Here is a 65,667-nt window from a genome sequence, read left to right as displayed (position 1 = left end):
AACGGAGAGCAGATGTAAAATAGGTGAGGAGTATGACAGAATTTTTTGAAGACAATAAATAACAAAATGGGAGGAAATCAAGAGAGGAAGAGGAGGCGAGTCAAGTTGAGAAGAAAATGTAAAAGGTGTAGATTGACAGATCTTAACGGAAAGGGAAGCGGTAATGGCGGAGTATTTTAGAGAGCTGTCGAGTGTGGAGGATAGGGAGGGAGTGGTGGTAGCGGTTGGAGACACTAAGAAAACGGAGGTGATGGATGAGAAAAATGGAGGAAAAATAAAAGATGAGGTGCAAGTAGCTCTCAAAATGATAAGAGGAAGTAAGGCACCTGGGTTAGATGGATGTCATGAGGAGTCTGAAGAAGGGAAGGACAGTGATAGTGGGCTGGTTGGTGAGGTTGTTTAATATGTGCCCAAGGGAGGGTAGTGCGCCGGAAGATTGGAGGAGTGCCTGTATGGTTTTGCTGTAGAATGAAAAGGAGATAAATGTGAGTGTAGTAGTTTCAGAGGAGATCAGCTTGTTCAGTGTAGTTGAGAAGGGTTGTGGGAGGGTTTTAATTGAGAGGATTAAGAGAGGAACAGAGGAAGTAATTGGTGAGGAAGAGTGTGGGTTTAGAACAGGTAGGGGTTGCGTGAATCAGATTTTTGTGGTAAGGCAGATATGTGAGAGAGCTTTAAGTAACGGTAAGATTTTTTCCTATTTGTATTTAGAAAAACTTATGACAGAGTAGACAGGAAGGCACTGTGGGAGGTTTTGCAGATACATGGGATTAGGGGAAAACTGTTAAGGGTAGTCAAGAAATTTTCACGGGAGTAGAAGAGCCTGTGTTAGAATGGGGAGTGGAAAGAGCGAGCGGTTTGAGGTAAAGATGGGACTGCGTCAGGGATGTGTTATGTCGCCATGGCTGTTCAGAGTGCATATGGAAGGAGTGGTGAGGGAGGGGAAGGCGAGGGTAGTGGACAGGGGACGAGAGATGACGGAAAAAATGGAGAAAAGTGAGAGGTAAGCCAGTTGTTTCCTGACGACAGTGCGACTGTGGCAGGGTCAGCGGATAAATTAAGGCCGTTAGTGACGGAGTTTGGAAAAATATGCAATAGGAGAAAGTTTAGGTAAAAGGTGATGAGGTGTATATGGGGAGATGATGGCAGTGAGTCTAAAAGGAGAGGGGCTGGAGGAAGTGGATAGCTTTAAATATTTAGGGTCACATGTGGTAGGAAAGGGAGGAGTGGGGTCGAGGTAAATTGTAGATTGAGAGAAGCAAGTAATTGTCTTGGGGGATTAAAAAGTATTATGAGAAATATGCATCTGGAAATGGATGAAAAGAGGAGATTGTATGAATGGTGACTGCGCCGACGATATTGTTTAGGGCAGAAACTTGAAATTTAAGAGAGGCAGAGAGGAAAGTTATAAATGTGTTTGAGATTAAATGTGTGAGGAATATGGCAGGGGTTACTAGGCTGGATAGAGTGAGAAACGAGGTGAAGAGGAGACCGGAAGTGGAAAAGGAAATGGCAGATAGGGCCGATGAAAGATGATTGAGATGGTTTGGATACGTGGAAAGAATGAGTGAAGAAAGATTAGTGAAAGGCGTATAGAAAGCAAAGGTGGAGGGAATGAAGTTGGACAACCGAAAATGAGATGGATTGATGGGGTGAAGGGGACGTTGAGAAAGAAGGAAAAGACAGTATATAGGGATGAATGGAGAGTTGCTGTATACATATGACACTGTTATGCAAGGAAGGGAGGGGCGCCGGATGGGAGGCAGGGGGGGTTTATGTGTGAATGATATTTTGACGTAGCCCCAAGGGATTTCTCCCCGTCTTTTTCTGCAGGAGGGAATGGAGAGAGAGAGAGAGGTGGGGGGTCACCGATTAAATGAAGCGACATTGCTGTAGATGCACTGTGTCTTGCTTTATTGTTTCTGAACCAGGGCAGTAGGTGGGATACAAGGATGACATAACCTGTTATCCATGAGGAGCTAAGATGAGAGTGGTATTGCAAAATAATTGAATGAAACATTCAATCCCTTAGGTGTCCACCGTCCACACGAATGCATTAGCTATATTACGTCAGATCACTTCTCCAGAGAACTCCCGTGGGACCTCCTATTGTGTCAGACTTCACCGTGGTCATTCGGCAGAGCGCGGAAGGACACCTGCGTCCGCCATTCCTAATTGCAAGTCGTCATACGACCGACATAATATTTTTAGACGTTCCATGCTTGCATGTATATCTAAATTATGCATGAATACTGAGCGTCCATACTCAGTTCTTGTATTGTACATTGTAGAAGATGAAACAGTAGATAAAAGAGAATGAATTACATAACTTTTTCATTTGGCAACAACTACCATTTAAATATATGTGTAAATAGCACAATTGACAACCGCCAGTGTTTTCCTCGCGATTTTTATATGTTATTCAGTCTAGACGGATAGATTAAAGAAAACAAACCACAACTTCGTTTGTATCAACGCCTCCAAACCCAGTTTAAACTATATACAAATCGACATTCTGGTGGCAGCGGTGGGACGATGCACTGCTGTAAACAGGGGGAAGAGTTAGTACAATGCATTTATTTGTTCAGTTATATAAATAATGTATGCAAGAAAATATGAACATACAAAAAACACAAAAAGTAAAATGTGAAAGAAAAAATATATGGGTGAATTTGGCTTTGAAGACATAGACGATGCTGGTGCAAGGCTAGATGCAAGAGTGGAGGAGGAGGTCGTTACCCCACAGGGTGGTGACGTGGCGAAGGAGGAGGATGCCCGACTCGTGGGAGTAATTCTGGATGTGGCGACGAGGGTTGTCTTGTCGTGGGAGCTGGGCAATGCCCCGGAGAGTCTTGTAGACTACCAGAATGTTGGTAGGAATGATGTATGAGTATGTTGCTTCGATGCAGCGAAGATGGATTTCCTCGTAGTGGGCAACTGGACGATGTAACGAGGAGTGTTGGTTCGTAAGTGGGGGAAAGGGTGGTGGAGGGGAATGGGATGGGTGGGAGTAGGTACATGCCTTTGATTTGACTACCTCCCTAATAAGGGAGAAAAGCTCGTAATATATAGATTTACAACTTGCTCGCATGTGAGTTAGTTGTTACCACATCATTTTCATTTTTTGTCTAATAATTTAGTTTACCATGTATTTTTCCTAATGTGACAAAGTCTAATTTTTAATTTGCACCTTGGTGTTAGTACTGTGTTCGTTGAAAAATTAGCGCCCGCGAGCTCTGTTGATTCAAGTTGACAGATTTGCAATACAGTTTTTTTTTTCATACATTCAAGCTTATGCAATATTATCACTGTCCATCACGTTCTGTTCTTATTTGGTATTCTTGAACATTTTTTACTGCATTGGTGTCTCTTAAAATAAAATAAAAAATAACAATTTACCACTTTTGGTGAATTGGCTTCCTTCATAACGTTCTTTTGGCTTAAACATTCTTCTGTCACAGTTGCCACTTTGCTGTTAATCTGACCAGTTCATTCCACGAATCCACGTCTCAGTTTCCTCCTCTTTCTTCGTACGTAGACAGCTCCACCTATTCATGAAATGTAGGTTTGGGTTTTTATGACTTCTATTTCTCTGTTTACTTTTTTCTGTAGAAAAGAAGGATCTTGTCACTTCACCAAGTATTAGAAATACTTCTCGTTACCGATGTAATATCACAATAATTAGATAGGTTGTCGCATTTCAAAACCCGCCTAGTATCATAATAAACAACCCTGGTTCGATTCCCGGCAAGTGTAAAAAGTACTTTTATGGCTTTCCAACCCTTATCAGCAACTTTGGACATGAGAGGTGCAGTAGCTCAGTCTCGCATTATATGCTAGCATCTAATCAGTATGATCGAACTAATTACACTGATTTCAGACTTCATTCACAACCACAACCATCCCAACAAATATTTCACATGCACTTCTCACCATACATTTAACCTTACCGTGCAGGATTAAGCAATTGTAACGAGGAACAGAGTTCATATCAGAGGAGATCCATCTCAGATGCGTCGATAATGGACGGAATAACTTCAAACGTTCAGTCTACGGGGTGTTTCCAACATGCAGAACCTCAGGATATGGACTCCACTACAAAACTGATGATCTGGCCTTGTGTAATAATATACCGATCACCTCAGAACAGCAGTTTTCAATAATCCTGTGATTAGATTGTTCAACATCATCCATCACGGAACCCTTAGTTCTTTCCCACAGAACCATAGGGTTGCGGGGAAATCCCGATGAGAAACACTTCTCCAGAGAATCGGGTGCCGGGTGGTACTACTGTTACTACTTTTGTTCCATTATATAACTACTACGTGTTCCATTATATGATTATGTATATATATATATAAATATATGTGTATGTATATATCGTTGTTGAGTGTCCATCTGCACAGTAGTACTGCAGTAGTTATATGACCAAGTGTTGTTTACAAAACGAATTGTTTTAATATAGTAACAACGAAATCATAGGTCAGGTGAAGGTGCCTTCTATATTACAAAGGTTATAATGCTTTAAGAGAGGAGTTCTTACAGTGAGAACTGATAGATGAACCGAATATGAAACCTTTAAATTTCGCCCCGCGTTTTTACGACTGCCACCATGTGACTTTATTCACCTATTGGAGCACTTTCCGTCGCAAAATAGCTTAATCTATTTCAGAGATATTTGATTTAATGGTAGCATCTACATTCATCAACATCTATGAAGGCTTGACATACCATACATCTTCCAATAATAAAGGTCATTTACCAAAACTCGTAGTCAAAGTAGTGTATTTTGCAATGACACATGTAGATATTATTGTATTGGTGTCTTATTTGATAGATAATTATCTTGACGATAAAAACATTTCTAACAGGGTTTTAGAACTCGAATTACAATTATAGAGAACTTAGTTATTTTAGAATTGTCACTTGGTGAAACTTCGCTGTTTACATGAGTGCCAGGTGATCCAAGATGCCGCTGAGAGACTGCTTGTGACAAACAAAACAACAAATATTTTGTTGATTTAAACCTGCACGCTTCCCTTGGTAATTTTGAAGTGATTGTAGTGTACCTTGTCATAAAAGACAATAAGCATGATTCACTTAATACAATGCCGGCGGTTATATAATGTAACCTACTTCCTATATCGAGTACTCGAGTCATTTAAATCTATGAAAATATATAATCCGTGTATGCCATAGATACTCGCATTACTTATAGGCGATATAAGTTGGACGTAAAGTTCCACACGATGAGGATCTTGCATTTTTCAATATAATAATAGTAGAGGTTTCCCCCCACCAAAAAATCTACTACAACAACCTAGATTTAAGGAAAGTAGACCCTGATCTCAAGGACTCGTAGACTATGGGACAGGTTTAAGTTGTTCCTCTCCTGAGTCTATGATGGGGTTCTACATCTCATTACCTTGGGCCATCTCAGGTTAGCTTCATTATTCATGCTTGCTTCTTTTTCCTTCAGTTCTTAGATGTTATATGCAGTCTTCACATTGGCATTGCTGCCAGTTCTTCACTCTGCATCTTTGCAGGAACATTACCTTTCTAGCTTAAGAAACCTTATGAATGTAACCTAGTCTCACAGCCTCTATTTTATTATATCTTATTGAGTTTTAGTAATTTCTATATTATCAAATTTGTAAACCTGTTATAGACTGTGATTGCACTTGTATTTCTCCTGTTTGTAGATATTTAACAGTCTAGATTAAGGTGCCCTCATCTCTTGCATTCATAATCAGTCCAATGTTTGCGGTTAAGCTAGCTTATCAGAACCACTTGGCCTCATGTAGTCAGTATTGGTAGTTTATGTTGGTACCAATATTCTGTGATGTTTTTGTATTGGATCTTTTAGGATTCCTTAGACTTAGCTATTTCATATCATATATATTTTCAGTCAGTCTGTTCCCATAGATCTTTGGCGGTTCCTAGGTAACTGGCAATGGCCACCAGATTGATCCACAAGCTATTCTAGGTCTTGTGGTATTATTAATTGGTAGTAATCAGAGCTAGCATGATGTTGATGTCATTAATTCTAAATGTAATAGCCACAGAAATATGAAAATATGTATGTTTACTTCTCAAATCTTTCGTGTATCACTCCCAGGACACTTCCTCTTCTTTTATGTTCCTATAGAGGGGTAGGAAGAACATCATCATTGTGTTCAGTGCATGTAGATTATAAAAGGCAACAAATTTAGTGGCATTAGGGAACTGGGTATCCCCTTTCCATGTTTTTCTCCAGTAAGTACCATGTGTTGATTCAGTGACTGGATAAAGGATGCACATTAATTTTTCTGGTTACAAAAACATGTAGACTGTATATGTCTAATACAAAATAAGTTATATTGAATGCTTGAGAAGATACAGTGGTGTCCACAGCTGATGAAAAATTTCTTATTTTAGCCAGAAAAAAATTAGGGGTATCACTAGAAAGAGTAGATTGTATAAATGCCATCTCAGCTTGAGAAAATATGAGATTATTCAGAATGGAAGTAAAAGGTATACCCGTACCAAATAAGTTTCAAGTGTCACTTATTGGATGAACTGCAATTTGCTCTTAGTAGTAAGGAAAATCAATCTATGTCAGTTTACAGAACTTATAACTTTAATTTGGTTAGTATTTTCAGAGTCCTTTAAAGTGTTTGTAAGAAAAAAAATACCATGACTATGGCATGGCAGGTACTGTATTGATTATTTGGTTACTGATGATAAGGTTTATATTATATGTATAACACTCCCTTCCTTTTAAGGCATTACTTGCCTCAGCATAACTTAAACAGAAAGCATTTGTCCTTCAATCTAGCACAACTTGTTATGTCCATAAACTAATCTAACCCGTCAAACCTAACCTCACTCAGAGGCTTCATTTTCCTCCCCCAGGAACCAGTTATGGGTACAAGCAAAATTATAGGCACACATTTTTATGCAAAAGCCCTTGAACCACCCACCCCCTCAGATCACATCACCCAAGCACAGCTCACCAAATGCAACATTAAAGCAACTTTAGCGGTATTGTACTAAAACATGGTCAATAAACTACCCCCAGTTCTTCACAGTAATTAATTAATTATAGGCATAATTTTCACTGTCTGGGAACTTGTAGCACCATAGTGGCTGGTAATAGTCATTGGGCCTTCCCATAGATCCTTTTAGAAAGAAACTTTGTGCAGTACTAATGTCTGTGTTGTACCAATATGGGACTTTCTGTTTCTGGCTTGTAGTGGTAGAAGGAGAGGAGCAGTCACTAATACTGATTGTAACCAATGCCAGATGATCTTATTGAGATGAAGGATATCATTGCAGCATAGGTGTTAAGAATGCCTTGGCCATTTGTGGAGCATGGTTGTGTCTATTTGTTTGCGAAGAAGTAATCTGAGTTGCCCTAGATTTCCTTTCGTGTGATTACTGATTTTTTATGCATTTCCATAATCTTGTGTGTATTTGCCTAATTTTTGTACAAAATGAATGCCTTCAATTATCCTTCCCAAAATTCTTGAAAGGATCTTTTACTAATCCTATTTCATTCTTCTTTTCATTTTGTTTTCTTTGGTCGTTTTGGGTTCCATGTTGGGTAAATCACCAGTCTCCTGTTTTATTTCCATTAAGTGGAGAAAATTCCTTTTAAAGTTAAGAATAATATAAATAAACATAAACAATATACGATTATGCATTGGTATATTATTAAGTGCATTTTAACATGAAGAAACATCCAAATTAATCCTTAACAGCTGCGTCAAATCCATACTGCTTTGGTTTTGTCTTGAATGACTCCAGATAGGTTTAATTCAATATAGAAGGACCTCTAAACTATAAAAATAAGGTAATATTCACATCAACACTGTTCTGGCAATGCCCGACTATATTATCCAATCAAAGCCATAAAGGGCAAACATTTCAGTTGAGGATTCTGTTTTACCTAAAACATTAAGTTTATTAAATATAATGGGTTAAGAAATATTCAAAGTTTCCTACTTTCAGAAGGGGTTGGTGCCATGGGCTGGTTAAAAAGAAAATTTGCAGCTGGGGGGGACCATGGTCGTGGGATATGCAGTGTCAAGACCTTAAGTTTGGTGATACTGTCTGTCCAGACATCAACAATGGTGTTGGTGCTGCGCTACAGTCGTACAGCCAGTAGTCAGCACTACGTCATTTCCACAGCAGTGCTGCTTTCAGAAATATTGAAGTTCCTTACATCAGTCCTCCTCCTTCATGCTGATTCAGGTAATGCAGAATGTTTTTTGTTCTAGTATTGTTAGTGCAGCAATAGTTTGTATATATTGTTGTTACTTATAGCATAACCTTGAAAGGGTAGAATGTTTAGTAGTATGTGATTATTATTATTATTTTTTTTTTTACAATTGTCAAGGATGTATAAAGTAATTCTTATTGACCATTTGATAACATAAGTATTGGAAATTATATCAGTACAGAATGTGCCCAGAGGGACCAATAATGGTTAATTGCATGTGGTGGCCCTGCAAGATGGACAGCAAAGCTACCCATTTTCAAAACCTGTAAACACCTTCACCTCCATCAGGAGATGCATCCCTGAGAGGCTGGCACTCACTCTCTAGAATGGGCCCAAGATCTCTCATTACGAACCTCAGTTATATTTCTTACACTCTTTTCTCACATGAAGATCTGACAACCAGCAAATACTCTCTTCTTCCTACCACTTTGAGATGGTGACATAGAAACAGATCCACACTGATACAACACAGACAGCAGTTCAAAGTCTCTTCCAAGAGAGATCTGTGGGAGGTTCCAAGGACTGTAGCCAGCCAAACTTAAAACACATAATTCCACTCCCACCCATTTCATCTCCACCCATTCCACTTCCATCCACCACATCTACCTTTCTCTCATCTTGGCTCCTCATGGATGATGGGTCATCCCTGCATCTCACCCATTGGCCTGGTTCAGAAGTAATGCAGTAAGACACAGCACATCTACAGCAAGGCTGCTTCATTTAATTGGTAACCTCCCCTCTCCATCCCCTCATGCAGAAACATTGAAGATGGGGAGAAATCCCTTTGGGCTGCATCAAAATATCATTCACACATAACCACTCCCTAACCCCCATCCACTCCCTTCCATTCATCACAGTATCATCCATACACAGCCATTTTCCACTCACCCCTATCTCCAGCCTTCTCCCTTCCTTCCTCAGTAAGCGTCCCCCTCTTGCTTAATGCCCCTTTCACCCCATCCATTCATCTCATCCTTGGTCACCCCCTTATGTTCACTTCCTCCACCTCTGCCTTCCACACTTCATTTATTAATCTTTCTTCACTCATTTTTCCCATGTGTCCAATACTCTTTCATCAACCCTATCTACCATCTCTATTTCCACTCACCCCCCCCACTCTCTTCCTCATTGCCTCGTTTCTCACTCAATCCAACCTTGTAACCTCTACCATACTTCTCAGACATTTCATCTCAAACGCATTTAAATTTTTCCTCTCTTCCTCTTTTATGTCCTGTGTCTCTGTCCCATCCAGTCTGTCAGTGTTTTTTTTTTTTTTTTTTAATTATTATTATTATTTTTTTATAACATAACAGACAGCACTTTAGAATGAAATAATGTAATGTTAACCCATTTATAAGAGGTCATAAAATGAAGCTTGATTTCTTTATTTATGTAAGGTGACTTATGTACATTATGTTTTTACAGAAAAAGTGTGGTCTCATACGCTAAGACATATATATGAAGAAGTCATCCTCAATATCCTGGAAACTATCAAGATGGCCATACCTGCTTGCCTGTACGTGATTCAGAACAATCTACTCTTCATAGCACTCTCTAATCTAGAGGCTGCCACCTATCAGGTACTTATTTTTGTAGATATTTTTCTAATTGTTGGCCACAACAGATATTTGTTTTTGCACATGTGTTGAGATATTTAAGGATGCAGAGGGCTATGGAGAAACCTTTCAATTGAAGACAAACAGTGTCAAATAGATTGGGAAGGATGCAGTTTAGAAGACATGGAAAACACTATATATATCTATCTATATACCAAGGGCTTCTATCCCCTTATAAGGGAGGTAGCCAAGTCAGAATGCAGGTGCCCACTCTCATCCTTTCCACCTCCATCCTCCACCCTTTCTTCCATCTCATCTTAGTTCCTCATGGATGATGGGTCATCCCCCGTATCATACCCACTGCCCTGGGTCAGAAGCAGTGGAGCAAGACAGTATATCCACAGCAAGGCCACTTCGGTTAATTGGCCACCTCTCCTTCTCTGTCCCCTCATACAGAAAAAAAATTAAAACACAGTGAAGTAAATAACAGTTTCAAGGGGAAGAAAAAGCTTACTCAGAATCTCCAGTTTCATACTACCCATACCAGAAAAGAAGAGCCTAAATGTGTTTGACATGAAATGTTTCAGGCATTGCTTCTGACCCAGGGCAATGGGCGAGATGCAGGGATGACCTGTCATCCAGAAGGAGCCAAGAAAAGAGGGAGGGAAGGAGGGGTGGTGGCTGGGAGTGGAATGTGTGGGGATGAAATGGATGGAAGTGGAATTATGCCTTTTGTCTTTAGCTAACTCCCTTGTAAGGGTGAAAAGGCCCATGGTATATGCATGTATGTATTAAAATTTGTGATATGAATCTTCATTAATGAGTTACTGAGACAGGAGGGGTGTTAGATTAGTTTTGAAGTATGAAGTGGATGTGTACCTTGATTCAACCATTCCCCTTTCCCCTTACAAAAGAAAAAGGGTCTCATATATATCCTCCATATCCTAACTTCTTGGGCCTCAGAGTGCTCAGCTTTAGGGAGTATTTGGATATGCAAGGTAAAATTATCCTCCTCCTCCTCCCAGTCTCTACTCTGCCACTCCAACCCAAAATTTTCAATTCTGAAGGAATAAAAGTGGTATACAGTAGGTATTAGGTAAGTTACTGTAATTAAATTAAAAATTCATTCATAAATGCATTCACTCAGTATTCTGGGACAGGATACATTTAGACAAAAGCATACAAAGTTAAAACAGAGATGCATGATTAATTGGGATAGAGTGAGGAAAGCTCAACATATCTATGATCTTTTACAGGTTACTTACCAGCTGAAGATCCTGACCACAGCACTGTTTTCGTGGGTCATGCTGGGTAAACAACTGAGGCTGCTGCATTGGTGTGCTCTTTGTCTACTCATGCTCGGCGTTTCCCTCGTCCAGGTCCTGCAATGCTTTTATACTCATTCTGTTGGTCTTGTGTATGTAGTGTTGTATTCAATGTGCTTTTTTGGTTTATATGCTTGTACGATGTAGTGAAAAAAAACATTTTTGTTGAATAATAAATGTTAATATGTATGTATATGTGTATAGATATATGTATGTATGTCTTCTCTATGTATGTGTGCATAATATATGTATGTGTATATATAGATATATGTATCACCATAAAACAAAGTTTGCAAATTTACTAGAGGTGAAAAGAAACTTGAAGATAGTAAGTACTTTCATGTGTTGCATCCTCAGAGTACAGAATAACAAAGAAATAAGTGTGGTTAAATCTACAACAGAAAGGAACATTTTGTATATATAAATTTATGTCCATGTGAGGTATTGTCTGCATGTTATTGTAAGATAAAAATCTTCTCAGTAGCATGCAGCTGATACTTTAGAGTCTATATGGAGTGCCCTTATGGACCAGAGCCATGCATCATTTTGTATGTGTTAGAGGAAATCTCTACTCATAAAGAAATGGTGCTACTTTATTATACTACAGCTGACCCTCCTTTATGCTGTCCCCCCTACTCTTAGTACTGTCCTGTACCACTTCTCTGAGTATCCATTTCCATTTTCACTGGGCCCTGTGATAGGGAAGAAAGGATACTGCCACCACGTGTTCCCACTTAGTCATAAAAGGTGACTAAAATGGGACAAATTCATTAAATGGGTCTGGAAGGAGTTTTCCAACCAGAAGCCAAAGGTTTGGGTCTTTTAATGTGCATGGGTGTGGTACAGATGAGAGTAAAAGGGAAGAGATAGGCACTATGTTTGTGAGAAGAAAGATAGATGTGTTGGCATTAAGTGAAACTAAGTTGAAAGGAGGGTTGAGTTTGGGAGTGTACTGGGGAGGGTGTCAGGAGTGAAGAGAGGAAGAGGGAAAGAAGTGTGTGGTGAAGTGGAAGGAGGTTTCTTCAATGTTAATGTGGATGAAGGTGAAAGTTCATATGGACCTGGTAGTGAGAAGAGTGTAAAAGAAAATGAGACTTTCTGGGTAGATTTAAATGAGTGCATAGAGGAAGCAATGCAGCAAGACACAGCACATTCACAGCAGAGTCACTTTACTTACACAGTGACCTCTCCCCTTCACCCCATGTGGAAAATAGAGGAAATGGGTAGAAATCCTTGGGGCTCCATCAAAATATCGTGTACACAACCATCCTCCACATGCTCCTATCCCCTGCCTTCTCCCTTCTTTGCTCAACAGGCATTCCCCTCTTTCTCAAAGCCTCTTTCACCCCATCCAACCATCTCATTCTTGGTTGTAAGTTCACTCCATCCACCTCTGCCTTTCACACCTCTTTTGCTAATCTTTCTTCACTCATTCTTTCCATATGCCCAAACTATCTTTCATTAGCCCAATCTGCTGGCTCCCTTTCCATACTCACTCTCCTCCTCACCTCCTCTTTTCTGATTCTATCCAACCTTATATCACCTACCATACTTCTGAGTCCCTCAAAAATTAAAACATTTATTGTATGTTCATTAAAAAAAAAGTCATAGTGCCACTTGATTGGAAAAGGGTTAATGTGGTACCAATTCACAAAGGTGGAAGTAAGTAGACACTCCTAGATTATAGATCGGTATCACTGACCAGCACAATAGTGAAATACTGTGAAAGGATTGTGGAAGATCGGTGGACTAAATATATTGAAGAGATGAACATTTTGACACACAGTTGAAATTCAGGTAGGTCATGTGTGTCAATCTTTTTATGCTTTTACTCGAGAGTGATTGATGTGCTGCAAGAGAGAGAGTGGTGAATGAACTATGTGCACCTAGGCTTAGGGAAGGCTTTTGATAAAGTACCTCATCCAGGAGGAACCAAGAAAAGAAGGTGGGAGGGGTGGTGAATGGGAGTGGAGTATGTGGCGATGAAATGGGTGGGAGTAGACATATACATTTGACTTTGGCTACCTCCCTTGTAAGGGGGAAAAAGCCATTGGTATGTACCTTACAGTCAACTTATATGGAACTTTAAGCATATTAGAGGGCATAGAGGCAAAGTACTCAAATGTATGAAAGTTTTTGAAGGAAAGATACATGAGGACAGTAGTAAAGAATAAAATGTCAAGATAGAGAGCAGTAATGAGCAGAGTTCTACAAGATTCAGTGTTTGCACCAATAATTTTTCTTGTGTATGTCAGTGACATGGTTGAAGGTACAACAAGCTCTGTTAACATGTTTTTCTGATGATGCAAAAGTCATAAGAAGAATGAAAAACAAGGAGGACTGTAGGCTATTGTAAAAAGATCTAGACACTATTTTTCCAAAGAGCCAGGAATGGTAAATTAATTTCAATACCAAAAAATGCAAAGTATCTCTATTATCTTCTTTGTAAATTGTTCTCAGATTTACTTAATTCCAGTCCAGTGGTACCTTTCCTGCTATTACTGAACTAGTTATCAAGGCCTTTGTTTCCAATCTTTTTAACAATTTAAACACTTTAATTTTAACTGTTATAATGTCCACATTTTCTCTACTCTTTTCTTTCTCAAACTCTTCATCTCTGTTGAGTACTGTGTCCTCATAAATAATTCCTTCAGCTTTCAATTTGTACATACCTTCTTTGTGTATGTGTTTGTGTGTGTGTGTGTGAGAGAGAGAGAGAGGGAAAAAGTCAGTCGGTCATGAGTGTAGTGCTTTTATATCCCTCTCATATCTCGCTTTGCTTTCTGTTCTCCTACAGGTGGACGTGGAGAAGAGTACCTCCTCAGGGTCTGACAAGGAAGCAGAGTTAGTGCTGGATGAAGGTGGAGAAGCTGTAGTGGCACCTGTCAGTGCTAATGCTGCCCATCCAAATCAGGAAGTGTCGTGGCTCCTGGGCATCTTGGCAGTGTTGGTGTCCTGCATCTCAAGTGGTTTCTCCGGTGTCTACTTTGAGCGGCTGGTCAAGCAGGGTCACCAGACATCTCTCATTATCAGGAACATCCAGCTGGGTGAGGTTTCATAAGTGCAACATTGTAAGGTTATAGGTTGTTAAGAGGAATGGATGAGAGGCAGTAGTTAGTAGTAGGGACTGTTTTTTAGTATTTAGTGTTATATGTGGAGTTGTATGCTGCTGATGTAGGCTTTTGTTACATTTATTATGTTTTGTTTGTGTAATGTGATAGGGTGGATGGGCTCTGTACCTATCATTTTCATGTACTCCTCTGTAGGGAGAATTTTGGTTTCTGATTATATGTATTCAATTGGGGTGTTTTTTGTTCTTATGGTAATTATTCTTGAGGTTTCATTTTGTATTATTTGTCTTGGTGTTTGAGAATTTTTGGCAGCTATTTGTAGAATAAGGCAAAGAATGACCCATCATCCAGGAGGAGCCAAGAAAAGAGGGAGGGAGGTGGTGAATGGGAGTGAAGTATGTGGGGACGAAATGAGTGGGAGTGGATTTATGCCATTGATTTTGGCTACCTCTCTTGTATGAGGAAAAAAAGCTGTGATATATGTATGTATTTGTAGTTGCTGTGCAGGTCTATAATTGTTAGGTCATATGCAAAGGTGAGAACTTCATTGATATGCTCTGGATTGGGAGTGGGGAGATTACTTTTGTAGAGATTAAACAGAGCAGGAGTTTGTATTGTACCTTGGGGGACTCCTCAGGGATGGTTGTATTGGGAAACTGCACTGTCTTGGTTTGTGTCCAGAATTTCCTATATATTTAATGAGTCTGTCTGTTCCATCTATATACCAATAGCTTTTTCCTCTTTATATGGAGGTAGCCAAGTCAAAGGCACATACCTACTCCCACCCAACACTCTTCCCCCCCTCATCTTAGCTCCTCATGGATGACAGGTTATCCCTGTATCCTGCCAACTGCCTTGAGTCAGAAGCAGTGCAGCAAGACACAGTACATCCATTTCACTTCATTGACGACCCCCTTCTCCATCCCCTCATGCAGAAAAAAAGATGGGGAGAATTCATTGAGCAGAGGCAGTTTATACAGTAACTGAGTAGGTATGATGTGTTTGCATTTGTGTTACAAGGTAAATTTTTGAGCACTGATTACTTTTATTTAACTCTTCAATTGCAGGCATTTTCTCCATGGTGTTTGCAGTGATGGCAGTGTGTGGGGATTGGTCTGTGGTGAGGGAAGCTGGGTTCTTTCAGGGCTATACTCCCACAACCTGGGTTGTCGTCTTTATTCAGGTTAGTGATAGTAACCCTTCCCTTCAGTACCCTTAACAGTTTTATCCTATCAGGTTTAATTCTACATTACTTACAGAATATCTTTGATTCTTCTGTGATTGGCTCAGACAAGGTAGGAATTGGTAAAAGATTATTCTATATGTTGAGGTGGTTCATGTGAAAACTCCAACCCATCATGAAAGCATTGAAAAAAAAAGTTATGTTGAATTGTTTTAATCACATAGTCACCCATATAGTTACCTAGTAATTTGTTATTGTTTTTACATATTCATTGATATTCATATAATTTTTGTAATGACTAGGAATTAGTGAAGTGAGCAAACCTTCAGATGAAGGGTAAAGAACTTCCTCCCATTAAAATCTCCAAATTCCCAATTCCCAGTCCACCTTCATGACTTTAATCAGGAAACTTGCACTTTTGTGTCAGTACACCATTTCTATCTTCTTGTTATATTGATGATAATTTTTTATCAATGTATGGGAAACCCACAGCCCTACAATGATTGGCAACAGTCCTTAGTGCCTCCCATAGATCTCCATAGGAAGAAACATTGAGCTGCTTATTTATTAGTGTAGGATTCTTGTATTAGTGTTGGGGAGAGGAGCAACCACCATTTCTCAGCTTTCCATGTACAAGAATGTGGAGAAAATATATAAACATACAAATATACCAAAGGGCCCTTTCCCCTGTATAACAAAGGTGTATGCTGGGCCATAGCATACACCCACCCTCTACACATCCTACATCTACACCACACCCATTTGTTATCCCTTTTACCTTCACTCATTGTAAATGAAGGGTTATCCCTGACCCATGCCCACTGCTTAGGTGAGAAGCAGTACAGCAAGAAACAGAGCTTCCACATTAGGGCCCAACAACAGAAGGTGGTTTACCCCCCTCCACTTCATTATACAGTGACTCCCCCCCCCTTCATCCACCCTAGGATTTATTGAGCAGACAAAACCCTTTAGGTCATGTCAATTTATCATCCATTTATAACCAATCTTCACAAACACATACACACATTTACAGAATCATGAAAGGCATGGAAGTCCTTGACAGAAAAGACCTATTAAAGTGGGATAGAAGAAAAACAAAGGGACATGAAAAGAAACTCAAGAAGGACAGTTATAAAAGAGATCTGGAAAAAAAAAATTGTTTTCACACAGAGTGGTAGATGTCTGGAACAAATTGTATGAAACAATAGTGTGTGCAAGCACCATACAAGAATTTAAGAACAAACTAGATGTTGCGAGATACAAAGTCGGGTCTTCATGAGCATAGCTCCCCTTCCCGTATAATACAACTAGGTAAATACAAACCTAATGGTGTTAGACATGGGTTATACAATTATCGAATTAAAAACAGAAGTGAGAAACAGGAAGGATCATGTTCTTGGCCAAGAAAAACTTTAATGTGACAAAGGATACTGAGGGTAAAAACAGTGAAAATTATCATGATAAAGTTGAAGACAGCGACATGAAAAGTAGAAAGTTTGTGGTGATTTATGTGTCCCCAAAAACAGGCTCTTGGAAAGAGGGCGAGCATTAAAAAATATTAGATGATACAAGGCATTCATTAAATGAGATACTAAAGGATGGAGGTAACCTAGTACTTATGGGGGATTTTAACTGCAAAGAAATCTATTGGGAGGAGATGACAGATGAAGGGTGGAGAGGATCTATGGGGAAATATATTATTTGACATGACCATAGAACATACAGTGACACAATGGGTCAATGAAAAAAAAAAAAATAATAATAATAATATCAGGACAATATACGATGGGAACAAAGTAAGTAAAGAAAGTGGGATCTGAAAAAGATCTGGGAGTAATTATCTCAAATGACTTGTCCCCAGATAAACAAATAAACAAAATTGTTGGAGATTCCTATAACTTGCTAAGATCAATAAAAGTGGCTTTACCTATTTAGATGAAGAAATGATTAAAAAAATATTAGTCACACTAATAAGGCCAAGACTGGAGTATGCTGCGACACTATGGTCACCCAGTACCAAAAAGAATATAAAGAAAATTGAAAGAATCCAGAGAGCAACCACAAAAATGGCCCCAGAACTTTCGAACTTGTCATATGAAAGACATCCTGTCACCTGACAGACAGTAGGATTGTAAGAGACATATGGACTACTGCAGAAGATCAAAGTGACATTTCATTATATGGATGAAGAGATGATGAAAAAACTCACCGAAACCCTGATCTGTCCAAGACTGGAATATGTGTCGGTAGTATGGTTCCCACACAAAGTGAAGGATACGAGCAGCAACCAAACTGGTCTCCAGCCTGGCAGATAAACCATACAAGAAAAGACTAAATGTACTGGGTCTGCCAACTTTGAAAGATCAAAGAGAAAGAGGTGATATGATTACAGTATTCAGGTCACTAAAGGGGATAGATTGCATTGACAGAAGAGATCTCCTGATTAAAGATGGGAGGGCTTTAAGAGGTCATGGGAGCAAATTAAGAAAGACCACATGTCTAAAGGATGTGAAGAAATAGAATTTTTCATATAGATGCATAAATACTTGGAATAGCTTTAGAAGTGATATAGCCCAAGCTGGAACAGTACATAATTTCAAATTTAAATACGATAATTGGAAGTTAAGGAGGTAGATGAAGTTGGAACTGTATATTAATTTGAGGCTAGAAATTATTAAAAAAAAAAAAAAAAAAAAAAAAAATAGAGAATAGGAGACAGGACCCAATGAGTATTGTTCATTTCCTGTATACTACAGTTAGATAAATGCACACACACATTCCTCTCTCTCTCTCCCTCTCTTTCTCTCTCTCTCTCTCTCTCTCTCTCTCTCTCTCTCTCTCTCTATCTCTCTCTTCTCTCTTGTCTTTCTCCTCTCTCTTCTCTCTTGTCTCTCTCCTCTCTCTCTTTCTCTCTTTCTTTCTCACTCTCTCTCTCACACACACACATAACCACCAGATCTCTCAAGGAAGTATCACTGAACTAATGTCAAAATTGTATTAGTGTGGGACTTTTTATTTGTCACTGACTGAAATTAGTAAAAGGAGGGGATCATGTGCCAGTTGTCAGCTCTTCTTATGTATAAAAGTAGAGGAAGTACAGACAAAGTTGATAAAGACAGGTCCTGGACCCAGTCCAAAAAAATTAGTGTCAGCCTCGGGAAGTGAAGAAGTTTGGGTTTGAAGTTGGGCAACAGTGAGATTGTTCTCTCAGATGTCGTCTGAGGATCTCGTGCAGGTACCTCTCCCTCTTAGCATCACTTTCTCTGATAAAAAATATACATGATCAGTGGGCATGTTTAGTCTTGTTTTTACATAGTCTCTAATGCGAAAATGTCTTTTGCAGGCCTTCGGAGGCTTGATGGTGTCCGTGACCATGAAGTACGCTGACAATATCCTAAAGGGTTTTGCCACATCCCTCTCCATTGTCATGTCTAGCCTCGTGTCTTGGGCTGTCCTGGGCGATGCTGCACCGTCATTGCAGTTTGTGCTTGGAGCTGGTATTGTCATTGGAGCAACTGTACTATACGGAGTCACACCACAGTCAAGCAGAAAATCTCCCTCAGCATCTACAGCAAATTCTACATCAGATCCCAAGGTGTAAGATCCAGCCCCTATGCTTGCTTGACTTACCTTTGTTAGTCTAACATCACCCTTGTCACTCCCACCTGCAGTCTTCCCAGCACTGGGTACGGGCGTGCTCTAATCCGATGGCAACAGAATGGTCCCTTCATACCAGAGCTTCCCCATATGTGACTGTGTAGGGTCACTCTCTGGTGTGAGAATTGTGCTCCACTTTATAAATACAGTAGGGCTTGCTTTTCCTTTCCTTTTTGTTTTATTTTATTTGTTTAATTTATTTATTTATTTATTTTATTTTATATTGATCATTTATTTATTTATTTTATTTTTTATTATTATTATATATATAATATATATATAAATATATATATATATATATCTTTTTTTTTTTTTTTTTTTTTTTTTTTTTTTTTATAATGTAGGCTAAATCAATACATAACTTGCATGGGAACCTGCCATATCTGGGAGTATTTAATTAACAAAAGTTTTCAGTATGCACTATAAAAGAAATATTGTGTAATATGTGATTTAACCAGAAAAGAGTATTGTTTTATATGTCTAATTCATTATATTGTTTCACTTACAGATGGCCAAAGAGAAGTAAGACAGCTTCTGACATCGTTTAGGGACCTCAGGACTGGTAGGAAGATAGCATTCTAACCTTTTTTTGAAATAATCAGAAAGTCATAGATTTTCATGACTGTTGGTTTTGTAGAGACCACTACTTTGGCTCCAGGGTTTTGCAGTTTACTGTGACCACCAACTGGAAGGACCAAAGCAGTATGTATGGAGAGATGAACTGCTGATAGAGAAGCAACCTTGTAATGTACTGCAGTGTTCTGTTTTGGTAAGCTCTTCTCAAGGTTGTGAATATGCTGGGAAGGCATATAGAGACTGTTTAGAAGAAAGGCTATGAAAATATGTAAAAAATATATTGTGGCAGAAGAATATTTGAAAAAGGAACCTGCTCAATTTTCTTTTTGTTCTACTTCATTTTCATCCTTTTTCCTTCCTCCCTTCTTTCCTCCCTCCCTCTCCTCTCTTTCTTCTCTGTTCTTTTCCATCTTCTCTGTTCCTCTTCCTTGCTCCTCTTCAATGGCAAGTCTTACATGGGATATCTACCTAATGACAAATTGCTAAATGAAGAATAGTATCCCAAATGATTTGTCACCTTTGTGGTTTGTTAGAGTGATTGTATGTGCTGTTTGAGTCAATACTTCAGGTTCTATATGCACTTACTGTCATTACTGTATGATTAATATAAACTTCAGATACAGGGTTCATCGTGATAGAAGCTGATGCACACTTGTTAAAATCTGAGAAGGAAACCATGTCTGTGTGTAGCTACGATAAGCGGAAGACAGGAAAGGTCATAGGCAACTGGAAGTGCCGTATGTGACTGCATTAGTTTATGTGCAAAGCAAAAAAAACCTGATGATAGTCTTACGAAGTGCTGCTAATAGAAATAATCTCCAATTTGCATCAGAATAAATCAAAATATATTCATTAAGTGTGAAGTGGAGAAAACTCAAGAAGTCACATTTTCTGTAAGTATGTGATAAAGTATATTTCTTGCATTTCCATGATGACATGGCTGCTGAAGGTCACATTTTTGTCGCGAGCAGTTATATTTATTGGAGTTGTAGTCCCATGCAGATGTTGCTAACCATTTCCTGGCACCACTTGGCTTGTAGTGACATAGTACAGCACTGTGCTCTGAGCTACAGTTGGTAATGACTGCAGCAGAATGTGGGTGAACTGGGAGTCTTTTATTATATATATATATATATATATATTTTTTTTTTATATATTTATTTATTTATTTTTATTTTTTATTTTTATTCATTTATTTATTTATTTTTTAAGCCATGTAGCTTATATGCTCATCTCCACCTTTCTATTTAAGATTTAAAGCCTAGCAAAAATCATTTTACAGGTCATATGCTAAAGACATGAGAGTTTTCATGGGAGGAACTTGTTGCACTACAGTGATACTGAAAAGATTATCCAACATGAATCCAATTGAAAGGGTGGGTGATAATGCAGCATACCAAATATGAGACAGTTTTCTAACCATGTATTGTGTTCTTTCCTGTGATACATATCAGAGCTGGCACATGGCACTCTTTGCAATTATTTCTTTGCATGGTTAACCAGCATCACTTGCCACAGTCCCATAGGGCCTCACAAATTCAGTTTTAAGTTGTGTAGACAAACAATGGTTATCCATCTCAGCCCTTCAATGGGATGGATAAACCTTATTTTCTTTTAACGGTGAACTGGTGAATCAGTGGAAGGGAATGAATGATAGGAATTAATCTGAAATGAATATGGAAACTGTAGTCATTATCTAGCCCTCAGGTACTGACTCAGGTACTGAAGCCTCAATTCGTCTGTAAGTACTCTTTCCTGATTGGTTGAGATAATCTGTTTCCAAACAAAAATACGTTTTGCCCTCTATGTTTGTGGGGATTCAAAGCCAAACCCCCTTGTTTAAGATAAATTTTTGCAAATCATTGGTAACCCCTATCCCATGAGTATAATCCAATGGATAATACTCTGTTTAGTTTGTTAAGAGTATGCAGTTCAATCTATCTGTTGCCCCTGTTCTCTTTCAGGAGACTCATGGCCATCATTTCAGTCCATAAGTCACTCAGATAAAAGGGGAGTGGGTGCATGCCGTGGCAGGCTGCTACCTTGTAAGAGGGAAGAAGTTTATTGGTAAGAGTGTAGGAGAGCATAGTATAAAATGTTCTGTTTCCTCTGTGCGGTGGTTGCATCCAGGGTCTATAGTGCGGTGGTTGCATCCAGGGTCTATAGTGTCTGTTGCTAGGCTAGTTATGTGTTGGTACTGTTAAGAGTAGTGACCTGAATGTAGGTGTGCTAGTGCAATTTTTGCTTGTCTTGGGAATGATCAACAAGTACTGGGATGGTATAGGCACATGGAAAGGATGAATGGAGGAAGCAGTATAGACAAGTGTGAATGAAAACATGAAGTTCCTCATCTGCACAAGGTAGATGTTGAGCAGAAAACAGTGGATGGAGGTTTTTACATCATTGCTTCTTCATATAGCAACAAAAGGGAAAAAATTAAACTGAAGTAGGTAGGCCTTGGGTATAAGTGTTTACTTATTACTAGGGTTGTCAGCAGCCTACAATAATGTGATGAGCAGTGTAGCCAGGTATTAACAAAAACATATGTATCTACAAGTCTCTATTTCCATCAGGTGTTTTAAATGATTTTTCTCAGTATTGTGGGGTTTCTGTGTTAAAAAAATGTAAATTAGGGTAACTGTACCTTCCTAGTACAACTTAAAAAATGAGCCTGATAATCTATTGAATTACCAATACATAGTAGCTAAATAACATTTTAAATATTGTCTCGAAATTTAATGCCATGATGATGCCCTCCAATATACAAATGTGCAGCAGACTTGCTGGTCATGAATAACAAAGACAGATGTTGTGAACTAGAGAATTTTGTATATCACACAGAACTCATAAATCATTATACTTGTGCTACACGGAACTATGGAAGGCAGAGGTGGAGGGAGTGAACTTGAGGGAATGACCGAGGATGAGATGGATGGATTGGGTGAAGAGGGCATTGAGAAAGAAGGGAATATCTGTTGAGGAAGGAAGGGAGCAGGCAGGAGATAGTGGAGAATGACTGTGTATGAATGATACTGTTATGCCAGGAAGGGAGTGCTGGGGGATGGGGAATACGGGGTGCTTATGTGTGAACGATATTTTGACGCAGCCTGAAGGGATTTCTCCCCATTTTCTCTTTTTCTGCATGAGGAGACAGGGAGGGGGTCACTGATTAAGTGAAGCGGCTTTGCTGTGGATGTCCATGAGGAGCTGAGATGGGAGGGGGGGGAAAGGGTGGTGGAGGGGAGTGAAATGGATGGGAATAGGTACGTGCCTCTGACTTGGCTACCTCCCTTATAAGGGGGGAAAAGCTCTTAGTAATTAGATAGATAGACATGGAACTGGCAAGCCCACTGTACACATTGCCTCAAACTCAGCATATTATCCAACCAATCACGTGTACTTGGAAGAGGAAAACAGGAAAGGGTTTTGGGCCTGATGGTTGTGGATGGGCTATAGTTACTTATATGAAATAGGCTTTTCCATCTATGCTGCTTTTCATTTTACTTTATTTATATTTTTTTTCCTCCACCAGATCTCCTCAACAATTGAATAAGTTTGTATTGCTATTTTTGAGTTTATCTTGTTTTTCAATTTGTGTAATAAAATCTTTCATCACCAGTTGCACCCATTCAGAATCTTTCTGTATTGATCTCAGCATTATTATTTTTTTTCTCTTTCCCTGCTTCTTTGTGTGACTAAATTTGTTGTCGCCCAGTTAAAATGCCTCCTTTAGTGTATTAACGGGCTTTCTTGCTTTGTTTTTTGATGCAGAAATCAGTGCAACTAAAGTTGATGTATTTCAGGAAGAATTTTCTGTCTCCTGTGCCCAGTGGCAAGGAAGGTTAGCCTCTGCAGAGTTTAGCACTGGCCAAATGCACTGGCCAGTTTAGTGTGGGACTGTCGAGTTTAATTATTCCCCAATTGTTGCTTATATGAACTATTGCTGTTTAGTTTTAAATTGGCGATTGTATATAGTACAATACTTTTTTTTTTTTTTTTTATTATTATTATTGGAGGGAGTAACATCTTAAGATGTCCTATTTATGGATAGGTTCCTCTCCTTGCCATGAGAATATTGCATGCAAGTGGAGGTCTTTTATTGTGCTAGTCAGCTACTGATGTCCAAATTATAGATTTTTCTGATGCATCTCTAAATGATAAAATGGAAGCAGATGGTAAGGGGTGACATTTTTTTTTTTTAAATGAGCTTTTAGGTTGTACATTATTGTTTTAGGAAAGTGAACTAGTCAGTAGAGATTTTGTCTTTTTAAGAAGTCCATAAGTAATTTACGTGTAATAAAATTACGTTATTGATCAATTTTATCTGAAAAGACTTAGATTAATTTGGATGTGGATAGTCAGGTGGCATTTGTCAGGATAATGACACAAAATGGATTGTCCTGTTGTCAGCAGACAGTTTTGCTTATTTCTTCCAGGTTCCCTCTGCTGAACAACTATGGTGGATTAGGTTATATAGAAAGATGAGTGATGGTCTGTAGACTTAATTGAATACCCTGTCTCTCCTCCTTTGTCCCATTCTCTCGCTCTTTGTCCCTTTCCCTCTTTGTCCTTTTATCTCTCTTTCTCCCTCTCTCTCTCCCTCTGTCTCTTCCTTCACCTCTTTGTCCCTTTCTCTCCTTCTTTGTCCCTTCCTCTCCCTCTTTCTCCCTTTCTCTCCTCTTTATCATTTTCTCTCCCTCCTTCCTTCACCTCTCTGTCTCTTTTTCTTTCACTTTCTCCCTTTCTCTCCCACTTTATCTCTTTCTCTGTCCCTCTCTCCCTCCCTCCCTCTACCCTTCTCTCTCTCTCCCTCTCCATTTCTCTTCCTCCCTCTACCCCTCTCTCTCTCCCTCTATTCTTCCCTCTCTTTTTACCTCCCTCTTTTTCTCCCACTCTCTTTTTCCCCCTCTTTCTCTTTCTGTCTCTCCCTCACTCTCCTTCTTTCTTACCTCCCTCTCCATCTCTCTTTTTTTTTTTTTTCTCCCTTCTCTTTCTTTTTCTCAATTCTCTTCTGTCTTCCTGCTTCCTGCCTGCCTTGTCCTCTCTCTTGTCTCTCTCTCTCCTCTTCTCTTCCCTCCCATCTCAGGTATGGGAGGGTGGTAAGTTGGTAACTCGAGAAGCTACTCCCATCATAAAAGCTGACACTAAGTGTGAGGTAGCAACAACCCACCCAGTCACCAGAACGCATACTAGTGATGGAGCGATCAATCAGTCCTTTGCCCTAGGTCTCTCTTACAGTAGACCCACAGCTCCCAGGTGACTGAGTGACTGGCAGTGTAACCAGTCACTCAAATACTTTTCCTCCTATACTAACACTACCTTAGGTCTTCCTTTCTTCTAACCTGATAGAAATCCTGTCACAGTGGCATGTGACAGTTGGGAAAGGAGTTGATCTTGGGAAATCTCTAGTCACAACTAGATCCGGTCACTCTCTACCAGGCTAGAATAACAGTACAATTTGTTAAACACCTGCACATCTGAGCAGCTCTATTTAGGATCTGCTCTATTCACTCCACATGGGGAAAAGTGCCCTAAATATAGCCTGCCCACCTTCGTGGGGGACCGCCCCATCTCCAAAGCAAGGTCACCCACTGTGTGGCCAAGATAAAGTATCATACCAACCAACAGGTGAAGGGAGCAGTAGCCTTTTCAGATTTATTGAAGTACTCCTGCTAATTCCCTGCTCTGCTCTGTAACCGCCCCCCCCCCCAACACATACACAACAACCATAACCCAAAAGTGCATTTGTATTTACACCTTCCCCCAACAAGTGATCGCTGAATCTTGATCATTACCTGTTTCTGCCACTGTATCGAAAGACATCACATTTCCAAACTAACCCACACCCCTCCAATTCTTGTCTCAAAATTTACCAGGGAAAGTAAACTCCAATCTGAATTACCCAAGACCCATTCCTTGACACTACCAGTGGACCATACCTTGCTTTGTAGTGTGTTTTTTCTTTTTTAAGTAAATAAAGACTTAGAAAATCCTGCCAAATGTGGACCCAAACAAATGAAGTCTTAGTTGTGAGTGATTTGTTACATGATAAACACATATATACATACAATAATAGGAAAGGACATAAATTATAAGCTGTTGATAAATATATGATTGGCATTATTCTATAATGATAGATTTTTAAAGAACTTGTTGAAAATCATGTTTGCCCCAAATTGAAAAATTCAGTAGTGGTGTAGTATCTACCCAAAACAGAAAGATATAATAAAGTACAAAGGATCCTCCAGATACTTCAGGGTAGATCAAAGTGTGTTGAGGTGGTTTGTGCAAGTAAAAAGAGTGGGATGGAGTGAACTTCAGAGGAAGACTAAGAATGAGGTGGATGGAAGAAGTAAAGTTGGTCTTTGATGTATGAGGAATTTCTGTCAAGCAAGTAAGAGAGAGTGCAAAATATGTGAGGGATGTGCTTCTCATCTGCTTTGTAAATACAGCAGACCATCAATGTTACAGGATCTGATTTACTGGAATTGGTGTTATCCAAAATATTTAAAGTAAAATTCTAAGATCAATTAATCAAGAAGCTCCTGGGCCTAACCAGCATTCTAAGTTCACCACGAAACTATCCTGCCAATTGTTTTTGTTCCCAGCCGCTAGAGCACAGAGCTGGCTACTATTCCACCTAATATTTTGGAAAATTGAGATTAAACAGTGGGTGTAGCAGTGTACACTGTTTACTGATCAACACAAATGCAGAAACCTCTAACAGCTGGGAATGAAAATAGTTGACAGGATAGTTGTGCAGTGAATTTGAAATGCTGGTAAGAGCCAGGATTTTCCCCAGTTAATCAGTTTTAAAATTTGTCTTCAACCATTCTAGTTAAGTCCAAGTTCCAGTGAATTTTGCTCCCGTATAATTGATGAAATACTGTATTTATGGGACAAATGAGAAGAAAATCCCTTTTGAACATGTCATTGTTTTATTCATTCAATCTTTCTCCATTCACTCACATCTTTTGCACTCATTCTTACCTGCATGGCAGACATTTCTAATGCACCTAGGACCCCCTTTTTTTCCTTCCATCTACCTTACTCTTGGTCCTCCTTTCAAGTTCATTCCATATGCCTCCATTTTCCACTCTTCTTTGCTAGACTTTCCATATGCCCAAACCACCTCAATACTCTTTAATCTACCTTATCTGACAGCTCTCTTTCCAGTCCTGTTCTCTGCTTCACCTCCACATTTCTTACTCTATCCGTTCTTGTAACATGTACCATATTTCTCAAACACTTCTTAACATTTTCTTTGCATTCATCCACAAGTACCTGTTTCTTACAAGATGACATTCTACCAAAACATACTCGCCTTTATGTTAAACCTCTCCATTCACTGCCTAATATTCAGACTTCTCCACTTCTTCCAGCCTTTCACCCTTCATGTTCATATTCAACCAGCTATCACTATCCCTCCTTGAACACTTTATCACTTTACTTTTGCTCACATTTACTCTCAACTTTAGACCTTTCACTTACTCTTCCAGATTCAAATACCAATTGTTTCAGTCTCCTCAGTATCAGCCAAAAGCAGTGTTATATGCAAACAACAGCTGGCTCAACCTCTCTCACACCCACTTCATCACCCTTCCAACCTCTTACCTATGTCAATCTTCACACATGCTCTACTAATCTTGTAAAACTTTTGACCACTTTCAACAGACTTCCACCTACATTATACATCCAGAGTACATTCCACAACTCCTCTCTCTTAACTTTTATACATGTCAAAGTCCAAGAGAACCCACATCCATACCTTTTCCCAAAAAGTTCATGCACATCTGTCTCATTACAAACACTTGATTTATGCACACACTCTCTCCCAAACCCTTACTGTTCTTCTACAATTCCTCAGTTACAGTAATTATAGGGAAATAGATTATATTATGAAATGAAAACACAACATCATAACAAATTCCTCATTCCCATTTTATATGCTAAAGGGGAATTGTAACACTCACACCCTAATCTACTGTAAGGTGAGATGGTGCATAGGAGAAAGAAATTCTCAACCCCCCTTTCCTCCTAGCATACATGCTCCCATCACTCTTTCACAGTTGAACCATATAAAGATTGCACCTCATCACTGTTAGCAGTAATGCTGGTTCATCTTCTGTAGCACTCCTCTCATGGAACAGGTCATTGCATCTTCCTAACACTCATGTTCATTTTCATTGTTTAACATTCTCACATTCTGACCACTAGCTATATATATATATACATACATACATACATACATACATACACATCTACAGGGTGTCTCATAAGTCTGAACACATAGGATGTCCCATAAGTTGGATCCGTAGGGGAAAAATAATAACATTACAAAATTGTCCCAAAATTTATTACATGGTGTGTTCTAAGTATCCACTGTTGTGTTGCATACATACTGGAAGATGCAATCTCCACTGTGACAGCACTCTTTGAATCACAGTCACAGGAATTTCTTGACATACCTCAAAGGTGGGAAATGCCCCTAAATTTGACTCTGTACACTTTGGCTTTAAGGTGCACTCACAAAAAATAATTAAGTGGAGTTAGATCAGGGTTCCTTGGTGGATACACAACTGCTCCTTGTAGTCCAATCCAGTGTACTGGAAACTGTGTTAAGGTAATTTCAAACCATCATGGCATAATGCAGAGGGGCGCCATCCTCCTGAAATTAGTCCAGGTAGTCACCTTCTGGATTCAGAGTGCTTGGAAATGCTGCCTCCTGCAACATGTTGAGGTGCGTGTCACCAGTTACAGTCTCGATAAAGAAAAAGGGGCCACTGATTCTGCCTTTCCACATCCCACACCAAACCATGAGGCATTGGCCACCCTGTTCCTTGGAAGGTTTCAACCTGTGTGGATTTGTTGATGACCAATATCACATGTTCGGATAGCTGACCTTTCCAGAAACATAAAAGTTCGCTTCATTAGAGGAAAGAATTTTTTTGTGGAAACATCTCATCATCCACATATTTTTCTTATGCCCATTTGCAAAAGTGAATTCACCTATTAGGATCTCGTCTTCACTTAAATGCTGATGGAATTGCATTTTGTATGGATGCCATCAATGAAGTTTCAAGATGTGGATGCTGCTCTTGGAGATCCCTGTCTCACTGGAAATGTGTTGAATTGACTTCTTGCGATTAACAGTGAAGTTGTATCCATGAAAGGATACTTTTGTACTTTGGCACAGGGAAGATATAAAGCCGACTTGGGAATTCTTCTATTTATTAGTTTTCTGGACAGTAGTTTTGTACATATTGAGGGACCTGGTCCCTGATGTGAATGCTGACATATTGATATAGGTTTCATCATCTGTAATGGTTCTCGAAGGTCCACTGTGAGGCTTCTCAGCTATGGATCCAGTTTCTTTAGATTGGCTTTCAACTTGCCACCGTGTGTGATTGGTACTTGCTATCGATGTTGTTGAATTCATCAGCCTCTTCCTGGTGGCTGCAAGCCCAAGAGAGCATAATAACTTGAATCTTCTCTCTACACAGTGATGTGAATTATATGTGAAAAAAATATGGGTCTTAGACCAGTAGTTCTCAAACTATGAGTGGTGAGATAAATTTTGTTAGGTCACAAGGATTCTATTTATTTATTTTTGTGAAAGAAAAGTAGTTCCATGAATCCCACTAGTTTAGTTTTGTGAATGAAAAATATATATATATATATAGAGAGAGAGAGAGAGACGCTCCTCTGCTTACGTTCATTCGTTTTATGTTTTTTTGATTTTACGTTTGAACTGACTAAAAAAAAATGAAAAAAAAAAAATGGGTGAATTTTTTAGTTTAGCGCACTCTCCGCAGTATGAGACTTACTCATGACGCTGCGTCCATTGTTTACATGGCACAAACGACAGACAGAATGTGCCTTGCCTCCTCCTCCTCCCCTTCTCCTCCACCATCTCACTTTATGTTGCTTGAATTTAATTTATTTGAAATTAATGTTATTTTACAATGTTATGTTTATAATTAATGATTTAGGGGTGTTTTATAAGATACGATAATAGAGTTTATGGATGTATAGTACATTATGAACGGTCATACATTACTGGAACGTACAGTAACAACTTACGTTCATTTTCACGTTACGTTCGGCCGTTCAGAACGTAACTAAAATGTAAGTTGAGGAGCGTCTGTATATATATATATATATATATATATATATATATATATATATATATATATATATGTATATTATATATATATATATATATATACATATATATATATATATACACATATTTATGTTCCCAAAATAAATTGTATATATCACTGTACATTTTCTTTCTCTTTACTCTGGGTCACAATATATTGAAATGTTTCAAATAGGGTCGCTCATGAAAAAATTTGAGAACCACTGGTCTAGACTTATGGGACACCCTGTATGTGTGTGTGTGTGTGTGTGTGTATATGTGTTTATATATATATATATATATATATATATATATATATATATATATATATATTATGGGAAAGGTGGAGGGGGAAACACGGGTCTTTATCTGATTATCGAGTTTATTCCTGACCGGTTTCGCTTACAATAGCTTCTTCAGAAACCGGTCAGGAATAAACTCGATAATCAGATAAAGACCCGTGTTTCCCCCTCCACCTTTCCCATAATTTGTCCCAATGTCTCTACATATATATATATATATATATATATATATATATATATTTATATATATACATATATTTATACATTTACATATATATATATACATATACATATACATACACACACACACACACACATATGCACATATGTATAGTCAACTACAATATTCATTCCCCTACCACATTACCACTGTTGAGGGGATACCACATAACAAAGTAAGATCTTCTGGCACTAGCCAGAATAAAACAATTAGCTTTCAGTGCAAAAGAAAGTGAGATAGTTTAACTCCTTCCCCACAGAACAATACCACACAGGTGAACAAAACTGGCAATAGCCAGGATAAAACAATAAGTACCCCTCAGTGCAATTGCATTTAATACCAAACAGTAATGTTTGCAAATTATTGCTATCAGTCATTGGCAGTTTTAATTGTTCATCATTTCAGTGGTAGTGGTGGGGCTGGGAGAAGGTGAATGTGTTCATAAATGTTTTTGAAATTCATATATGTAGTGTCAGTGTTTAGGTCCACTTTGGTAGCTCTGAGAAATTAATTCAGTGTCACAAATTATCAAATTATCCCTACTTCACCCTATTCACACTTAATCACATAAGATACTTTCAAGATTTGAATCATTGAAACACCAAAAGATTGTCAGAATATATGATTCCAACTAAAAGCTGGGAGAAATATAAAAAAGAAATATACAAACTGGATGTTTCTTCCGATATGAAGTGTTTTGATAAGAACTAATACTCATGAATCTCGCAAGACGGGTTCTGTAGGATTTGTTAATTAAGTGAGATGTATGTACTTGACTGCTGTGGAGCTTTTTCTGGTAAGAGTAGATTGTTTCATATAAGTAGGAGCCATTTCATTCTTTACCAAGACTAATGTAATTCACTACTGAAATTCTTTGAACAGATTCCATTACTGATATCATGGACCACTATGTTTTACTACTTAGGCTGTGTCAATTGTAGTTGAATATTAAAACTTCAAAAGTGGCACATTGCTGGACCAAGACCTCTTTCAGGCAGGTTGAATCATTTCTTTAGGTATGATGTCAGTACTTATCAAATGAATTGTTATCATCTGTGGTGATTATGCAAATTTCTAGTATGGAGATGTATCAGAGGTATGCAATACTACATAAATGTTTGTTATTCATGGCATGGCCTTTAGAAATGCTCTATACCTCTTGGTCATAAATACTGATAATTCAAATATTTTTTAACTGCTTAGATAGAAACCAAATTTCCTATTGTGAACTGCATTTTATATAGCTGCACAGGTTTTTTGCGGTTATAATTGTTATAAGAGTCAAAGGAATTTTGAATATTCCCCCAAACCCCCAAAAGAATACACAGACATACATGAATACCAAGGGCCTTTTTTTATTTTCTCTCTCTCCTTATAAAAGGGGATGACCAATTGAAAGCACTCGCCCAACACCCATTTGACCCATTAATACCCCCTCCTATCTTAGCACCTTTTCGATGATCATCCCTTGCCCCAGCCAAAACATAAATTAATAAACCAGAATTACTCTCACTGGTGATACAGATGTGGTCTTGGTCTGGATGTCCCCCACCCACCATGACTTTTCATAAGAAAGAGACACAGAATGGGATTCCTAGTCTCCTGTTCCGACCCATTTATTCATCAACAACATTCTAGGAAACATGGTGGCAGTATTCATCTCTCTCCAGCGCCACTGAGGGATGGGAAAAATGAAGATGTGGGGACTTGGTAGGTAAAGGAAACATTCAGTGATGTAGCAGAAAGGAGGGACAGCAATAGTAATAAAAGTCTCATCATTCCTTTGTTGAGCAGAGACTTTTCTTAAACATAGACAAATGAGGTGTCGCTTTGGTCCACGAGGGCGATTCATAAAAGTCTAACATAATGACTGTTTCAAAAAAGTCTAACATAATAACAGCATTAAAAAAAATGTACTAGGGTATTAACTACATACTTATGCAGTTAATACCCTAGTACAGCTTTTTTCTTCCTTTTCTTTTCTTATATATGTATATATAAACAAGGATAAACCAGCTCTGGCTATCAGATTCAGCTGTGCCTTGATGTACTACCTTTGACCACAGCAGAGTGGCTGGAAACAAGGATGTCTTCATCCACATACTATTAGATGGGAAGAGTAATTAATGGGTTTTAGTGTGTATATAGTGAATGTGTGCTTCAACTCAGCATCCCCCCCCCATATAAAGAGGAAAAGGACCTTTGTTATTTATGTGTTGCACATTCTGTGGTTTTATTGTGGTTGCAGTCAAGATATATGAAATAACCATGGAACACACTGTGTTTTGCTCAATCTCAAGTTTGGCAGTCAAACATGGTGCTCCATATTCTGACAACATCCTGGTTTGGCCAGTAGGGAAAAAGCGCCCTCCGCTTGAAAGGTTCTTCTTCCCTCTGACTCAACAGATGCTGCAGCATTGGTGTACAACATTAAAATAAATTGCAGTGATATTATAACCAAGGTACCACACCACTGATAAGTGGATAAAGCAGTAACACAAAAGTAAACTTGAAAGACGAGCATTAAATTACTGTTGACTAGAGGTAATATTGCAAAAATAAAGTTACAAAAGTATTGCAGTTTGGTGTAACAGGAAGTAGAGCTTGTAAAACTGCATTTGAAATCCACATGCTTTTGAAATGGAAATTTATGCATGTGACAAGTGCACACTTCAACTTATGTGAGCCAGGAATGAATTGATAATGACCACAAAAGAAATGATGAGATGTGTTACTTGGTTAGGAAAGAGTTTTGAAGATGGCAAAACATTAGTAAGTTTCCAGGAGTTTAGAATAAAGGACTATTTTAGACATGAGAATAATGTATGCAAGATGTATAGCCATGACAAGTATTTATGGAAATCATTGAGGAGAAAATAAACTAATGAATTTCTCATGGTCTTTAATTTTGTCCAACTTTTTACAACCCTGTTTGTTTTTCTGCATAAAATAAAAGTTACATAGTACTCAGTTCTTTCAATACCCAGAACTAGTCTTTGAATATTTAATCACTAGCTGACTTTGGAAATGTTGCAGCACTTGGGAAAGAATACATATGAGGTCGATAAAAAGAATATCTGTTCCTTTTTTTCTATCTTTCTTCTTTTTTGTTTTCTTTTTTCCTTCTTTGAACCTGTGAGGCAGCAGTGGCACTGACAGAATAAGTTAGTAAGAAGCAATCAATCATTGTCTCAAGTTTCATGTTGAGAACCCACAGCCCCACAGTGGCTGGCAATGGTCCTCAGGCCCTTCCACAGATTCCTCCATGAAATGTTGAACTGTTGCCTGTGTTCTACCAGTGCAGGACTATTTCTGTGTCACCAGCTGAAAGCTATAGGAAGAAGAGAGCAGTCACTAGTTGTCAGCTCTCCATGTGCAAAACAATGTAAGAAATACAGATTATGTTGACAGATTTTGGACCTGATCTGCACAGCACCCCTTCCTGCCTAAAGTCGTCCGACTCCTCTTCACAACTTCACAACATAGCGTGTGTCCCTTCTCCAGTCTCTCAGCTACCTAAATTCATCCAACTCCTTTTCATAACTTCACGACATTGTATGGGTCCTTTCTCCAGCCACTTGGCTGCCTGAAGTTGTCCAACTCCTCATTGTGACTTCACATCATGTGGATCCTTTTTCCAGCCCATTGGCTGTCTAAAGTCGTCCGACTCCTCTTCTCAACTTCACAACATCGTGTGGGTCCTTTTTCTAGCCCTTCAACTGCCTAAAATCATCTGTCTCCTTGTCACAACTTCATTTCCGGCCACTCAGCTGCCTAAAATCATCTGATTTCTCTTCATGAATACAAGACGCCAGTGTATGTACCTCTTCTGCTCAATATCACAGAGGTAAAGGTGTATTATGTCGCTATTTTTATGGAAACCTCATGTTATACATTAAACTTGGTGTACAGTAGATTTAGAATTTGTAATAAAATGTTCTCTGGTGATGGTTCAGGATTTTTCTCCCGCCTCTGATTTTGATAAAGAACTATGGAATTCATGTTGGGTTGCTCTCTTTGGTGCTGGATAAGGATTTCTTATCTTGAACTAGAAAATTATTGAAGTACTGAAGGGGGTATTGTGATAATGTATAGAAAATTATTGAACAGAGTGATTTCATCAGTGATGGTGAAGGCATGGGAAACTAGATAGAGGTGAGGACACACCTCTGAGATTCGACTTTCTCGTTACCAATAAATTTGATGCAATTGATTCTCTATAGTACTCAAATTTCAATTGCCAGATGTAGAGCCACAGCCACAGAGCCAAGATACGAGTTATACTAAAGTAAGAGATCAGTTATATAGACATGACAAATACAATTTTGGGAAAGCAAGTTTTAGAGGATTGAGGAAATTCTGTGAAGAAACAGAATGTAGGCCATTCAAGTAACCAATAGTACTGCTGAAGAAATGGGAAAAATATATTTTTAATAACATGGGTGCAGAAAAATTATACCGAGGGCTTGGGGAGATGAAAAAAAGTTCAAGTGAAGGTACAAGACAGCTAGAAAAAGAGTTGTAACATGGGATAAATGGAGAAAGATTAGAAACAATAGAACATAGATAATAGAATAGATATAGAATGAAGAAAGAATACATAGGCCATCAATGAATTATTCAATAGGGAATGACACAATCAAAAAAGTGAGTGAGAAAGACCTGGGAGTCTTAGGTCACAGAAAATTTGTCACCCAAAAAAATATAACAAGATTGTGGGAGAGACGTATAAGCTGTTAACAAACATGAGAGTGGCATTTCAATACATGGACAGAGACAACAAAAGCTCCAAGAATCTGATCTGCCCCTGACAATGTGCTTTAGGGATATCAAGAAACACTGCTTTCTGTTTAGGTATGTTAATTTGTAGAATAGCCTAGATGAGGAAATAACCCAATAAAAATATAAACATACTCAAAGCCATATCTGACATGTGGAGACAACAATATGGGGCTCAATGAGCAAAGCTCTTTCCCTGTAGTGTATAACAAATACAACCACACCAAAAGACCAATTCATCTTCCTTTCCCAACACAGGACTTTGGAAGTAGAGGTACCCCCCCCACCACCACCACACTGCCAGGAGTAAATGCAATGCAGTGAGGCACAGCTCTACCACACAACTTGATAGTGGGCACTAGTTCACCTCCATCTCTTTGCCATACAGCACCTCCCTCCCTCATTGTACACTCATCTGCAGAGTGGATGCAGGGAACATCCCTTTAAGCTGCACCATCAATTCACAATCTCCTTCTCCACATTCCCATCTCTTGCACTCTCCTCTCCATTCTACTATCACATGTATCCAAAGCTCTTTTTACCATAGCTCTTCATCTCTTCCTAGGTCTTCCTCTTGAGCTTACTCCATTTACTTCTGTTTTTCACACTACCAGTAACTTCACAATTTGTTCCCAGTCATTATTGTATGTCCCAACCACCTCACAGTGATTCACTATCAGTCACCTTTCCACAATATCCATTCTCTCACTGTATCCATTCTCAAAACACACATCACACCACCTTGTACAGGGTATTGACTACAAAAGTTTTATGTAGTCAGTATTGTATGGACTTCTGTGTCAGCCTAAAAGACCACTTATGCATCTTTCTTTTATGACTGGAGATTATCTCCACTGGAAAAAATAAGTAAAATGAATAAATAAATAGAAATAATAATAACAATAATAATCACCTTTAATTTTTACTACATATACCAAAGGCTTTTTACCCCTTACATGGGGGGTAGCCAAAAAGAAAAAGGCATAGAAATCACTCCCACACATTTCATTTCCCATATATTCCACTCCCCTCCACCCTCCTCCCTCCCTCCTATCTTAGCACCTCCTGGATGACGTTCATCCCTGCATCCTGTCCACTGCCCTGGATCAGAAGCAGTGTCGCAAGATAGAGCACATCCACAGCAAGGCCACTTCATAAATTCGGCGACCCCCCTTCTCTGTCCCCTCATGCAGAAAAGGAGAAGACAGGGAGAAATCCCTTCCTCACCCCCATCCCCCACCCTCTCCCCCTCATGCATCACAGCCTCATCTATACACAACCCTTCTCCATTCACCCATATCTTTTGTCCTCTCCCGTCCTTCCTCTACAGACATTCCTCTCTTTTGTAAAGCCCCTTGCACTCCATCCATCCATCTCATCCTAGGACACCCCCTCATGTTCACTCCTTCCACCTCCACCTTCCACACTTCTTTTACTAATCTTTCTTCACTCATTCCTTCCATGTGTCCAAACCATCCCAATACTCTTTCATCAACCCTATCTCCCAGCTCCCTTTCCACCCCTGTTCTCCTCCTCACCTCCTCATTTCTTACTCTATCCAGCCTAGTAACCCCTATCATACTTCTCAGACATTTCATCTCAAACACATTCAAACTCCTTCTCTCTTCCTCTCTCATGTTCCATGTTTCTGCCCCGTACATTGCTGTTGGCACAATCACTCCTTCATATAACCTCCTCTTAGCATCCATTCCCAGATGTCTATTTCTCATCACACTTTTTAATCCACCAAGGCATTTACTCGCTTCTCTCAATCTACATTCTACCTCCACCTCCACTCCTCCCTTTCCTGTCACATATGCACCCAAGTATCTGAAACTATCCACTTCCTCCAGTTTCTCACCCTTAATGCTCACTTCCAGCCTACTGTCACTCTCTCCCCTTGTACATCTCATCACCTTACTTTTACCCACATTTATCTTCAGCTTCCTTCTTTCACACATCTTCTCAAACTCTGTCACTAACTTCCTCAATCCCTTCTCTGATCCTGCTACAAGCACAGTGTTGTCAGCAAACAACAGCTGGCTCACCTCCCACTTTTCTCCATTTTCTTTAATCATCTCCAATCCCTGACCCACTACCCTTGCATTCACCTCTTGCACCACCCCATCCATGTAAAGATTGAACAGCTAGGGTGACATAACACAGCCCTGACAAAGTCCCTTCTTTACCTCAAACCATTCACTCTCCATTTCTAATCCTAACGCAAGCTCTACTACTCCCATAAAAACTCTTGACTGCTCTTAACAGCTTTCCTCCTATCCCATATATCTGCAGTACCTCCCACAGTGCCTCCCTGCCTACCCTGTCATAAGCCTTTTCCAGATCTATAAAGGCCCAAAAAACATCCTTACCTTTTCCTATAGCTTTCTCACATATGTGTCTTACCACAAAAATCTGATCTACACATCCCCTACCTGTCCTAAAACCACACTGTTCCTCACCAATTACTCCCTCTGTTCCTCTCCTAATCCTCTCAATCAAGACCCTCCCATAAACCTTCCCAACTACACTCAACAAGCTGATTCCTCTGTAACTACTACTCACACTTGTCCCCCCTTCCTTTGTAAAGCGGAACTATACAGGCACTCCTCCAGTCATCCGGCACTCCACCCTCTCTTAAACAAACATTAAATAACCTCACCAGCCAGTCCACTATAACTGTACCTCCTTCAGACATTCTGCATGGCATCCATCCAACCCAGGTGCCTTACCTGCTCTCATCATCTTAACAGCTGCTTTCACTTCATCCTTCCCTATTTCTCCTCCATTTTCCTCACTCATTTTCGTAGCGCTTCCCACTGCAACTACCTTTCCCTCCCTATCCTCCTTCTTATTTAGCAACTCCCTAAAATACTTTGCCCACCTTCCTCTCACTTCCTTCTCTTTCATTATCATCTCTCCATTTGCACCTTTTACCTTTTCCTCTCTACTTGATTTGCCTCCTCTTCCTCTTTTAATTTCCCTCCAACACATCTTTTTATTACTTTCAGAATTTTCTGCCATACTCTTTCCCCATTTCACATCTGCTCTCCTCTTTGCTTCCTTTATCTTATGCTTAACTTCCTTTCTCTTTAATTTGTACTTCTCATACGATTCGCTCGTCCTAATTTGTAGCCAATCTATGAATGCCTGCTTCTTCTCTTCTACACCCTTCTTTGCTTCCTCATCCCACCACTCACTGCCCTTCCTTCTATTTCCTCCCGCCCTCCTTGTTCCACACACCATCTTTGCACACCTTGTGACTCCCTCCTTGAACCATCCCCATTCCTCTTCCACTCCTAGTTCTACTCTATCCTTTACTCTCTCCCACTCCTCTCTCAACTTCTTATATTCATTCTCCTTTTTTTCCTCATTTAAGCAGTTCACTCTAAGTACCTCCCTACCTTCTGCCCTTTTCCTCTTTCTCCACTCTCAATTTACCTTCCACCAGGAAATGTATCTGATATTCCCCCACTCTCTCCCCTTAGAACATGTACATCCTTAACTCTTCCTACCATACTCCTGGTCACCACTATATAGTCCATTAATGCCCTTCCATCCACCACCTCTCCCATGTGTACTTATGCTTGACTTTCTTTTTAAACACTGTATTTGCTATCATCAACTCTCTTTCGAGACACATCACCATCAATTCTCCACTACAATTTTTACCTGGAACTCCATGCTTCCCAATGACTCCGTCAATTGGTTCATTTCCTACCCTAACATTTAGGTCTCCCAATACAAATACATTGACATTTCTCCCTAATCCCTATATGCACTCATTTATATCTACCCAAAAAGCCTCCCTTTCCTCTACCCTCTTCTCACTACCTGGCCCATACACACTTACAAAAACACACATCTCTTTTCCCAGCTTCACCTTCATCCACATCAACCTTGCTGACACCTCCTTCCACTCCACTACCCGCTTACTTATCTCTTCACTTACTAGTATAGCCACCCCTTCTCTCCCTCGTCCCCTCTTCACTCCTGAGTACCTCCCAAACTCACAGTTGCCCTTTCCTTTCATTTTAGTTTCACTCAAAGCCAGTACATCCATCTTTCTTCTCACAAACTTACTGCCTGTCTCTTCTCTTTTACTCTCATATGTACCACATCCACCCACATTAAAAGACCCAAACCTTAGGGTACTTAATTTTTACTATTCCTCCTAATATTATACTTTCTCTATAACCCACCTCTTGGGTGTAGTATTGTCTGTAGATACATGCATATACAAAGGACATTTTCCCTTTACAAGGGAGGTAGCCAAAGTCATAAGGCATAATTCCACTCCCATTCACCACCCCTCCCTCCCTCTATTCTTGGCTCCTCCTGCATTTTGCCTATTGCCCAAGGTCATAAACAATGCAGCAAGACACTGCACATCCACAGCAAGGCCACTTCATTTAAAAAATGATGCCCCACAAAGATAGAATTGCTAATTATCATGGATAAGATACATACCCATTGCATGTCTCAAAACCTATTAAGTCTGCTCCTTTCAGTCTCTCCCACATTCAAATTATCTGCTCCACACAGCACCAAGTGCACCATCACTATAAATCATAGGCCTGAAATATGTTATTTCATGCTAAAATAATCATAGTTCATCTACTACTGCAACAGTTCACATGCCTCTTTGATAATGGGTGTTACAATTAATAAGACTCAAAATGAGCAGCATTTTTTATTTCTAAAATTACATTTCATCACCATACTGGTATAGTCAGTGTGCAAGGAACCATTGCTAATTAAAACAATCTCCCCACATATATAGCTCTTGGGTACATGTGACTCAATTCCTTCCAATTAACCACAAAATCATCAACAAGTCTATACAAGATCTTTCCTGTCAAAGAAAGTGTCTTGACCCTACAAAAACTTTCAACATAAACAATTCTATTCTGTTTTAGGCTGAACACTCGAAGTAAAAGCATAAAAAGAATAAGTGGGAGACAAATGCCAGGACCGTTACATAATATGACATCTGGCAAGTGATGCACAACAATGCGGCAGCTTCCAACACATGCCCAGAGAAATGTAAAAACAGAAGTGAAATAGGACTGCCCAACTTTACGAGAGCGTGGCACCTTTTCAACCGCATAACCATCACCCTTTTCAAATTCAGCTACTTTACCCTGGCTGAGAGGGTCTGAGTACGTCACTACATATATGCGTGGGTAATATTTTTCAAAGTTCAAAGTACTAAGAAGTTTGAACATTTCTGTGGTGTGACCTCCAGAGCCAAGTACAATCATTGTCTTAGCTGATTTGGCCTTGATGTTCAGGGGACCTGGACAGAAGTTGATTTGATATAAAACGAATGCAGTACGTAGAATAAAAATGGTGAATATCACACCATAGCTGAGCAGCAGTAGTGAAACCATTGTGCTATCTGTAAAAGTAAAAGAAATTAAATACATCACTTACAAAATACTAGAACAATTCCCCAATCTAACCATATTAATTTTTTGCAATCATCCCACCACCCAACCTCCTGACATAATGATCTGATCATCCTCCTTCCAAACACAAACATGGGAAACCATACAAGACCTCCCCTCAGACCAACACAAAATAGGCCTGACCATGGAAGTAAATTGCCCCAGATACAATTACCACACTGAAGACAGTGAATACCTCATTTTACATTACTCTACTCTTACTCATAAATAGATGACACAAAATACTCTCCACTGTACAATACTCATAAATCATGTAATATTGAATAACAAAAACACACAGAACCAAACTACAGTAATCCCTCCCATATCCAAACTTGTTACACCAAAGTGTTCAGATTTGAGGAACATTATGTTTGGATGATGGTGAAGTTTGGAAAATGGAGATTGGGATTTGGGAGGGAATACTGTATCTCTACTAAATCAAGAGCATCACCACCGACCCAATCTCTCTTATCAGTGAAACTTAGCTACTTATCAAGAATTCAATAATATCAATAAAATGCTCATCCATATAGTAAAAGAATGGTAGATCTACTATCTACACTGTAAATTGCAAACGAAATCCTCCCCACAACAACACTTAACTGACCTCCCTGGCCACTTAATCCAATACACCCCTGTCTCACCTTAGCCACCTGATCAATTACCAACTAAAGCCATTAGATAAAAATCTCTCTCCCATCTACTCATTCAACAAATATCAACACATACATTGATGGCTTTAATCTAAACCATGGAGTGGGTTATGAAGTAATGTTCCTAAACAAAACAAGATCTGGTTCTCGCTCCCAACATCACTTCAGTCTTTGCTGCTGATGACACTCTAGACTGGGTCAGATATGGTGGGGGAAGGCTGGATCTCAGTACTTAAAAGAAAACAAATAAATAGCTCTTATCATTCTGAGTATCTTCAATGCATCCAGTATCTTGACACAAATTAATGCTTACATCAGTAGCATTTAAAAAAAAAATTAAGACAGGTGAACATCTTTATATTTACCAAGAGTTAGGTTAGGTCTCACAGCTGTACTGCTTACCTATACCATTGGCTAACTCTTATCATTTTGAGTACTCTGAACTCCATATATATGTACTGCAAATTAATAGTAATGCCGGTAGTGATTTTAATATAACTGAGACAGGTGAACATCTTAGTACAATGTAAAGTTGTCTGCCAGTCTCAAAGCTTCAATTCTTACTTATATAAATGACTAGTTTAGGGGTATCTGGAGGGGTGGCAAGGGGGTAGTTGCCCACCCCCTTTGAAATCCACCACGAGTTTGAAACTTTACCAGTTGTCACTAATAATTTTGTTAAATTTTGAGTTAAAGAATATCAGTGTATGATTGATTTTTTACCCCATGTCTGCAATTTAAGAATGTAGTGATATTATACTTGATAGCGAATTACATGGGCATTAATGTAACCATTTCAGTGACAGCAATGGTCAATGACACATGCTCTTTTTCAATGATGACTCAGTCATGTGTGTGGATTAATTTCGTCAGTGCAACTGATGAATGTCAAATTGTAACTTGTGTAGAAAATGTAAATATATGCCTATGAAGCCAATTTGAAGTGTGTATCTTGATAGAACCCTTCACCATTAACTGGTTCTATTCCAGTATCAACCAAGTACATTTTTCATTCCTCTTTTTTTGCGTTTGAAAGATTATTTTCTCTATGGAATGGTTACATTAAATTGCATTATATTTGGTTAGAGGCTATTGGACATGTTTCATGTTAAATATCCATGTTTCCATGACTGGAATTTTACCCATTAACCGTATAGCTCTTATCATTCAGAGCATTTTGAGCCCCCATACATAAGTACCACAGATTAATATTTATGTCAGTAGCTACTTTTAAAGAATTGAGACTGGCAAACGCATTTATATTTACCTGGACCTTTAACAAAGACTATGTCCCTGGATTCACCTACAATTGCCGATAAGACATTACAATAACTATTAACTGGTTAGGCTGGGATACAAACAATAAACATCCTTCTCTACCTAGTTTATTTCCCACACAAGATGATGACTACTGTTTAATATTCTGCATATTCAATATTGATCACTTTCGAAAATATATATCAACAATAACATTTACAAGAAGAAATATAACTAATGAGGGGTATACAACTAATAAGGTGTATCATGACACACGTCACGACATACAGTTACACGCTTCAATATTGTAACAACTAATAATTATAAGGTGTATCATGACACACGACATACGCGCTTCAAGAAATTTACCTGGCTTACTTGGAATTGGGATTCTAATAAGTCTTAACCTTATTATGAAGCATGACACCCAGAGTTTGTATGCATACTCTTGGGGTTCTGCGTCGAGCTACCGAGTTAATCCTGTTACAACTGTTCTTCCCCCGCAGGTTTCTATTGCTTATCAAATGTAAACAAAACTCTTAACATGTCATGTGTTTCAAATGTAAACGATTTACTTTTTTAATTCGAGCATATATTAATTTTGGATGTGAGAAAAGTAATGTAATATCTATTAATTTTTTTACATTGATGGAAACCTATATTTATTCAAGTTTATTATAATTGTCTTTACATGGTAAACCAAGGTACTATTGTAATATAAATTTTTTCTTTGATTGCTAATTTCTCTTTGGGTTTCTAAAACTGTGTGAGATAGGCTATAATTCTGTTTATTTTATAAACGCTCTCCAGTGTAGTGCATGTGAACGACACCTGTTCACAGGTGAACTGTGGATACGTTGTCAAAGAGGTCACGGCACGTAAACAATGTTGGTGGAGTGAAGTGGAAAGCGAGTCATTTCTCCTTTTCGAATTTAATTACGTGTTGCGGCGATTTAAATTGTTACCCCACCTCGGCGATGCTAAACGCGGTAGAGTAAATTACTATCAGCACCAGTAAGGGTCAAAGTGTAACAGATGAAGTAATTTTTCTAAACAACCCACTTCCACTAAGAAATTGTTTTGTAAAATATTCCAGTAGATCCCACCATCGGAATAGACTAATAGTCGAATGTTGATTAAAATGCACGTTTAAAAGAGCGGATTTCCTAAGATCCTGAGACATGCAGCCATTCATCATGCATCGGCACAACGTTACATTAGTCATACATACTCACAGTTTCTATTGAAAAATGTTACAGAATTTAATTGACTCTGAAGAAGAGGAGTCAGACAGTGGAGTTCGTTCACTATCCGTCCAGCTATATATGCTTGAGTTCATAATACGACACCAAACGTCAAAAAACGATTAGGAAATGACTAAAGAAGCCGAAGTTGACCTTCTTGACGATGATGATGAAAATGGGAAGTCCGAATATAGTAGTGAAGAAAGTGGGGTGGAACAGAATTAGGAAGAGGAAAAGTACGGATATAGGGCAGAAAGAATAGGAAATACTGACTGGTGTATCTCGGGAAAGCCGAGACCCAATGCGAAACTAGATCATATTATTAGTATTAACTTAAATTTAGCTCCATGGTCTATCATAGGGCCAAGGCATGTCATTTGTGTAGCCTCATGCACATTCTGTGAATCTGCACAGATTATGAATATTCGTTAAAATATGCAGCTCCCACAAATTCATTAGACATGCACACATTATGTACATAACCTAGCCATTTTATGAATCTTCACAATGTGCGCACGTCAGATGGATTCGTTGTTTATGCCTCCAATTATGAATTCATTACAGGTGCTGCACATTTTATGGATATTCATAATGTGTAAGTTCTCAAAATGTGCTATACATAGACTACCTAGGCATAGTCTATTGGCTATGGGGGGGGGGGGAGTCTCGTATGCCCGGCTTCATCCCCAAGTTACTCTTCAGAATCATGAGAGATAACCAAAATTTTTTGATAGACGTCTGCTACTTCGGCAATAACTAAGAAAACGACGCTCTTTTATGTAGACATAACTTGCATGAACATATGTAGCTGAAATTGGCATGCAGTCTTGCATACTGGATCCCAATTTTTTTTCTGTCGTTTTTCCCTACAACTTCAATCATTCATATCCCCCCCTTTCATGTGTACGAGGGAAAGAGTACTTAAAACACACTGTGACTATTTATTAACTTATTCTAAAGATGTACCAATGTACTGATAAACATCTGCAAGTTTGCAACAGGCATACTCTCTTTCTCAGCCATGAGAAAATCCATCTTAAATTCATCCCTCTGTCCCACATATTGCCGTAAGCACAATCACCACTTCATAATCTTCATCCACCCACATGTATATTGTGCTTATGTAATTTCTCATTCATCTAAGACATTTCGTGCTTTCCCCTCAATGTTCTTCCCATATTTAATTCTAAAATCCCGCCGCGGGTATTTTCTTGAATAAAGTCGCCCACTGTGAAGTAAAATAACATAACCCGTAATGATGGATCACCCGACGGCTGCCAAAAAAATACAGTGTGGAAAAGATTAGGTATGTTGCAATTATAATTATGTTTTGAATATACGCGGGAAAGTTTTACAGAAATTGCGTCAATCTATTCTAAATATGGTAACCCATTTTGCAATTTCGTTCCGTACCGGTTACCGGACCGGTTTCCGTAAAACCCGGAATGGAATGCTTATTATTTGCACTGAAACGCTACATATCTTTGTTCTTGGGTAGTAGTATTTTATAGAAACGAAATGAATTTCAAATGCCCCATCTCTGTGACTAGTACTTGGATTTAAATAGCAAGACCCGTGAAAAAATCCACGTAGTGCTTCATTTACTAGTTAAAATAGAAATCAACTTGCATGAGAACGTAATACCTACATGTACAATATTTTAATTAAATTATATTTAGTACAATAATGAATATTCAGTACATTAATAACCGATCATGACTTCTTTGTTAACCTAACTTTCATAGATGAATGCGAAGCTTGAAATACACTGTTTGAACAAAATATAATTTTCTCTACATTTCATACATTTTGTCGCTTTTAGATTCTGTCTCGTATTTTTTCTATTGTATATATTTTACAACTTATTAAATGATTAATAGAAATATACATTTTGTAAAAATAAAGTGGAATAAAATGTATTATTCCATTCCGCATATCAGCTCCCAAAACAGCTGGATGGAGTGGAGTGGATGAGAGTTTCTGCAGACAACGGGACGAAAACAAAACACCTATATATTAATTAAGGATGGGGTCCGTCTTTTCAAATTATATAAATGACCCACAAACTTGTCCAAATTATACCGAAGCTCCTTCCTTTGATCCGGTAGCAGGTTTTCCAGATGGACGAAAAGAAAGAGGTAAGAAATTGTGCACCGATCACTGCCTATTTCATCATTTCCCTATGTAATTCGATTGTAGAGGTTTTAAGTAATAATTTTTAATTTAGTACATATCTTTATATGTTGAAAAAATTATTATATAAACTTAATGAAATTTACACTTGTGATGTGTAACATTGAGGTCATTGGTACATTTTAACATAATTGATTGCTTTTGAGTTTTGGAATGTGCAATTTAGAACATATTTATTCCAAAAATATTGTCACACTTGTGCAAAGTTGCAACATTCCATTGAAATAAGTCAGGGTTCTATTCCAGTATCACACAAACACTAATTATTTTTCTATTTTTGTATTTGAAAGATCTATTTTTACTATAGAGTGGTTTAAGGTTATGTTAGGAGCTATTTGGCATCGTAAATTTCATGTGAAATATCCATGCTTTTGTAATTCTGGAATTTTACCCCAGTCAGTTACTTGTAAAATGTACATACATACATATACCAAGGCTTTTTCCCCCTTTCAAGGGAGGTAGCCAAAAAGGGAAAGGCATAAAAACACTCCCACCCATTTCATCCCTAAATACACTCCACACCCCTCCCACCCTCCCTCTCATCTGAGCACCTCCTGGATGACGGGTCATCCCTGCACCTTGCCCACCGCCCTGGGTCAGAAGCAGTGTCGCAAGACACAGCACATCCACAGCAAGGCCGCTTCATTTAATCGGCGACCCCCCCCTCTCCGTCCCCCCTTGCATATAAGGAGAGGACGGGGAGAAATCCCTTCGGGCTGCGTCAAAATTTGCTCACACATACTACCCCCCCCACCCCCCCGCCCATTCCTCCTCATGCAATCACAACATCATCCATATACAACCATTCTCCACTCACCTCTGTCTTCCGTCCTCTCCCTTCCTTCCTCAACAGACATTCCCCTCTTCCCCAAAGCCCCCTTCACCCCATCCATCCACCTCATCCTAGGACGTCCCCTCATGTTCACTCCCTCCACATCTGCCTTCCATACCTCTTTTACTAGTCTTTCTTCACTCATTCTTTCCATGTGTCCAAACCATCCTAATATTCTTTCATCAACCCTATCTCCCAGCTCCTTTTTCACCCCTGTTCTCCTCCTCACCTCCTCATTTCTCACTCTATCCAGCCTAGTAACCCCCACCATACTTCTCAGACACCTCATCTCAAACACATTCAAACTCCTTCTCTCTTCTTCTCTTATGTTCCACGTTTCTGCCCCATACAGTGCTGTTGGTACAATCACTCCTTCACTGTATATGTAAAATGTATGTTAATCAATTGGTTAAAAGGCCTTTTGGCCAGTCTTACTCTTTAGGTATTGTCGTCTCCTAATAAGTATAACTAATTTGATATTGGACAACTGTTTTTCCATGTTCTTGAACTGTCTAGGGATACTTTTAGAGTATAGTGGTCATAGCCTGCAATATAATTTGCTCCTCCACCTCTCCCATGGTAAAGAGTGCAAAAATAAGTTATCAGTACTGCCCTGCATATTTAATTAGGAGTTCCGCATAGCCTGTTAAGAATCAATATTTTATATTAATTTTTATTTATTTACTTTTTACCCACCCTCTTGGGATTGCATGGAAATGAATTCATTTTTGTGGCGTTACTAATTTATTTTGGTATTTGAAATATTGGAGGGGTGGAAGAGTAAATTGTGCTGCCATAAAGTATAACAAATTTCTATAACATGACTCTTCTTTTGTCCATCGTCACTGTATATGTGGTTGACCAGGGGGAATAGACACATACTATGTACATTATTTTACACAGCCAAGGAAATTTTACATCACAAAAACCATGTATTTATGGATGATCTTTACTTAATAAAAGTTGGTGCAGTTGATGAAGTGAGTTCATCTAGAATAGAAAAAGATTGAGGCATGTGGTGGGCCTCTACTGAAAGAATACTATTATTCTAATCAAGTGTTGATTAAAGGACCTGTCAGGTAATCTTAGGTATTGTCATCTAATCTGCAATTGGACAGCTGCTTTTCTGTGTATTCTATCTAGGGCAGGGGTTCTCAAACTTTTTAATTCATCGACCTCCCTGTACCATAAGCTAAGGAGCCCAACACTCGTGTTGAGCGAGGTCTGATAGTATTTTTGCATTGGTGTATAATATTGTAATTGTGCAAATTTTTTTTTTTTTTTTTTTTAGTGATGGTTGCCACCCAGGAGGAGATGGAGTCGGCCAAATTGCCGTTAAAGGACCGGGACTATTGTGCACATTTAGCCATCAAGTATCAGGCATGCAAACACAATGTATGGCCCTTTGTCTACCAATGTGCTCATGAGAAACATGACTACCTGAATTGTGAATATGATGAGTAAGTTGCTATTGTTTGTTGTATTTAAAAAATTTCAACATTGCATCATATTTGTTTTTTTGGGTTTGCATATTGTGAATATAATGTATATATGTTAATATTGTTAAGGAGATTGATTGGTTTCATTATGAATTGTCAGCATTTTCTTCTAAGTAGGCGAGTTTCATAATATTTTTATTTAATAAAAACTGAAATATGTTTTCAGATTTTGTCTATTAGGCATGTTTTTTGTGATATGGTTAAGTTTTATAGTAACTACGTCTTTAGTTAACATATCAGGATGATGTTACTAATGTACTGACTATTAAAACTTAGTAATATTGGATTTTCGGCTATATTTGGCATGTGGAACATCTCTTCTAAGTGTCCAACAGTACTCAGGTAGAATAGAGGGGATCCACATTCCTTGGTACTGAGTTTCCCCATTTAAAATGTCCTGGTGAAACCTCTCACCATGTTCATCAGTGTCTGCACCAAGATTTGTGCATACATACATACTTAGATATACACATACATACATGCATACATACAAGGGGACATGAAAAGAAACTCAAAAAGGACAGTTATAGGAGATCTGAAAAAGAGCAGCTTTCCACACAATGTGGTGGGTGTTTGGAACAAATTGGATGAAACAATAGTGTGTGCAAACACCATGCATGAATTAAGTACAAACTAGATGTTGCAGGATACAAAGATGTGACACCACGAGCATAGCTCCCCCTCCTGTAGAATACAACTAGGTAAATACATATACCAAGGGCTTTTTCTCCCCTTACCAGAGAGGTAACCAAAGTCAAAAGGCATAATTCCATTCACACCCATTTCATCCCTACCCATTCACCACCCCTCCTTCCCTCCCTCTCATCTTGGTTTCTTATGGATGACAGGTCATCCCTGCATCTTGCCCATTGCCCTGGGTCAAAAACAATGCAGCAAGACACAACACATCCACAGCAAGGTCACTTCATTTATTTGGCGATCCCCTCTACATCCCCTCATGCAGAAGCATGATTTGTTGGGGGAGGTGGGCTCCAAGTGAAAGTCTAAGAAGTGGATTTTTAGGCTCTTATTGCACCTCAGGATTTTGTATGAAATCAATAGGTCTTTGACAATGTCACGGTAATTTTCTGACTTATTTCCCAAAATGTTCTCTCTCTCTCTCTCTCTCTCTCTCTCTCTCTCTCTCTCTCTCTCTCTCTCTCTCTCTCTCTCTCTCTCTCTCTCTCTCTCTCTCTCTCTCTCTCTCTCTCTCTCTCTCTCTCCCTCTCTCTGTCTCTCCTCTCTCTCTCTCTCTCTCTCTCTCTGTCTCTCTCTCTCTCTCTCTCTCTCTCTCTCTCTGTCTCTCCTCTCTGTCTCCCCTCTCTGTCTCCCCTCTCTGTCTCCCCTCTCTGTCTCTCCTCTCTCTCTCTCTCTCTCTCTCTCTCTCTCTCTCTCTCTCTCTCTCTCTCTCTCTCTCTCTCTCTCTCTCTCTCTCTCTCTCTCTCTCTCTCTCTCTCTCTCTCTGTCTCTCCTCTCTCTGTCTCTCCTCTCTCTCTCTGTCTCTCCTCTCTCTCTCTCTCTCTCTGTCTCTCCTCTCTCTCTCTGTCTCTCTCTCTCTCTCTCTCTCTGTCTCTCCTCTCTCTCTCTCTCTCTCTGTCTCTCTCTCTCTCTCTCTGTCTCTCTCTCTCTCTCTCTCTGTCTCTCTCTCTCTCTCTCTCTCTCTCTCTCTCTCTCTCTCTCTCTCTCTCTCTCTGTCTCTCCTCTCTCTCTCTCTCTCTCTCTCTCTCTCTCTCTCTCTCTCTCTCTGTCTCTCCTCACTCTGTCTCTGTCTCTGTCTCTCCTCTCTCTCTCTGTCTCTGTCTCTCCTCTCTCTCTCTGTCTCTGTCTCTCCTCTCTCTCTCTCTGTCTCTGTCTCTCCTCTCTCTGTCTCTCCTCTCTCTGTCTCTGTCTCTCCTCTCTCTCTCTCTCTCTCTCTCTCTCTCTCTGTCTCTCTCTCTCTCTGTCTCTCTCTCTCTCTGTCTCTCTCTCTCTATGTCTCTCTCTCTCTCTCTCTCTCTCTCTCTGTCTCTCTCTCTCTCTCTGTCTCTCTCTCTGTCTCTCTCTCTCTCTCTCTCTCTCTCTCTCTCTCTCTCTCTCTCTCTCTCTCTCTCTCCCCCCCAACTGTCCCACTTACAGAGGAAGCAACAAAACATTTGTAGCCTATTTGTATTCCAAGTAAAAGTGCCACAGCCTTTAGGTGACCACAGATATTCCATTGAAATTCCTCATACATGATTTTTGGCAACAGAAGTTTCATACTCTGATATGTTTCCTTCATGTTAGTTGCATGGGCCCAAGGAACAGAAGGAAAACAATTCCCTTGATTGAATAGGATTGTTTTCAAGTTTACATTGGAAGAGTATAAACAAGTACCCATTTGTGTGTGTTCATGACAGTTCCTTCATGATGCGCTGGACATCCTTGGGGAATAGCAGACTATCCTCAAGTGAGAATTTCTCAAACACAATGGTGATCACAATAAAAACAAACTTTGGTTTGTTTCTGTAGTGTACTGGAGCATAAAAACTATGGGTGATACAGATTTTTTTTATTTTTTTTTTATGCTTTTAGATTTTATAATGCAAAAATGATGTTTGAAAAAAAGTGTCCTTTTTCTTGGGACAAATTATTTGTTGCCTTGAGTTTTACTGACGCCCATAGATCTTTGTGGGAAGTAACATTGGACTGTTGCATATTGTATCAGTGTCAGCCTGATTTTGTCACCATCTTGTAGTCTTGCTGCATTGCTTCTGACCTGAGCAAGGAACTAAGATAGTAGGTAAACAAATGGGTGATGGATGGATGGGGCTGGGTGCATACCTTGTCTGGCTACCTCCTTTGTAAGATGCAAGAAGCCTTTTAGTGTATACATAGCTTGTAGTAGGAGGCATGCGGTCCCTGGTTGTCAGTTCTCACATGAAAAGGAAATGTAGTCAAAATTGGTAGAGAGAAAGAGACATTGGGCCTGTTCAGATAACAAAGTGTCATAACTCTATATGGAGGTGGGGATGTTGATGGGTTTTGAAGAAAGGCAGCTTGGAAATGATTCTTTGATGTCCAAGTAGCAGAACTACCTCCTACATATAAATATATTGTACTCTTATTTCATTGAAATCTGGGAAAACTATTGGACAGGTGTATAGACTTGTAGTAAGATTGTTCTGTCCTAGACTCATGAATACACAGCCTAGGGTTTGAATGCTGTTGGAGGATCATTAATTCATATGCCCCAGTCCAGACTGTATGCTTGTTTGTGTTGTATTGTTTTGTGTCATCAGCTAATAGTAGTAGGAGGAGGGTAGCAGTTGCTGGATGTCAGCTGTCCTTTTATGAAAAGGTGGAGGAAATGCAGTTTTTAGAAATAGTGGGCCAAGTCTTAGTACTGAGGACGCCCCTCAGGAGTTGCACCTTCAGTTGGGATGAAGGAGTTGACAAGTTTTGAAAATATGGAACAGGGAGATGATTCTTGCTTTCATCCATCTTGCAGGATCACCACTAGCATACTCATTGTTGGTTCCACATGAGTTGTTTGTCTACATCAAACCAGTGAGGACTGGCATCTCTATCATACATGAGGTATCAACAGTATGATAAGGATGTCAGTCCACTTTAGTTTTACCTCAGTAGGTACATACATATACCAAAAGCTTTCTTCCCCCTTACATGCCAGGTAGCAAAAAAACAAAGGCATAGAAACCACTCCCAACCATTCCATCCCTATCATACTCCACTCCCCTTCACCCTCTTCCCTCCCTCTTATATTGGCACCTCCTGGATGACGGGTCATCTCTGCATCTTGTCCACTGCCCTGGGTGAGAAGCAGTGTCACAAGACACAGCACATCCACAGCAAGACCACTTCATTAATTCAGCGACCCCCCCTCTCAGAATAAGATAGATGATAGGGATCCAAAGATCTGCTGATTTTTCACTCTTGTTGATTTGAGATTTTTCCCTTTTGTTGAAGTGTTTTGAAACCTTTCCTGGAACACATGAGCCAGCAACCAACATAAAAGTAAAAATGAAGACATGGGATTGTAAGAAAATAGAAGAAAACCGTAGATTGTTTTGGTTATGTGAAGAGAAAGGATGAGTAGATACTTTTGGAATTGAAGGATTCATGAGTCATTTCTGCCGAGAGGGAGAGTAAGGGGGGGTAATAATAGTAATACGGTAATAATTGTTGCCATAAGCTCCTACTGTGGATATGTTTTGTTTTGGTGCATTGCTTCTGACCCAAGCAGGGGACACAAATGATCCTTCATCCATAAGAAGTTAAGATAAAAGGGAAACGATAGATGGGTGGGAATGGGCACATGCTTTGCCAGGCTATCTCCCTTTTAAGAAGGAAGAAGCCTTTTGGTGTATAGATATACAAATAGCATTAAGTTTCACTGACTGGAAACTCATAACTTCACAGCAGATGGAAATGCCCCTCACAGAGGGGAAGAAATGTTGTGCTGTTGTCTGCATTTTATCAGTGTCACCTACATATAGTGAGAGGAGTGAAACAGTGACTGATTGTCGGTTCTTGTGTAAAAGATGGTGGAAAAACATTTTATAGCAAAAGGTTTTTGTTGAAGCAAGGGGTAAACCAAGGAACTCATGATCAGGATGTTGAAAAAGCAAATCTGTGCATGAATTGGAAGAGCATGAATGAATCATTTTCTTAATTTTACTAGGGGCGACCCTTCATCCACAAGGATATAAGATAATAGGGAAACAAAGAGGTGACAGATAGGACTGTGACGGGTGGGGGTTTGTATATGCCTTGGCTGGCTACCTCCCTAAAAAAAAGGAAGTAGCCTGTTGGTATATACAGTAGATAGTAACGTAGAAATTAAGATTATGAATTGCTCCATGAGAGTGGTATACTGAGAATGAAGTAACAACATTGCTAGGGGAGAACCAAGGTGAACTTTTCACATAGTTTAAGCAGGAGTGATAGGGGTGAGGGATGCCACTTAGGCCTGGCCACATTACACTGAGCATATAGGTTTTATTTATTTATTTATTTTTTTATTATTATTATTTTTTTCCACAGCATTGTGAGAGAGAAACTTCCTATTCTTTGATAAAATGGAGATTCTTATTGTGACCCTTTCACATACATATACCAAAGGCTTTTTTCCTCTTACATGGGAGGTAGCCAAAAGACAAGGGCATAGAAACCACTCCCACCCATTCCATCCCCTACAAACTCCTCTACCCTCATCCCTCTCTCTTATCTTGGTATCTCCTAGATGATGGGTCAACCCTGTCACAGTACAAGGAATGTATCTTTGTAGAATGAACTCATCAATCAAAACAGATGTATAAATAGTTAATAGCAGTGGAAGGCTTAAACAAATTTTCTCTTTGCAGTTATGTATTGCGGATGAAGGAGTACGAGAGAGAGCGACGTATGTTAGAGCGTGCAAAGAGGAAAGCCAGAAAAGCTGCCAGAGAAGCAGCAGAAGAGGAAGAGTGAGTTACTGAGTCGGTAGGAGCTTTTTTTTGGGGGGTGGTCATTATAACAGTTCAACTTTTCTGTACTTTTTCCAGGAAAGTTTATATTTTGTTTTCCGGTGTCTTTATGGGAGAAATGAGGTTATTGTCCTGTAGTAAAGCTAATCATCCAGTATTGGATTACTCTAATTTTATTATCAGTTATCTGCAGAGAAAGTATGTTATTGACTGGTAGAGGTAATTTAATTTAATAAAGCAATATTATGAGAAAAAAATTATGACTAGCATATCCGAAGTTCCTCAAAGTTCAGTAAGATTGTTTAACACTAGAACAAAATGTTTAAAATGTGTCATGGTTGGGAGTTTGGGTGGCTTTTTTTTCTCTGATAGATGAGGCAGAATTATGTCATCAGTGGCTCGCATCCCATGCACATTTTGGTGATGGTGATTTGCCATTTTGAGTTAGGCAGTGCATCACAAGTAGTTATTACCCAAACAGGCAATACTGCTCATATCCAGAGTTATGTTGAATGTACATATTTTGATGTAACTTTGAATAAATGTAAATAGTTTTGAATTTAGAGTTTGAACTGTTACATACCTAAAGTCATCAAGGATTGTTTCCTGTTTTTTGTTACAATAAATGCTACACAGATTAGTTGTTCAGTCTCTCTGAGAGAAAACTCCAAACCCAACAGTGGACCCTAGATTGGCCAATAGATCACTCGGAAGAAATTTTGTACTGCTATCTATACTGTATTAATGTTGAATGATAGTATAACATGTCTTCAATGTGACATGTACATCTTGATCATATGGTGTGTTTATTGATCATTTCTGTGTTGACACTGCTTTAATACCAGATGGTGACCTGATTTGAGGCAGGTCAGTGCTCTTCATGCTTACCTTGGGAAAGTTTTCCTTTCAGCATTTTTGTCAAGTAATACACATTCATGTTTTCAGGGAGTTGCCATGTATTGTTTAGTTTGTACATACATATATCAAGGGCTTTTTACCCCATACAAGGGAGGGAACCAAAGTCAAAAGGCATAAGTCCACTCCCACCCATTTCATCCCCACATACTCCAATCACATTTGCCACCCATCCCTTCCTCTTGTCCTGGCTCCTCCAGTATGACTGGTCATCCCTGCATCTCGCCTATTGCCCGGGGTCAGAAGCAATGCAGCAATACACAACACATCCACAGTAAGGCTGGTTCCTTTAATTGCCCCCTCCCCTCTCTCTTTCTCTCTCTCTCTCTCTCTCTCTCTCTCTCTCTCTCTCTCTCTCTCTCTCTCTCTCTCTCTCTCTCTCTCTCTCTCTCTCTCTCTCTTCTCTCTCTCTCTCTCTCTCACCCACTTATGTAGTAACATTGAGGATGGGGATTGGGCTACATCAAAATATTCACACATAACCACTCCCCATTCCCCCAACCACTCCTTTGTTTAGTTTGTGAACTGTGAAAATTATTTGCAACAACCTCCTACTTTCTCATCTACCCCATCAAACAATGATTGTTACATAGAATTTTAGTGGTAAAGCACCAATATCTTTATCATAATTTGACCCCTTATAGGAAATGGTTCTACATACAAGGGAGGTAGCCAAAAAGGAAAAGGCATAAAATCATTCCCACCCATTCCATCCCTGAATACACTCCACACCCCTCCACCCTCCCTCTTATCTTAGCACCTACTATCCAAAATTTACAGGTTAATTTAAAACTTCTTGTATATGACGCATCAGTACTCCCACTGATAAAGAAACCTACACCCTACACAGTCCCACCCATGACTAGCCATATCAACACACACATACCAAAGGTCCATCTCCCTCATAAAGGGGAGATGGTTAAGTCTATGAATATATCCATCCCTCATCCATCAAAAACCATTCATCACCCCTCCTGTTTTAACACCTTGTGGATGAAGGATCATCCCAGTCCCCGTCCACACGGGTTGAGTCAGAGGCAGTGCAGTGAGACAGCAGGAAGCAAAAGCTGGAGCTGATTTACCTCCAGAAGAATAGAAGTGCTGGTGAACTGCTGGCCATAACTGTCAGTAATTTTTGTATATACGTATATGTGTGTATGTGTCTGATTCACCATGGTCTTGGATCATGTGTTGGACTCATGATTGATAGCTATTTCCCCCCCCTCCCCCTGAAGAGCTCAAAGCTCATATATGACTGATCTATGGGTAATGCTATGACCTTATTCACGCACACACACCCAACTTCCCGCCTACGACAGTTGGAGTGACAACCTGCAGCGCAACAACACTGAAATTATTTCAGCCCTGGGCGGGATTCAAACCTGGACCGCTGTAGTGGGGACCGGGAACTCTATCATCGTCTGTGTGTGTGTGTGTGCGTGCGTGTGCGTGGAAGTATTGTAGGACTTGGGGACCTGAATCTTAAACTTGGAGTTTAACCCCTCCCATACAATGATGCCTATGTAGGCATCATAAGGTTCAAGTGGGCATAGAATGATGCCGGCATTAACGTCTTGATTATATTTACACCAGAACACAAGTAGAAGTATGGAGAAGGTATTTTAGTATTAGATGTGTGAATCTGTGGAATGAATTGCCAGCAGAACTTGTTAACTGCAGTGATATTGATGTGTTCAAACGAGGTCTTGCAGCTTATCTCGGTGATATATTATTTGATTATATTGCATAAGGCAATACCAATCGACACCTTGACACAGCTCCATGCAATGTTGCTGCTTATGATACACTATCCAGCCAGTTGCAATTAATATATAAAGGTCATGTGTAGAATTATGGGCTGGCGTATCAGCAGAGTGCGGCTTCCTTGCCTACATCATAAGCTGGATGTGGATGGGAAGCCCACCAGGTAAGAGAACCAGGTAAGAGCTGTAGCTAAGTGACCCCTGAATTCTGTGAACTGGCTTAATTACATTTTCTGTGTTTTTATTACTTAGTGAAAGAGAACAAGTAATACAGCAGTGACTATATTTTATAACGAGTTATGTGATGTATCGTACATTAGGCATCTGGTGCTGCACACAATAATTTGACTTGTATTGAAAAGGTAGAAAAGAAGAGACTGAACATGTTTTAGAGGGAGTATTTACGATGGGATAATAGTGAAAAGAATGGCTAAAACACTGTGGAAGGCAGTGGTGGATGTAGGGAACTTGAAAGGAAGACTGAGAATAGGATGGATGAGTGGAAAGAAGAGAGCCTTGAGTACAAGGAGAATATTGAGAAAGGATGATGAATTGATGTGGACTGAAGGGATTTCTTCTTGTCTGCTTGAGTGGATGAAGGGTGGGGTGTCACCATATAATGAAGAGGTGGACAGGGATGATTCTTCATCAACTAGGAGCTAAGATGAAAGGGACATAGCTGGTGAATGGGTGAAGAGTGGATGTATCCTTTGGCTGAGCCATGCTCTTATAGATAGGAAGGGCCTTTTGGTAAATAATTGTATGTATTTGAATTTTTACTAAATAAATTATTGGGAACTGCATAAAGATTTAGCAACCATGTTTTGGGGTGAACATCACCTTACTGAAGTGGTCACTGATTTTGGGGTGGAAAATGTCTCCTTCCAGAGATCAACAGTGAAGTATGAATATACAAAAATCATACATATGCCTTTAGAATTTATGGTGCATGATGTATGCTAATTCATTGAGTTCTGGAATGAGGTATTTTTCAAAATCAGGAACCATTTTAGTAAGGGGATTTTCACGCCCAAAACATGGCAATTAGAACTACCTGTTCCCAGTAATCCGTTACATAGAAACTTTTTTTCTTTTTTCTTTAAGTTTCATTATAATGAATTACTGGGAACAAGTAAAGTTTTAGTAACAATATTTTGGGAGTGAAAATTGCCTAACTAAAATGGTTTCCAATTTTTGTAAGAAAAATGCTTCATTCCAGAACTGTAATGAAATATGAACAGACATGTATCATAAAGCCAAAAGGTACATGTGTGTATGATGTATGTTAACCCCTTCCATACAGTGACGCCTACATAGGCGTCATGAGGAGCAAGTGGGTACGCGAGGATGCCGATGTCGGCGTCTTGATTATATTTATTGTAGTTGTACCTGCATGACCCCCATACTCTGTAAACTGGCTTCATCATATTTTCTATGGTTATCAAAATTCATGAGTGAAAGAGAGAATGAGCAATACAGTGGTGACTTTATTTTTTATAATGCTGCCCACGAGATTTTGGCCCGGAGTGAAGGGGTTAATACTTCACTGCTGAGCACTAGAAGGAAACAACACCAGTGGCCAGAAGACAGGGATGACCCTTCATCCAGGAGGAGCTAAGATGAGAAGGAAACAAGGGTGTTGGATGTGTGCCTTTAACTTGGCTATCTCCCTTATAGAACATAAGAATGCAAGAGACCATAAGGCCAACACTAGAAAGTTCCATGTCCATTACTACCTGTCATCCCTATCCATGAAGTTGTCTAACCTTTTCTTAAAACAAGCAAGTTTCAGCACCTACTACATAGCTACTAAATCTATTCCATTTGTTGACCATTTTTTTTTGGTAAATCAGTTCTTCCTTATTTCCTTCTTAAATATAAATTTGTCCAATTTAAATCCAGTGCTACGAGTGCTGCCCTGTTGTCTTAATATGATGACCTTGTTTGCATAACCATTGTTAAAGCCTTTGGTCCATTTGAGCACCTCTATTAGGTCATCCCACACTCTGTATCTTTCCAGAGCACAACTTAAGGTACCAAAGGCTGTCCTCGTAAAGTAGCCCATGCATAATTTTGGTAATTCTTCTCTGTACTAATTCTAGTGAATTGATGTCCATTCTATAGGATGGAGACCAAAACTGTACCATATAGTCAAGGATAGGTTTAACTAATGCCAAATAGAGTTTGGTAATTACCTCTGCACTTTTATTCGTAACTCCTAGCTATGAAACCTAATGCTCTGTTAGCTATATTCCTGGTACTAATGCACTGTTTCCTAGTCAGGACTCTCTAGAACTCCCAAGTCTCTTGCACTGTTTTCTTTAAAAAAGTGTTATCTAAGGTATACCTGCTTTCTGGTTGTGTAAACCTACATGTAACATGCTGCACTTTGATGAGATATTGAAGTCCATTTGCCATTTCACCGGCCTTGTGAACAATTTAAGATCTTCCAGCAGAATCTTGGCATCTCCTGACCTGATTAGGCATTATAGTGTTGTCCACAAACTTACTAACATCATTATTAATCCCATTATCCAAGTCATTTATATACATAATGAACAATAAGGGACCCAAAACTTAGCCTTGGGGAGCTCCATTAGAAACATTCCCCCATTTGGATTTTACACCATTTATGGTGACCTGCTGTTTTCTGTCACTGATCCAAGCTCTAAATAATTCAAACATTTTTCCTCCTATACCATGGGCTTTGACTTTATATAGTAGTCTCTGGTGGAGCACCTTGTTGAACACTTTGCTAAAGTCAAGGTAAACAACATCATAACTGTCATTGTTAACTGACACCTTGAAGATGTTAGGGTAAAAAGATAGAAGATTAGTTGTTCATGACTTACCTTTGGAGAACCCATACTGAGAGTCACGAATCAAACTGTCTCTTGATGTGATCTTTGATTCTATTAGGTATTACTAATTCAACCATTTTACCTATAACTGACGTCAAATTGATTGGCCTGTAGTTGCATATGGATGATTTATCTCCCTATTTGAAAACCAGAACAATGTTTGCCTGACCCCAAGCAATAGGCACAAAACTAAAAATCACTTGGTATATCAATATAAATAGAAACACTTCAAATATGTAAAAATATTAAAACCCCAAAGTTGCCTTAGTTGCCTTTTTTTCCCACAATTTTACTTTTCACCGTTTACTTACTTTGCATTTAAAAAAAAAAATCTGGTAAAGGTTTCTCTTGCAAAACCTCTGGGTCATTACAGCCTGCCCCTATTCAAGAGATGTGAGAGTGAAAGTGCTAATATGTAGAGAATTTATGGTCACTCCCCTTGAGATGCCCTATACAGCCAAGCTATAAAATACTACATTTATTACCTAGTGAATAAGTAGCACGTTATGAAAAATGTAAGAATAATATCTCAAACAAATTGAGGAAACACAGAATTTACAAGGCTTAACAATGTCATGGACCTTTTTCAATTTAATTTTATTTTATTTACTTTTTTATTATACATTTTTTCTTGCACTTCCTTAACCTTTTAACTGCAGAAAGGATTAAGTTGATTAAAATCACCTGGTAGCATCTAGAATGATTAACTAAATTTATCACATTTTATTTATTTATTTATTGTAAATTTTATCTTTTTTATTATACATTTTTTCTTACATTTCCTTGAGCCTTTCACTGCAGAGAGAATTGAATTTATTAAAATCACCTGGTAGCAGCTAGAATGGTTCATGAAATTTGTAAAATGCAGGAAAATGCATTGAAATAGGCTCAAAATGGTTTTTAGTCCATTCACTGTGGAAGGGGTTTCCTTCAACTGAGTAGAACCTCCTGATAGCAGCTACAGAAAATGTCTAAAGTTGTAAAGCATTGAAATTATTAATGGTCATATATATACCAAAAACCCTTTATCCCACAGCTTACACATGTAAAATCCATTCAATCACTGTTACCATCTCCACACCCAATGGATAATGGGTTACCTTGTCCACTTGTCACTACTTTGGTCAAAGATAAATCCAGAAAAGTACAGCTCTTTTGCGGCAAGGAGTCTGGGGCCATAGTTTTTAAATTGTGATATGGTTGCAATGATGGTATTTACATTTGCAGTCATGGAGTGTTGTGACAAGAAATGCAGTACCTAAACTTGAAATGCATTGTCATCACATAAATATCATCATAACCACCTTTGATTTGACCGAAAAGTATGTTTGTAAAAGTATTCTTTGTCAGCTCTATCTTACATTGCATTAATTCCAATATTAAATGATTATGATAATTAAATCTAAGACTGTATTTTATGGTCCAGTTTTACAGATATGAATATGCTAGAATAACTTTTTTCTGAGGGGGAATTTCATTTTCTGTACTTTTGTTTGCTACTATGTATATACCAAGGGCTTTTTCCTCCTTTTAAAAGGGAGGTAGCCAAGTCAAAAGGCATATACTGCACTGAAAGCCAGATATTACATTCTGTTGTCCAACTGAAATTACAACAATCCAATTATATTGCTCTAAACCAGTGGTTCCCAAACTGTGGGTAAATTACCCCCTGGGGGCGAGGTAACAAATTTTCGGGGTGTAATCGAGGGGTGACAAAAAAATTAAAAATAAAATAAAATACATACATAAATATACCAAGGCTTTTTCCCCCTTTCAAGGGAGGTAGCCAAAAAGAAAAAGGCATAAAATCATTCCCTCCCATTCCATCCCTAAATAAAATCAAGAAAACATTGTGGTACCTGGCATTAGGATTAAGGTTAACTTGGTACATATAGTTGTAAAACTGAAAAAAAAAGTTTGGGAACCACTGATCTAAACTAATGATTGCTGCTTTGAATTTCACTCACTGAAAACCTGAAATCCCAGTCTTTGGGGCTTTTGCAGATACTTTCTCTGGGAAGAAATTTTGAAGTGTTGTCTATGTTGCATTAGTGTGGAACTCTGTCTTTGTTACCAGATGAAAATAGTAGGATGAGGGGAGCATTTGCCACTTTTCACCTCTTCGTATCTGAAAGGTGGACGAAATACAGTTGAAGATGAGAGAGATCTTTGGAGACCAAATGTCACTTCCAAGTAGAGGTGAAGGGGTTGACAGGTCTTGAAAATGGACATCAAGGAGATTATTCTCTCTGCTGAACATTTTGCAAAATCACCTTTAATGGGTATCAGTCATTCATCCCTTTCCCTCAATGTGTACAATAACACAAATGACATATATGGAAAATGTAAATTTGTAGTCTGAGGTTTTGCAGCAGAAACTGAAAGTGGCTAGTCATAAATAGTTCTCTCAAGTCCCTGGGTTAAATAACCATAACCTTTTCTCATTTGGTCAACTCCAATGTCATCAGCTGCCACATTTCCATTTTATGTATGGAGAAACTTGCAGTTAGTCTGCTCTCAGAACATCTACTTATATGTGATCCATGTTAGAAATGTACCCAGTTCAAATTCTGTATACAGAATCATTGGTGTCACATATAGCTTCATTAGATTGAAAATGTATATTACATGAGTAGTCGTAATTAGAAAATTTAAACAATATAGCTACATGCACCTAGTTGCAAATTATGGGAAATACAAAACATGGAATTCTTAAAAAAGAAAATCCCTTCAAATTTTTACAATAGCCTTATCCAAATGACAAACAAGGTAAACAAATTGTGTAAAAAAAATAGTGATGAACAAAATATTTAAATACATACATACATACATATACCAAGGCTTTTTCCCCCTTCCAAGGGAGGTAGCCAAAAAGGGAAAGGCATAAAAACACTCCCACCCATTTCATCCCTAAATACACTCCACACCCCTCCCACCCTTCCTCTCATCTGAGCACCTCCTGGGAGGTGATAAAAGTCTTGGCAAGTAGCCAATTCTATTCTATGTACCTAGGGATTATTCCCCAATATGAGAGAGGTAGCCAAATCAAAGGCACACACCCACTCCCTTTAATTCCACTCCCACTACCTTTGTTTCCCTTGTATGTTAGCTCCTCATGAATAAAGGTTCATCAGTGTCTCCTACCCCTTGCCTGGGTCAGAAACAATGCAGCAAGACACAGCACATCCAGAGCAGGGCAGCTTCTCTTACATGACAACCCCCACTCCCCCTCCCCTCATGCGGAAAATAGAGAAGATCAGGAGAAATCCTCGGACTGCGTCAAAATATCCACATACAACCATTCTCCACTTGCCCCTATCCCCTGCCTTCTCCTTTCCTTCTCAAAGCCCCTTTTACTCCATCCATCCATCTCATCCTCAGTCATCCCCTCAAGTTCACTCCATCCACACCTCTTTTGCTAATCATTAGCCAACTCAGTTTCTAAAAAGGTATGTTCTTTTTTATCAAGTTTTTATTCAAGATCAGTTGTGCTGCAAGAAAGATTGGGTTGATTTTGTGTGTCTGGATTTGGAGAAAGCTTTTGAAAATGTACCTCATGGGAGATTAGTGTGAAAGTTGGAATATGTAGGATTCAAAGGAAGCCTACTGGAATGTATAAAGTATTTCATGAAAGATAGCTCATAATGATGGTTCTGCATGGACACTTGTAATGTTTCTTATGTAAAGACATGATGAATGTAACAAATAGTTTCTCCAGCTTATTTGCAGATGATACCGAGATCATGAAGAGACTTGTTCAATTGATTCATTGCTCCAGGTCTCTTGTAGGAAACCCATGACACTCGGGTAACCAGCAACATCTACTGGATTGGACCACAAGTCACTGAAGGAAGAGATGTGTGGGTAAATTGGCCTTTAAAATAGACTACTGGACGTTTCTTTGATTCATGGTTGTCTGTGGTATCACTGGTAATTTCTGAGGGAAGGCTGCCATTCTGTTTCTGTCATTGCCACTGTTCTAGTTTGTCTTGGTATATTTGAGTGTTTTTGGCAGCTGCTGTTATTGTAAGATCATTTGCATACATAAGAGCTTTGATGTCATCTTCTGGCTTTGGATTGGAGAGACTGTTCATGACAAGGTTAAATGGTTCAGGTATTACTCCACTCCATGGGGGCTTCCATTGTACAACCTTTTGATCCCGAGTTGTTGCTTTTTCTGGGATACTCCACTCTTTTTCCAGGTTTGACATTTCTTGTCGTTGTTGTGAATGTCAATCTCTACTATTTTTGTATATGTCTTGCAACCATATTAAATACCATGTTTGTTTATTGCCACCTTTACTGTTCTTTGTGGTGGTGCTTTCTTGTTGTTTTATGTTCTTTTAATATTTGATGAGTAAATTGAGTGAAAATCAGGAGGATTGTAAATAGCTACAGGAAGATTTAGACAAGATTTATGGTTGAAGTCAAAAGTGGAATGCAAGAAAATGCTTTTTTTTTTAGAAATAAGTAAAAATAAGAGGAGGCTGTTATGAATTGTGATAATAGTATTGATGATAATAAAAGTCGTTGCCTGAAGTTTCACTGGTTGAAAACCCACAATCTCACACCAGCTGGCAATGATCCTTGGCTGTCCCATAGGTCTGTATGGGAAGAAATGTTGGGCTGTTTTCTGTGTTCTATTTGTGTGAGAAGTGTTGTGAATGTATAAGATAGGGGTAAGACTGTTGGGCAGTCAAAAGTTTTTATCCAAGAGGTAGAACTTGTGTTAGGGTAGGAAATGGAGACAAAGTGGAAGGTGGGACTGTGCCAGGGATTTCTTCTTATCTGCTTTGTAAATTTTTGAAGGGATGAGGGTTGCCATTAAATGAAGCATTAGGTTTAAACCAGCTTCAGCTGTTGGGTCCTGCTACATATTGTTGTAATGCTTTGATCCAGGCAGTGTGCATGGGACAACTTGGACAAGTGAACCATCACCCACAAGGAGCTAAGGTGAAAGGGACAATAGATGGGTGAAGGATTGGTGTATGCTCTTGCTGGTCCATCTCCCTTATGTCTTCATCTAGAACAAAAGCTATGTTTAATGATAAAGAAAAGGCATCAGCAGCTCTGGTGAAGATTTGGGAAGCAACTACAGCTATGAAGGTAAAAACAGCAGCAGAATCTAAGGAGGTAGGGAAGGGCTGCACCAGCTATGGTGAAAATACGACAAATTTGGAGACATATAGGGAATTGCACCATATTTGCCCAACACCTGATTTTATAACTTGGGTCAAAAGCAATGCAGCAAGACACAGCACCACAACAGGACCTGACAGCCAAAGCTGGTTTACCACCACAGCTTCATTACATGGCAACCTTCCTCCTCCACCTACTCAAGATTTATAGATGATACTGTGATGCAAGGAAGGGAGGGGAGTGGTTATGTATGAATGGAATTTTGACGCAGTATGAAGGGACGGAGAGGGGGGAGGTCGCCGATTACGTGCAGCAGCCTTGCTGTGAATGTGCTGTGTCTTGCTGCATTGCTTCTGAGTTTTCTGGCCCAAGCCGGTGGGCAGGTCACAGGGATGGCCCATCATCCATGAGGAGCTAAGATGAGAGGGAGGAAAGGGTGGTGGATGAGAGTGGAATGGGTTGGAGTAGATACGTGTCTGTGACTTGGCTACCTCCCTCGTAAGGGAAATAAATCCTTGGTATTTAGACAGATTATTATTATTATCACTGTTACTATCATTACTATTATCATTATATTATTATTTATCATCATCATCATCATCATCATCATCATCATCATCATCATCATCATCATCATCATCATCATCATCATCACTACTACAAAGTGGTGAACATGGACGAGAACCAACTCCAAGACTGTTTATCTTCAAAACATTTGTATGAAAGTGGCAGTTGCCGACAAGTCTATCGAAATGAAAACCATGCGAGGACGGAGCTTAAAATTAGTTCGACGTTTCGCTTGTTACAGATTTTCCAAGTACTGTGCATATACTTGAAAAAGGTGTAACAAGCAAAACATGTTTATTTCAAAACCTTTCAACTCTTCCACTTCCATTTAATCCTAAAAGGTCTCCAAACCAGGTCCAATCTGTATCTGTTGGAAACTACTCCCCTCTTCCAGTCAGCCAGTGTCATAGGAAATGACTATCCAGATAAAAAAAAAATGGGAAGGCTCAAGGACCGGTACCAGCTACCGAGGCCACAAATTTTCATGCAATGGAACTCGAGGCAATTTATCATCCACGAAATTGTCCCCTCTTGTGTGACCTGTGAATCATATCCAAATAACACCATGTTTTCTGAGAGGGAATGATTGGTGGAGGGAGGGGTTTGATTCTTCATATTTACATCCGTGGTAAATATTGAATATTTTTGTTTCGAAATTTTGTACATGGTTTAGGTTTGCAATATATATTATATACACCCAACTCTGTAAACTATGTACCAAGCCCGTCCAAACAATGGAATCGTCAGTGTGTAGGTAAAAATAAAATGCCATGA

At 39.1% G+C, this 65,667-nt stretch overlaps 3 protein-coding genes across 8 annotated transcripts; 2 read left to right on the top strand and 1 right to left on the bottom strand.

Annotated features, from left to right (window-relative positions):
* Positions 1–4,945: 4,945 nt before the first annotated feature.
* Positions 4,946–29,828, top strand: Ugalt (UDP-galactose transporter). Its single transcript, XM_076206573.1, has 8 exons — positions 4,946–5,040; positions 7,990–8,232; positions 9,686–9,840; positions 11,073–11,195; positions 13,939–14,188; positions 15,280–15,395; positions 18,739–18,992; positions 19,561–29,828. Exons 2-8 carry the CDS (start codon positions 8,004–8,006, stop codon positions 19,598–19,600), a joined length of 1,167 nt encoding a protein of 388 aa, XP_076062688.1. The 5' UTR covers positions 4,946–5,040; positions 7,990–8,003; the 3' UTR covers positions 19,601–29,828.
* Positions 29,829–39,751: 9,923 nt separating this feature from the next.
* On the bottom strand, positions 39,752–42,990 carry Alg14 (ALG14, UDP-N-acetylglucosaminyltransferase subunit). 6 transcript variants are annotated; one of them, XM_076206568.1, is made up of 3 exons: positions 42,806–42,987; positions 41,256–41,410; positions 39,752–40,474 (listed from the first exon to the last, which is right to left on the bottom strand). In XM_076206568.1, exon 3 carries the CDS (start codon positions 40,464–40,466, stop codon positions 39,831–39,833), a length of 636 nt encoding a protein of 211 aa, XP_076062683.1. In that variant the 5' UTR covers positions 40,467–40,474; positions 41,256–41,410; positions 42,806–42,987; the 3' UTR covers positions 39,752–39,830. The 6 variants fall into 6 exon arrangements, with proteins under 6 accessions (XP_076062683.1, XP_076062682.1, XP_076062684.1 ...); XM_076206567.1 differs by having other exon boundaries at positions 42,815–42,987; XM_076206569.1 differs by having other exon boundaries at positions 42,844–42,980.
* Positions 42,991–45,598: 2,608 nt separating this feature from the next.
* On the top strand, positions 45,599–54,207 carry ND-B18 (NADH dehydrogenase (ubiquinone) B18 subunit). The gene is made up of 3 exons (XM_076206566.1): positions 45,599–45,818; positions 47,997–48,165; positions 53,547–54,207. Exons 1-3 carry the CDS (start codon positions 45,707–45,709, stop codon positions 53,650–53,652), a joined length of 387 nt encoding a protein of 128 aa, XP_076062681.1. The 5' UTR covers positions 45,599–45,706; the 3' UTR covers positions 53,653–54,207.
* The last annotated feature ends 11,460 nt before the right edge of the window (positions 54,208–65,667 follow it).

The sequence above is a fragment of the Oratosquilla oratoria genome, chromosome 23 (genome assembly GCF_046742065.1).
Source record: "Oratosquilla oratoria isolate Oo_2021 chromosome 23, ASM4674206v1, whole genome shotgun sequence".
In the NCBI taxonomy this organism is placed as follows: Eukaryota; Metazoa; Arthropoda; class Malacostraca; order Stomatopoda; family Squillidae; genus Oratosquilla; species Oratosquilla oratoria.
Note: the sequence above shows the minus strand (reverse complement) of the source record. Positions and strands in the feature narration are given on the sequence as shown.

What these genes read in the sequence shown, in the direction of transcription:
- Ugalt (XM_076206573.1), top strand. Translation starts at nt 8,004, where the DNA reads ATGGGCTGGTTAAAAAGAAAATTTGCAGCTGGGGGGGACCATGGTCGT. An exon ending in TATCAGGAACATCCAGCTGG is followed by an intron (nt 14,189 to 15,279) that starts GTGAGGTTTCAT and finishes CTTCAATTGCAG; the next exon opens with GCATTTTCTCCATGGTGTTT. An exon ending in TCTACATCAGATCCCAAGGT is followed by an intron (nt 18,993 to 19,560) that starts GTAAGATCCAGC and finishes TTTCACTTACAG; the next exon opens with ATGGCCAAAGAGAAGTAAGA.
- Alg14 (XM_076206572.1), bottom strand. Translation starts at nt 40,466, where the DNA reads ATGGTTTCACTACTGCTGCTCAGCTATGGTGTGATATTCACCATTTTT.
- ND-B18 (XM_076206566.1), top strand. Translation starts at nt 45,707, where the DNA reads ATGGGGTCCGTCTTTTCAAATTATATAAATGACCCACAAACTTGTCCA. An exon ending in AGATGGACGAAAAGAAAGAG is followed by an intron (nt 45,819 to 47,996) that starts GTAAGAAATTGT and finishes TTTTTTTTTTAG; the next exon opens with TGATGGTTGCCACCCAGGAG. An exon ending in CTGAATTGTGAATATGATGA is followed by an intron (nt 48,166 to 53,546) that starts GTAAGTTGCTAT and finishes TTCTCTTTGCAG; the next exon opens with TTATGTATTGCGGATGAAGG.